This window comes from Chenopodium quinoa, unplaced genomic scaffold (genome assembly GCF_001683475.1).
Source record: "Chenopodium quinoa cultivar QQ74 unplaced genomic scaffold, ASM168347v1, whole genome shotgun sequence".
Lineage (NCBI taxonomy): Eukaryota > Viridiplantae > Streptophyta > Magnoliopsida > Caryophyllales > Amaranthaceae > Chenopodium > Chenopodium quinoa.
This window is the reverse complement of record NW_018744239.1, coordinates 8,617,862-8,689,950: the sequence shown is the minus strand read 5'-3', so window position 1 is coordinate 8,689,950 and position 72,089 is coordinate 8,617,862. Positions and strand designations below refer to the sequence as shown.

General features: G+C 40.2%; 1 protein-coding gene and 1 pseudogene across 2 annotated transcripts; one reads left to right on the top strand and one right to left on the bottom strand.

Annotated features, from left to right (window-relative positions):
• The first annotated feature begins 20,615 nt into the window (after positions 1 to 20,615).
• LOC110694458 (protein EI24 homolog) lies at positions 20,616 to 35,768 on the top strand. 2 transcript variants are annotated; one of them, XM_021871634.1, is made up of 13 exons: positions 20,616 to 20,884; positions 24,908 to 25,028; positions 25,129 to 25,194; positions 26,455 to 26,605; positions 27,500 to 27,552; positions 27,986 to 28,117; positions 28,420 to 28,483; positions 28,714 to 28,778; positions 28,884 to 28,966; positions 30,125 to 30,201; positions 31,021 to 31,136; positions 35,348 to 35,444; positions 35,605 to 35,768. In XM_021871634.1, the coding sequence occupies exons 1-12, from the start codon at positions 20,848 to 20,850 to the stop codon at positions 35,412 to 35,414; spliced, it is 1,032 nt and encodes a 343-aa protein (XP_021727326.1). In that variant the 5' UTR covers positions 20,616 to 20,847; the 3' UTR covers positions 35,415 to 35,444; positions 35,605 to 35,768. The 2 variants fall into 2 exon arrangements, with proteins under 2 accessions (XP_021727326.1, XP_021727324.1); XM_021871632.1 differs by having other exon boundaries at positions 20,617 to 20,884; positions 28,714 to 28,799.
• A 24,323-nt stretch (positions 35,769 to 60,091) lies between these two features.
• LOC110694564 lies at positions 60,092 to 62,227 on the bottom strand (annotated as a pseudogene).
• Between the last annotated feature and the right edge of the window lie 9,862 nt (positions 62,228 to 72,089).

The following is a 72,089-nucleotide window of genomic DNA, read 5'->3' as shown; positions in this document are numbered from 1 at the left end:
AAGCTGGTCCAAGCAATCCAGTCGGTATACCGACTGGACAACCCCAGGCGGCGGAGGGTGCCACTCCCGTCACCAGAGACGAGCTTATGAAATTCATGACGAGATTCGAAGGGGAGATCAAGGACCTCTTAAACAAAAAAACTGGTGGCTCCAACAGGGGTCAGTCAGCTAAAAAGCCTTCTCCCACGGGGAAGAAAAAGCCAGATCAGGACTGTGTCCCTACTCCTCATCCCAAGCCAAAGGATGGGAACTGGCCCTTGAGCGACCTAACTAAGATCGGATTCCTTGAATCAAGGAAGAGGAAGGCCATCCGATATGTTTAGCCGGATGGTTCAAGGAGATAACCGAAGCAGCCCAGCTTGCCATGGTTAAGAATGTGTTGGTGGGTGCTTATGACGGTACCCCCAACCCAGAAGACCACCTGATGGCATACACCAACCTCATGTACTTACGGGGGTTGGATGACGCCACCTGGTGCAGATGCTTCCCGGTTACATTGAAGGGCATTGCCCAATGATGGTTTGGCAATTTGCCAGCCGGGTGCATAAACAGCTTCAAGACGCTTGCGTACTTGTTTGCCTCAAACTTCTCTATGAATATCCCTGCGAATAAAACAAGTTTGGACTTGAGTGCCATACAGCAGAGAGATAAAGAAGGGCTTAGGTCCTACGTCAGGCGGTTCAATCTGATGAGAATCCAGATTCAAGGGCTGTCTGACGAAGTGGCTTACACAGACTTCTTTAAGGGTCTGAAAGACGGATCAACCTTCAAGTTTGATCTCGTCCGAAAAAGGGTCGCTACCCTTCAGGATGCTTTGATGGAAGTAGAAGCCTACATATAGGCTACTGAGCTGTGCGCCATCAAGCAGCCGTCGGACTCCAAAAAGTCCGACAAAAAAGAGAGTCGGTCTGCTTAGCTGGTTAAAAAGGAAGAAAGCAAAAAAAGAAAGAAAGTCTGGGTGGCAGACAACTCTGGTCAGCCATCCCAGAAGAAGAAGAAGGAGTTGAAACCGTACGCCCCCAAGTACGAGTTCAACAAGGACAGTTACTCCATCCTCATGGAGATCAAAAACCGGGTTACAATCGATAAACCGGCTGCAATGAAGGGTTCCGTCAGAAATCGAAATAAGAACAAATTTTGTCACTTCCATCAGGACGTAGGCCATGACACCAATGATTGTTACAAACTCAAACGGTTATTGGACCGTCTGGCTGATAAAGGAGTATTAAAGTCCTATATCCTGAAGTCTAAGGTGACCCTAAAAAAAAACAATAGATAGCCGTCCAAGAAGGCACCCCAATGTGCTAATAGTTCGAACACCGATGATGAAACGATTTATACTATAGCAGGCGGCTTCGCCAGAGAGGGTCCTACCATCCGGGGCACCAAGGACTACGTCCGGAGGCTGGATGTCAGCGCGGTAGATGAGGGCCAGACGTCAAAAGACACTTTTTCCTGACGTCCTCATCACCGAGAAGGACAAGGGAAAGGTTAGGCGGCCACATGATGACCCTATAGTGATTGAGTGCAAGATAGCCAATTAGAAGGTTGGTCGGATCCTTATCGACACTAGGAGTTCATCTGACCTAATCAGTCACAAGTGCTTGGCTAAGCTCAAGTACAAACCCAGTAGCATGACCCAAGTTTCTCACCCCTTGGTTGGATTTGGGGGAGAGGTCGTGCATCCAGTGGGGAGAATTGACTTACCCATCCGATTAGGAGAGAAGGGGGCAGGACGCCACATGGTGGTCCGGTTCCTTGTTGTTGAGGAGTTGACCGCCAATAACCTGATACTAGGCAGGCCAACGCTGAATGAGTCTAAAACTGTCATCATTCCATCCCTCATGCTCCTAAAATATGAAAGAGATGATGGGTCTGTAGGCTCCTTGAACGAAGATCAGAAGACGGCAAGAGAATGTTATATCTTAGACGCAGCCGGTCAGGATGAGGAGCCTGTAGACCTTGATGAGATCAAAGAAGTTGCGCCTGCTCCAAGAGGAGCCGGTAAAAAGAGAAAGGCAGACCAATTAGCAACCGTTAAGAAAGAGAAGCAATAGCAATTACTGACCGGGGAAAGGTCAAACGAACTACGTCCCCAGCCGGCTGGTGATCACATTGACATCTTTCTGGATGACACCCGTCCAGATCGAACTATTAAGGTGGGGACGGCTGCTTTTGCTAAGTTGGGTGAAAAATTGCACACCCTTCTGAAGGAATTCAAAGACATTTTTGCCTTTGAAGTTGAGGAGATGCCAGGCGTCAGCCCGGATCTGGCTGTGCATAAACTCGCCGTGGATCCTAAAAAGAAGCCAGTTAGGCAAAAGAAAAGGAACCACGGTGAGGAAAGAAGCCAGGCGGCTACCGCCGAGGTAAAGAAGCTCCTGTAGGATGGGTTCATCCGGCAATGTCACTTCCCGGATTGGGTTGTAAATGTTGTTCTTGTTAAAAAGCCAAATGGGACCTGGCGGATGTGTGTTAACTACACAGATCTGAACAAGGCATGCCCGAAGGATAGTTATCCACTTCCAAAGATCAACAGTTTGGTCGACTCTACAGCCGGCCATGCCTTGATGAGCTTCTTGGACGCCTACTCAGGCTTCCATCAGATACCCTTGTGGAAGAAGGATCAAGAAAAGACGACATTCGTCACTGATTAAGGGTTATTCTGCTACATTGTGATGTCGTTTGGGCTGAAAAATGCTCCTGCTACCTGCCAACGTATGATTAATACAACCTTCATTAATCAAATTAGGAGGAATGTAGAGGCGTATATTGATGACATGATAGTCAAAGCCAAGCTACAGACGATCACCTTGCTGATTTTCGAGAAACCTTCACCACCCTCAGGCGGCACAAGTTCATGCTTAATCCCAAGAAGTGTGTCTTTGGTGTTGAATCTGGGAAGTTTCTCGGATTCTTGATTGATCAAAGAGGGATAGAGGCTAATCCAGAAAAGATACAGGAGGTTATTGACATGAAGTCGCCCCGCACTGTATGGGAAGTTCAAAAATTAACCAGTTGCCTAGCGACATTGGGGAGATTCCTCAGCCAGTCAGGTGACAAGTGCCTCTACTTCTTCCAGGCAATCACGAAGAAGACAAGATTGGGGGGATGATGCTGAGGCGGCACTTCAGAAATTGAAAGAGCACTTGCATTCATTGCCAAGGCTAGTGAGTCCTTTGTCTTAGGAGGTTCTCTACATGTACTTAGCCATCTCAGATCATGCCCTCAGTGTTGTTCTCCTTGCTGAGAGAGACGACATTCAGCTTTCGGTATATTTCATTAGCCACGTTCTTCGAAATGCTGAGCTCCGGTACCCCATGGTTGAAAATTTGGACTTGCTCTTTTCATGGCAGTCAAGAAGTTGAAACCATACTTCCTAGCACATCTGGTGGTGATCTATACAGATCAACCCCTCAAGCGGCTCATGACAACCCTAGAGTCATCCGGTAGAATGCTCAAATGGGCTATTGAAATGAAAAGTCTGGAAATCACTTTCTAACCTAGGAAGGCGGTGAAAGGTTAAGCGTTTGCCAACTTCATCGTCGAAATGACAAGGCCGGTTAAGCCAGATAATCTTGACCAGGTTTGGAACGTGTATGTAGACGGGAGCTCTACCATGAACGGCTGTATTGTAGGCATAATATGTCAGTCTCCGAAAAGGGATAAACATGAGTCTGCGCTACGTTTTAAGTTCAAGGCCTCAAACAATGAGGCAGATTATGAGGCTCTGCTAGCCGGTATCCGTATGTGTAAGGCGGCGGGGGCAAGGAAAGTTGACGCTTGCTCTGATTCCCAATTGATCGTCAGCCAATACCATGGTGACTATGAGGCCACCCATCCGGCTATGATCAAATATCTTCAGGTGGTCAAAGAAGAGGCTAGGTCACTTGGCGAATTTCATTTGAGCCAAGTGCCTAGGTCAGAAAACAATCAGGCGGATGCCCTCTATAAGCTAGCGTCATCCGCCTCTTGTGATACGCCTAGGTCGGTCTTTTGGGAAGTCATGAAAAAAAGAAGCATTAAACATGATCGCATTGGAGTTCTTGACCAAAGCTCGACCTGGATGGATGTCATCCGGGCTTATCTGTCAGACGACACTTTGTCAGATGCCCCTTCAGAAGCGGCTGCACTAAAGAAGCGGGCCGCAAGTTTCAAGGTCCATAATGGAGAACTCTTCAGGAAGGGTTACCTCCAGCTGCTGCTGAAATGTGTCACCCCAGAAAGGGGGAAGGAAGTTATAGAGGATCTGCACTCGGGCTTTTGTGCATCACATATAGGCAGCAGTACTCTAGTGAAAAGGGTCAGGCGACAAGGCTACATTTGACCCACTCTTGAGGAAGACGCCATGGAAATGGTGAAGAAGTGTGATAAATGTCAAAAATTCGACAAACTCATACACCGTTCGGCTACTAATCTGACGACTATCTACAACCCGGTTCCATTTGCAAAATGGGGCATGGATATCCTGGGTCCATATACGCCTGCTACAGGCAGACGGAGGTACATCCTGGTTGCTGTAGATTACTTCACCAAATGGGTTGAGGCAGAGGCGGTTAAGGGCATTAAGACAAAGGATGTCATCTCCTTCATCTGGAGAAACATCATCACCCGGTTTGGGGTACCTATGTCTATGGTCTTTGACAATGGCCCTCAGTTTGAAATGCCTACCCTCAAGAGCTGGTTGGTAGATCAAGGGATCTGACATTGTTTTGTGTTAGTTGGTCGTCCCCAAGCAAACAGCCAAGTTGAAGCCTTCAACAAGCTCATCTCATACGGGATTAAAAAGAAAATTGAGAGGGATGGCGGTTTTGGGGCAGATGAGTTGCCTCATGTCCAATGGCCCATTAGAACAACTGAAAAAGGGGCAACCGGTGAAACTCCGTTTCTCATGACATACGGCACTGAAGCCGTCCTGCCTATTGAGCATTACGAGCCAACACTCCGAATCATGCTCTATGATGAAGAGGCCAACTGGGAGGCCATGCGTCTAGCATTAGATTCACTCCTGGAGCGCAGGGGCAATGCCACCTTGCGTCATGAGATATACCGTCTGAGAATGACCAGAGCCTGCAACAAAAGAGTGCACAAACGGCCCCTAAAAGTGGGGACTTTGTGTTGAAAAAAATGGAGGCAACCGGTAGGTCCAATGAGCAAGGAAAACTGACTCCTAATTGGGAAGGCCCCTACCGGATCTATGAGGAAGTTAGAGGCGGCACCTACCGCCTGGAGACACCAGACGGTAGACAGCTAGCCAGAACTTGGAATGTAGATAACTTGAAAAAGTACTACTTCTGAAATTTGTGTAATTTTTGTAAATAAAGTATATCAATGAAAGTAACTTTGTTTGCAAACGTTGTATTTGCTTTCTATATACGTAAACCGTTTGTGCAATGCGCAAACGGGTGTGCTAAACTTCTTACAACTGCTCCCACATGAGCAACATTAAGCTAAGTCCAAGGACCAAGCGGCTAGGTTGTTCTTTTATGAACAACCTCAGGAGGCTAATGGCTAGATATTACAGCTAAGTGCCTACTCCTACACTAGGCACCCGGCGACACCCCATCCGGGTGAATTTGTCAAAGAGAGCATCTCTTATTTGGGTGGTACATTGCTCTATAAACGAAAATGCAAGCGGCCTAACAAAGTGTCTAGATTAAGATAACTCAATCGTTTGAAAGATTAATTGAAGCCTTCACAACTTGTCTCCTGCCTGTACCAATGCAGCCAGAGACTATTGTTTTGGTTGGATAAAACCGTTTGTCGCTCAAAGGAACCATAGACGGCTAATTTGAAGACTTAAGCTTAACCTTAGCGGCTAAGTCGTTTCTGTTCAAAGTACCTACACACGGTCTATGCCCGTCTGCTTAACGTTGAACTATCTGCTAAGGTATGGGAAATATGCGGATAATAACCGCTAGCTAGTTATGATGACTGTCATAACCAACTGGCCAAAACTGGTTTAGAAGGTAAATCACAACCGGTGTTTGCCAGTCTCTCCATCTTAGAATAGCTCTGACATGGTCAAAGAGCCGTTTGAGCATTATCCCGGATGTCTGGTAGACGAATGTCTGCTCAGTTTAAGACTCGGTACCAATCACCCAAGCATACATCCGTCCAGGGGCAAATAAATCTAGGACATCCGATGACCGCATGGAAACGGCTACTTAGCAAACATTAGCAAAAAATGCAACATGCGAAAATTTTTCAACGAAATTGTAAAAAATCGAAATCAAGATACAATCGGTAAATGATCATTAATTAAACCCGACCAGAAGGCCGGGAGCAATTGTTAACCGGATAAACACCCGGGAAATAGGAATATTGTTAAAATTACAAGAGGATACACGGCACACAGGGCGGAGATGGGAATAAAAATAAAAATAAGCTTAAGCCTGAAGAGCTGGGGGAGGCGCGTCCTTGGCGGCTAATTCTAGGGCAGGATTCTCCTGATTTTCTACTTGGTCCTCCTCCTCCTCCCCATCAAAGCCAGCCTCAGCCTGCATGGCCTCAATCTCCTTCTTTTCCCAGTCCACATACGGCTCGGGCTCTGGCTTATTCTCCTCCTTGGCTAAAATGGCAAGATCTGCATATTTATAAGCTAGTTCCCAGACGGCATATTCCGTATCCGGATGCACTAGGGACCAAGCCGACTCTCACAGTCTTGCTCATTCTCCTCGATGAGCCAAATCTGCTCAACATTAAGGGTGGCTTCAAAGTTCTTGCTGGCAGCAGCCATCTCCTTCTTCAAGTGTTCGTGTTCTGCTTTTTAGGAGGAGTTCTCTATCTTGGTGCCCTTCAAATATTTGAGAGCCTCCCCCGTCTTCTTAAGCTCTTCTTCAGAGTTATTGTACGCCTCCTGAAGATTGAAGAGTTTGGTTTTAGCCTCATCGAGGGATTTTTGAAGCCGCTTGATGGAGTCTGCCTGTTGCATGATTTGACTTTTATTTTCTAGTTCATGCACTATCATGGAATATTGAGCAACGTTGAGACGCCTCTCTTTTAACCCATCTTACCTCCTCCTGCTTTTTGGCATAGGCTTTCTTCAGCCCCTCCACGCGCAGCATAGTCAGCATGAGCACAGACAGGGTTAGAAGATCAGACGGAGTAAAAAATTTAGTGAGCATACCTCAGCCAGGACTCGATCAGCATTGAAGGCATTGATCCCAGGGATTGCCTCCTTCTCCTCCTTAGGGATGGACTTCAGCATGGCCCTGGAGTACTGTTGTACGTCCGGCCACCGGGGGGAGAGATCTGCACCAGAAAGAGACGGTGAGAAAGCTACATACGCTCCTCCTATAGATTGTCGGCTGCCAGAAGAATCTTCTGGCTGGAGGTGAGAGTGTGACTTGACCCGCATGGGTTTGCCAAGCAAAAAAGGGTTGAAGGGATCAGCTGTACCTTGGGATACAATCACTACAGGGCCGCCTGTAGCTTTGGGTGGCTCTCCACCTTCGATGCCTCAGAGGCATCCGGCTGCTTGGGTGTGAGATCGAATCCCAAGCCGGCGTTTTTAACACTTTTTCCCCCAACAGCCACACAGCCTGAAGCCGTCTAGGCAGAAGTCTTTTGAGACTTGTTGGGGACAGCAACCTCACCCCCCAGTCGTGGCCTGATCAACTTTGTAAGAGATCGAGGCGCCTTGATCCCATCCTGAATAAAAATTGGGAGTCATTATGGTCAATCGGCGTAAATTAAGACGGATGAATGCAAAAAAGGGAGTGACAAGTGTTTATACCTAGCTTTTAGCTGCCTTTGCAGCCTTTTTCTTTTTCGCATTCTCCTTACGGATACCTCCGGCGGACTGTACAGGAGTCTTGCTCTTAAGCAGCATCCTTAAAGCGTTTACTGCAAAAAAAAAACCTTCTAATTAGACAATTATGCAAAAAAATTCACAAGTAAAAAGTAGCGAAGACGGCATAATAGTGTCGGATGCATCCGCAACATATGTTTAGTAAACTGGGTGCTCAACCCACAGGCGGATAAGAAAGCTTCATATCTCAGAAACTCGTGTTTGGGTACCCAATTCTTAGGTACGCTTATTAGCTCACCGGTTGAGAGGGTGGTGGTAGTAAGTTCAAAGAACCCCGCCTCTATGGTTCTCCCATAGTCCTCATCCGGGACCTTGGGCAACTTACACTTCTACCCTAGCAGACTCGACTTCCGGTTGTAGGTCCTAAATTCTAAGTTCTCTTGTTTTGTGGGGGCAGAGACCAGGTAGAAGTGGTTCTTCCAATCTAACCACTTAGATGGTTTGTCTAAGGTCATCAAGTATTTGGGGTATGTGGTTAGAGTATACCATGTCCTCCACCCGCCTGGAATTCGACTTAAGTAGTGCATGTGGGAAAAGGCCTCCTAGCCGGGATGGAGACCCTGCATTTCGCAAGCGGCGATGTAGCCTAAAATGTTAACCCAAGGGTTTGGGGTTAACTGCCACACGCCTAGTCCATATCCTCTTAAAATGGCCTTTATTGTGTTGTGCAAAGGGAAGTGGAGACCGGCTAAAAAGGCTGCCTCATAGCAGCCAAAATACCCGTTTGCATTGCGTTGATTATCTTCCCAAGCTATTGTACCCAGCTCAAGTGGAACCCGAATGGTATACCCCGGTCCCAAAGGCCGTTTGAGGATAAAGTTTTCCAGATGTCTTTCCATTTTAGCCCTGTCTCTGGCTGAGACCTGCTTCTAGATGTCTTTCCATGTTAGCCCTGTCTTTGGCTGAGACCTGGATCTGGAGGGGATCACCCTTATTGTTCCAAGTGGGCCTTTTCTCTTCCTCGCTATCTACAACCGATGTAAGATAGCTGCTGCTGCTACTTTGTTCAGACCTTGACCTAGAGGCGGTCCCACTGTTGTTTCCCTAATTGGAGGGTTCTCCCTTTTCAGCATCAGAGATAGAGGCAGCATCTTCACCGCCTCCACTATCAGACCCCAAAATTCCATCTCTAGGGGTGCTTGGGGTACCTCTAGGAGATTCCCTTGTCATCTCAGCCTGACCCATCTTAGGTGGCCTTTCTTTGGAGCTTTCTCCTTTATACTCCGGGTCAACATCCGTTTTTCTAGTTCAAGCCATAGTGTCCTACATAGACACGGAGATGGTCGGATTGGGAGATGGACAGGGGGAATCCCATTACCCAGAGGCGGCTCCCCCAATCCTAGACTCAGCTGTACCAGGGGACCGGTTGCCCTCTAAATCGTGGTGTGTCGTGTGTGTAGTCGTTGAATCCGTTTATTTTTATAAGAGAAAAAGAGAAAAAAGACACAAATGAAAATACATGAAAGAGCTGAGGGAGGTAGAGACGGTACCTCAAAAATAAGCTGAAAAAACAAAGCGTCGACCGGCTGAATTAGCAGGCGAAAATCAGTTGATGGCCTGCAAGGGGCACAAGCGCTTGACCGGATGTACCCTTTGTGAAAGCAGGTGTATTTTCTCGGGGGTACCCGAGTGGTCTTTGGAAGTTTGAACTAGTTGACGCACAGACGGTATACCCGTATATGCCTCTGGAAATTAAAGAGATTGCTTGAAAACCCCTCAAACAGTTTTCAAGAAGTTGTGTTGTTTGACAATCACAGACGTCTTACTGGATGTGTTTACAGGCAGGAGCAGGCGGATTTTTCACTACAATTCTCTCTGGAAGCCGGTTGACTCTCTCTCTTTCTAAACTTTGGAAAATGTCAAAATGAAGGGGGTGAATGGCTATATAAAGGAGGGTAATGCAACGGGGCATCCCGGCAAACTCCCCTAGAAGGCGAACGGTTATTGCCGTCAGCCAATGATCGAGTGGCAAACAACCGACCGCCTTCTCCAAGGAAATAGTTGAGGCCGCCCAGCCGGCCAAAGTGAAGAATGTGTTGGTAGGAACCTATGATGGCACTACAAACCCAGAAGATCATCTGATGGCATTCACCAACCTTATGTACCTTCAAGGGTTGGATGATTCCACATGGTGTAAGTGTTTCCCAGCCACCTTGAAAGGTGTCGCCCAACAATGGTTCGGCAACCTGCCGACCGGGTGTGTAAACAGTTTCAAGACCCTTGCTTACTTGTTCACCTCCAATTTTGCCATGAACATCCCTGCTAAGAAGACAACCCTTGACTTAGGGACCATACAGCAAGGAGAGAAGGAGTGACTCCGTTCCTACATCAGGTGGTTCAACCTGATGAGGATTTAGATACAAGGGCTGCCGAATGAGGTAACCTACACTGACTTTTCAAAGGTCTCAAGGATGGGTTGACCTTCAAATTTGACTTGGTCCGGAAGGGGGTTGCTACCCTTCAAGAAGCCTTAATTGAGGCTAAAGCCTACATACAAGCGACAGATCTGTGTAATACTGGGAAGCAGTCGGACGGAAGGAGGTCCGACAAAAAAGCAAGCCGACCAAAGCAGTCGGCAAATAAAGATGAGAAGAAGAGAAAAGAAATCTGGGCGGCCGACTCCTCTGAACAACCATCCTAGAAAAAGAAGAAAGAATACAAATCATACTCTCCTAAGTATGCGTTCAACAAAGTTAGCCAAGCTATCCTCAATGAAATCAAGGGCCGGATCTCAATTGAGAAGCCGGCCCCCATGAAAGATCCTGCGAGCAATCGGAACTAAAATAAATTCTGTCATTTTCACGAAGACATTGGTCATGAAACCAATGAATGTATCAGCCTCATGCGCTACCTAGACCGCCTGGCAGAGAAAGGCGATCTTGACTCCTACATCAAGATGCCCAAGGGGAAAGCTACCCCCAAGCAGAAGCAGTCGGCCAAGAAGAGCCACCGGTCGGCTGACAGTTCTGATACTGATGACGCCGTCGTTTATACCATAGCGGGCGGCTTCGCAGGAGGCGGCCCCACAATCAGGGGCAACAAAGATAACATCAGGCGGTTGGATGTTAACTCCGTCAATCAAGGACGGGCCACCAAGAGTACATTCCCAGAAATTGTTATCACAGAGGAGGATCTGGGAGGTGTTAGGGGGCCGCATAACGACCCCATTGTTATTGAATGTAAAGTGGCCAACCAAAGAGTTGGTCGGATCCTCATAGATACCGGCAGTTCCTCTTATCTCATCAGCAACAAATGCTTGGCAAAGCTCAAGTACAAACCTGACTGCATACATATGGTATCTCACCCTTTAGTAGGGTTTGGAGGAAGTGTCGTACACCCAGTGGGACGGGTGGATTTTCCCATCCGCCTGGGTGAGAAAGGGGAGGGCCGTCACATGGTGGTCTGGTTCTTTGTTGTGGAAGAGCTCTCGGCCTACAACATGATCTGGGGCGACCCACCCTAAACAACTCAAAAGTTGTCATCATTCCTTCTGTTATGTTGCTCAAGTTTGAGAAGGATAATGGAACAGTCGGCTCCTTACGGGGAGATCAGAAGATGGCACGAGAGTGTTATCTCTCAGATATTAAACCCACTGTGGCGACTGCTGGGCCAAGTGGAGAGACAAAGCACCTTGAACAAATCAAGGAGGATGCGCCTGTCCAAGCAGCAGGCGGCAAGAAAAGAAAGGTTGCCCAACTGGGGGCCGAGAGAAAAGAAAAAACGACAACAATCACTGGCAGAGGAGCGGTCAGACGAATTCCTCCCTTAGCCGGCTGGTGAGCATACGGATGTCATCCTGGACGACTCACGTCCTGACTGAACAATCAAAGTTGGGACAACTGCTCTTACAATGCTGGGAGATGATCTTCACCAACTCTTGAAGGAATTCAAGGATATCTTCGCATTTGAGGTTCATGAAATGCCAGGTATAAGCCCAGACCTGGATGTGCATAAACTAGCGGTGGATCCAAAAAAGAGGTCAGTCCGGCAAAAGAAACGGAACCATGGTGAAGAAATAAGTCAAGCGGCTGCCGCTGAGGTTAAAAAGTTCCTAGATGCAGGGTTCATTCGGCAATGTTATTTCCCTGACTGGGTTGCAAACGTTGTAATGGTAAAGAAGCCGAATGGTACCTGGCGAATGTGTGTGGACTACACTGATTTAAACAAGGCGTGCCCCAAAGATAGCTATCCATTGCCTAAGATCAACAGTCTGGTCGACTCAACAGCCGCCCACGCTTTAATGAGCTTCACGGACGCCTACTCTGGTTTCCATCAGATCCCTTTGTGGAAGAAAGATCAGGAGAAAACGGCCTTCGTTACTGATTAAGGGCTATATTGCTACACGGTCATGCCGTTTGGTTTGAAAAACGCCCCGGCCACCTTCCAAAAAATGATAAACACAGTCTTCTTTGACCAAATTGGAAGGAATGTCGAGGCATACATAGATGATATGATTGTGAAATCCAAGCTTTAGACGGACCATCTGGCCGACCTCCGAGAAACATTTACCACACTCAGGTGGCACCATGTCATGCTCAATCCCAAGAAATGTATTTTTGGGGTTGAGTCTGGGAAGTTTCTCGGATTTCTCGTCAATCAGAGAGGTATAGAGGCGAACCCCGAGAAAGTGCAGGCGGTCATAGACATGCAGTTGCCTCGCACAGTTCGAGAGGCTCAAAAGTTAACAGGTTGTCTGGCGGCCCTGGGAAGATTACTCAGCCGGTCAGGTGACAAGTGCCTCTACTTTTTTCAGGCAATTAAGAAGAAAGCTAGGTTTGAATGGGGGTCGGATGCTGAGGCGGCCTTCCTGAAACTAAAGCAACATTTGCACTCATTGCCAAGGCTGGTCAGCTCCTTACCCAAAGAAGTGCTCTACATGTATTTAGCAGTATTTGACCATGCTCTAAGTGCCGTCCTCCTTGCTGAAAGAGACGGCTGTCAGCTCCCGTTCTATTTTGTCAGTCATGTGTTGAAGAATGCCGAGTTGAGGTACCCCCTAGTGGAAAAATTCGGTCTTGCCCTTTTCATCGCAGTTAGAAAGTTGAAGCCCTATTTCTTGGCACATTCAGTCGTTGTATACACAGATCAGCCAATCAAGTGGCCACTGACAACAATGGAGTCGTCAGGCCAAATGATCAAATGGGCGATAGAAATTCAGAGCCTTGAAATCACATTTGAGCCAAGAAAAGCAGTAAAGGGGCAAGCATTTGCTGATTTTATTGTAGAGATGACTCGGCCCTCTGATTCTCAAATTCCAGACCAAGTCTGGAAGGTCTATGTGGACGGGAGCTCCACTTCGAATGGTTGTGGGGCAGGCGCCATATGTCAGTCGCTAGAAAGCGACAGGTACGAGTATGCTCTACGCTTTAACTTCCAAACCTCGAACAACGAGGTGGAATATGAAGCCTTACTGGCCGGTATTCGCATGTGTAAGGCGGCTGGGGGAAGAAAAATAGACGCCTTCTCTGACTCACAGTTGATAGTAAGTCAATACAACGGCGAATACGAAGCAACCCATCCGGCCATGATTAAATATTTGCAGGCGGTACGACAGGCAGCTGGGTCACTTGAGGAGTTTTGTCTAACTCAAGTACCCAGGTCCGAGAACAACCAGGCGGATGCCCTCTAAAAGTTGGCATCCTCGGCCTCCTGTGATACCCCAAGAACCGTGTTCTGGGAAGTGATGGAAAATAGAAGTATTGAAGAAGAACCCATTGGAGTTCTAGATCGAAGTTCAACCTAGATGGACCTAATCAGGGCATATTTAACAGACGACACCTTGCTGGATGATCAATCTCAGGCGGCCCTGCTGAAAAAACAGGCGTCCAACTTCGAAATGTGCAAGGGAGAGCTCTTTAAGTAGGGTTACCTTCAGCCCCTCTTAAAGTGTGTGACCCCGAAAAGAGGACGAGAGGTCCTAGAAGATCTACATTCAGGGTATTGTGCCTCGCACGTAGGCGGCAGGTCGCTTGCTCAATGGGCAAGGCGGCAAGGTTACTTTTGGCCTACCCTGGAAGCAGAAGCCATGGAGATGGTGAAAAAATGTGACAAGTGCCAAAGGTTTGGCAAGTTAATCCACCGTCCGGCTACTGATCGCACGGCCATCCATAGCCCACTACCGTTTGCTAAATGGGGCATGGATATCCTAGGTCCCTATACGCCTGCTACAGGCGGCAAGAAGTACATATTTGTTGTAGTCGACTACTTCACCAAATGGGTAGAAGCAGAGGTTGTTAAGGGAATCAAGACCAAGGATGTAATCTTGTTTATCTGGAAAAATGTCATCACTCGGTTTGGTGTGCCCATGTCTATGGTTTTTTGGTCCCCAATTTGAGACGCCTGTTCTCAAAAATTGGCTGGGAGACCAAGGCATCTCACACTGCTTTGCACCAGTCGACCGACCACAAGCAAATGACCAAGTATAAGCTTTCAATAAGATCATCTCAGACGGGATTAAGAAGAAGATTGAACGAGCAGGCGGCCTATGGGCAGATGAACTACCACATGTTCTCTAGTCCATTAGGACGACTAAAAAAGGGGCGACTGGAGAAACTCCATTCCTGCTAACTTATGGGGCAGAAGCTGTTCTACCAATTGAACACTACGAGCCGACTCTTCGGATAATGTTGTATGACGAAGAGGTGAATTGGGAATCCATGCGCCTGGCATTGGATTCACTCCTAGAACGAAGGGGCAATGCAGTTCTACGCCACGAAATCTACCGCCTGAGAATGACAAGGTCATATAACAAAAGAGTGCACAGGCGTCCACTCAAAGTGGGGGACTTTGTACTAAGAAAGATGGAAGCAGTCGGTAGGGCTAATGAGTCAAGCAAATTAACTCCCAACTGGGAAGGACCCTACCAAATCTATGAAGAGGTCAGGGACGGCACCTACCGCCTGGAAACACCAGACGGCCAACCCTTGCCTCGAACCTGGAATGTAGATAATTTAAAGAAGTATTATTTTTGAATGATGAAAATAGCCGAGAGCTACTAATAAAGTTTTCTATTTTTCTTCATCTATATTGTACATAGAGAGGCACGCCGCCTGCTCCATTAGCAGCCGGCTACTCTCCATTTTCTCATCAATTGAGGGGCATGCCAACTGGTAAAACAGTCGGCTACTCTCCATTTTACTCAAATTAAGAGGGGCACGCCGCCTGTAGGTATACAGTCGGCTACTCACCTATACTTAGTTCGCCATGAACTACCTAAGGCCTATGGCCGAATGATCAGACCAGGGCCCAGCCAACTGATCCAATCTTTAAACTAATACGACCTGTCCCAACATCATAACAGGCGTCCAGCGGTATCCCTCCGGATGAAATTCGTCGCAGAGAGCATCTCCCTTTTGGGTGGAACATTGCTCTATAAACTAAATACACGGCACCTAGACGACTGTCCCCAAGGACAACCGCGTAGCTGTTTTTGAGACAAGGATAACTCTAACATTAAACCAAACAAGTGTTAGTAGTTAACATCCGTGTCAGATGGCCTTCTGTATTACTTGGGATAAGTACAACCGGTACCCCTTGAGTAAATAGCCAAAAAAAATTGGCGAATCAAGGGGATCAGCCGGCCTCCGCCGCCCGGTACCTCTACTATTCAAACTCAGAAGTTGACAAATGAGTAATCTCAAAGATTACTCATAAGCCACTCTCTTATACTTAGTAAGGATCCAAAAAGGTATGACGAGTTCGCCTGTCCAAGGGTAAACAAAAGCTTTCGTACCACGACCCCTTCTAAGATGATTTCTTTTCAAACCAAACATGTTTGAAAATCTGGTTCGTAGGTCGACTGTTTTTTGGCAAACAGGGACTCAAGAGCTATTCCTATTCAAACAAACAGGCGGGCTGGTTATAAGCGGCCTGTTTCTTTCTAACTTGAAAAAGTTAAGATAAACCTAACGCGTTTTCCAAAATACGTTGGGGATCCGACTGGGCAAATGGCCGACTGATCGCCAATCTGGAGCCAAGACAACCAGTCGTCCAGGGGCATAGGCAGTCGGTACTGTTACAAATTTTAAAGCATTTTAATCGAAACAGGATCCTCTACACTTGGCAAAAATAAAGCATAAACAAGATTCAGTGATCAAAGACGACCGAAAGACGGTCACCAAACTCATATAAACAGCCGGCCATAAAGAACGGCAAAATATTCATAAACCCCGGCCCCTTGGCCGGGTAAAGTGATACAAGAACAAACGGCACGCAGGCCGGAGAAAAGTTCGACAAATAAAAGCTTTAAGCATTTGGAGGGGCTTCGTTGTTAACTGCTGCCTGATCAAGCTCAACGTTGGGCGCTTGATTCTTCAAAGCAGCCTCCTTTGTTGTCTCGTCTTCAGGGGCAGAGCTCTTTGCGCATCCACCTCCATTGGTTGCAGGGCCACCACCTCTTCTTCCTCCTCAGAGCTGGAGTCGACCGCCTCATCTTCACCAGCCGCCTGCTGCATGATCCTTTGGTTGTACTCTTCAGTACAAGCGTTGAACTTCTTATCCTAGGCGACATAGCTAGCTTTTGGGAAGAGGGTTGTCCAGGTCATCTAAATGATCTGAGCCGAGTCCTCCATCATGGCTTGGGCTAAAGCCATCTTTTCAGAATTGACCTTAGCTTTGAGCTCTTAAGTGATGGCCGCTTCCTGCTTTTGCAGGCGGTCCTTGACACTCTCTAAGGATTTCTTCAAGGATTCATATTGGTGCGCAATATGCATAAGCGGCTTCAGCTCCTCTCGGAGAGTTTGGACAGTCGCCTCCAGCTCATTGTTCTTCTTTTTGGTCGCCTCCAACTTGGTGCGGACAGTCGAAGTGGCATGCGCCTGATATAATATCAGTTGTCAAAATTTCATTTTGGGCAATTTGAAACATTGCCTTGTCACAGTCAAAGGCGGCCATGGCTTTAGCAGCCTATACCTCTTTGTTCTTGGCGCTGATCGGCCTACGGAGGCCGTGTACTCGCAACAGAGTATGAAAAAGGAAAAACAGGCGTCAGATTTGAAAAGAGCAGGCGGCAGGCAAAATCAACATTTTTAAAACGCTAAGTCTACCTCGGAGAGGAGACCCATGATGTTGTCCAGGTCAAGGGTGCCGGCTCCCTTGACCGCATCCCTCTCCTCTAGAGGGATGGCCTTTACCATAGACTTGGCCATTTGGACCAAGTCGAGTTCTTGAGGGCCGCCTGCATCCAGAAAAGAGAAACATCAAAACCTGAAGAAAGCATTGAAGAAAAAGTTAAGTCTAGTAGAGCCGGATTATACCTCTTGGTGGCCGACTGTCCCTAGGGACTTGAATTTGTTTACCCACATAGCCAGGTGAGCTCCCAATAGCCAGCTTGCGAGCCTTCACATCCGGCTGCTGGGAAGAAGAGGGTTTGGACGTGCCCGCCTGCGAAAAAGATGAATGGTCAATACTGATAAAAGCAGGCTTTCAAGACAAAGTTTAAAGGCTCAGAACTCACTATGGGCGTCTCCTTGGCAGGAGAATCAGATGAGGTCCGCTTCTGGTGCATGATTGAGGTCCGCAACAAGGCGGCCGCCTTCTTGGACGCAGAGATGTGGTCCATAGCTTCAACTGAAAATAAGCACCACAAAGAGATATAAGAAATTTGAAGGCAAGAAACAAAAGATGCATATAGATGCTCAAGAGGCCGGCTACCTCTGGAGGTCCGACTACTAAGGCCACAAGCGGCCAAAAAATACTCATCATAGAGCCATTGAAATTTGGGGACACAGTTTAAAGGCACCTGCTCTCGTACCCCAGTAGTAGAGTTTTCCCTTATCTCTACTTTAAAAAGCCCTCGGTCAAGGATCTCCTCCCTAGCCCGGCGAGGGACAAGCGGCATGCTACGGCCGCCTGCTAGAAAAGGCGGATCCTTGTTCCACCTATTGTAGCGCTTGTTCAGCAGTTTGTCAGGACTGGCAATTATGAGGAAGGTGTTTCTCCAATCCTTCCATTTGTTTTCTTTCCCCCCCGTCATCAAATAGCCCTTGTGGCTCGTTATTTGTACCAGCCGGTATCGCTTGCTTTGGGGGTTCGGCTAAGATAATTCATATGGGTGAACGCCTCAAAATTCGGCTCCACCCCATGCATTTCACATCCGGCTACATAGCCAAGGATGTTGAACCAGGAATTCGGGGCTAACTGCCATAGCCCCACCTCGTATCCATCGAGGATTTGTTGAACGACCGGATGCAAGGGAAATCGAAGACCAGCCTTAATGGCCGCCTCGTAGCAGCCAAAACAGGCGTCCCTGTAGCTAGCCCCCGCGGGCTAGACAACTGCATCTTCAGCACAAATAATTGAAAATTAGGACCTATCACATAGTCCGATAAAAAAGAGTCTATTCGTTCTTTCATGGCCTTGATTCGACCCTTTGGGACATGACAGTAGTAAGGAGTATTCAACTCCCTATAGGAGGCGTATGGTTCTGACCAGTCGTCCCCCTTATCAGCCGCATGAGAGAGTCTCGCCTCATGCAAACGAGAATGCCTTTCCTCTGAGTTTAGAGAGAGGCAGCTTGAAGAGCTAGAGTCAGACTCATTATCAGAAGAGTCCGACTCCTCCCCTCTCCCTGAGGGGGCCGACCCCTTTTCTTCTTCAGGGGCCGACTGCTGACTGGCCAGGTCAATAATAAAGTGGGAAGGGGCCACCTTAGCCCCCTCCTCAGAGCTCACGGCAACAGAGCCGCTTTGGGTACCTTCAGCATCAGGCGTCTTGTCTGATGTCTCGCTCACTGGTACATAGAACGAGGAACCATCCGAGCTGGTGTATCTAGCCGTCCTCTTAGTTCGGGCCATTGTGTTCTGCACAGACACAGACACAGTCGGGCTATGTACAAAGGGCGAAGATTGGTCCTAAAAGGGACAGGCGGCACTCCTAGTCCTAGATTCAGCCGTCCCCGGTGACCGACTGATCACTAACCTAGGTTGTGCCGGGTGCTTTTGAGGTACCATATTTCACAGAAAAGAAAGTAAAGAAAACACAAGAGAGCAGACGATTACCTGAGTAATATGAGTTCTAGAAAGAAGGAAAAAGCAGTCGTCTAGCGAAAGCAGTCGGCTTGTCAGAAATAATCGGCAGGTCAAAAGTTGCAAAGTGTCAGAGCTCAAGTGCAAGGGTCCGAGTGTTCTCTTTAAGAAAATGCAAAGTGTGAACAAGACTTTTGGTCAAAGCCCTTATATAGAGAATTTGTGGAAGTTGAAGAGTCGCTTCCAAATTCAAAAAATAAGCAGGAAAAACGCTCGGCCCATCATAGGGCGACACTTGTAGCAGGCCGACACCTGTCACATGTGACATGTGACCAGTCACGTGCCACCTGTAAGGGGCAAATGATTAGGGGATTTTCCCCAGCCAGTCGTCATCTGACAAGTGGACCATTCAGGCCCTGCCATGTGTTCGCCACGTGGATTAGTTGGAGCCTGCCACGTGTCAAGTGCTGATCAGTCCACCTTGGACTAGTTATGCCACGCTACGTGGCCTCACCTATGCCAAATGGGCGAAACAGCCACCTAGGCCCAGTCTCCGGAAGAAGCCCAATCAGCCCTAGGTTGACCTAAACCTAGGACTGACACGCTTCCCAAGACTATAAATACACTAATTAATCCTCATTAAAGGGGAGGCAGCAATTAATTACTCTCACCTAGATAAGCCAAAACACATTGATCACTCCTCACCTTGAGGGACCAGATCGTCTACCTTTACTTTTCCGCACTTATTACTCCTCAAACAAGTACTAACTTGACCGTCGGAGGCGGAACTCCACCCACAAGGAGTCTCCATTGTTTTTCAGTTACAGGCGCAAGGATACCAGTCCCGGAATTGTAACTCTCCCGCGGGACATCAGAAAACCCCGAAACAGAGGTGATCCTACGTCACCCAGAGTCGCAGAGGATTACATCATCCACATTTCTGCGTCCACCCCTACTCTGGAGGACCCATCGTCCAACCATCAAACCCGCCACCGCCCCAAGACCCATTTACCACCATTACTCATTACAGGTGGCGTCGTGTTAGACAGAGGGACGACAGAAAGGATAGAGAACCATTACCCCGAATAAATGAGTCAGGGGGATAGTATTATCTGATTTATTTGCTGTAATCGAATTTTCTAGTCTGTTTTATATAACACTTACATTATTAATATATTAAATGTTTTTTGAATGAATCTGTGTGTGGTTTGAAGTTTAATTTCCTTATTTGAATGGCCGGTCGTGGTTAATGTGGTGGTTCATGGTGGTTGTAGTGCTATTGGGGGTGGTTGGAGTGGTTTGAAGTGGCTAAGGGTGGGTGAAAGTGGTGGGTGGTGGTGGGGAGGTTGTTGGAGATCGTGATTGGCGGTGAGGATGATGGTTGAGGTTGGGGTTGGTGGTGGGGGTGGTGGTGGAGGGTGGTGGCTTAATGAGGGCTGGGGGTGGTGGTGAAGGGTGGTGGCTGAATGAGGGCCGGGGGTGGTGGGTTGGGGGCTGACTTTGGAGTGAGGAGGTTGCTGGCTGTTGCAGTCCAGCAGAAAAAACGTTGTCCCAGGTAGCGTTTAATTCAGTACATAAGACAACGTTTTAGTGTATTTAAATTTTTAATTTTTGTTTAAAATTTAAAAATCAGAAATTACGAAATTTTAAAAAAACAAGTCAATAAGTAAAACGCTGTCTGGAATTTTTTTTTTTTAAAACCCAGGATATAAAACGTTATCTATCCCATAAACTAAGTTTGATAAATAGTTTTACCACGCGTCTATTTTACAAAATAGTTTTTTAATTAAGCTCACTTGGGCAAATCGTCCTATTAAACTCCTCTCCTTACTAAAAACAGAACAAATTACGTAGTACACTAGTACCTGTCTTTCATCTTTTCTTCATACGATTCTTTCCCACGACTTCACGGCAAAACACCCACACCAAGGTCGTCGTCCCAATTTCTCTTTCTCTCTCCTCTTATCGGGAAACACCGCCGTCGTTGTCGTTAACTAAAAGAGTGACAGAGGAGAGAGAAAGTTAGAGAGAGTTCCATTGAAGAAATAAGATCATGCTCGCTCTTTTTGCATGGCTGATTTCCTTCTTTGTCGTCGTTGTTTACCAGGTCCTCTTTTTTCTCTCTCCTCTTTTCAATTTTAATTTCGTAAACCCTTTTTGATTTTGGGAATTGCGATTCTATTTTGTTTCAATTTTTGATTAATTTGATTTTATTTAATTATTGTGATCCTTTGTTTAATGGCAATAGCAATTTTTTTGGGAATATAGGTTAGATTTTGAGAATTATAATATATTGGTTGAATTTGCGTTATCTGATTTTGATTCTTTGCCTCTTTAGAAAAAAATAAATTAAAAATTGTTTCTTTCAAGTTTTTTGGGGTTAGAATTACAACTGTAAGTTGGGAAGCATTATATTTAGGATGTAGATAACTGTGGGAATGCATACATTTTCACGGGTTCTAATTGAATTATGACACTGTAAATTAGCTATGGATTTTGGTTGTGTAACTGGATTAGATTGCTGATTAGGAGAAAGAAAGGTGATATGGACTAAGTTTTTCAGGAGGCAACCACAGTTGGATATGGTTGGGATAGTGGAAGATTGATGAATCGTGTATTTGCCTTTTAATTGGGAATTTGGGATAATGTTTTGGTGATATAGAATATGGAAGTCCTGATGATTATTGAGGAACTTCAGTTGAGACAATTATTGAGGAACTTCAGTTGACTTGGTAGTGCTGGTTTCTTCTGTATATTTGGATATATCCTCATCGGAAATGCTTTATGTTGAGACTATGGTTTGATTGAGCTATATTGGGAGGAGTATCTTTGTTTAATGGAGCGGACAATTTAGGGACTTTGCCGTGTTGTTTTCCTCAGCTTAAGGCTTGTTTATGTAGGGTTTGTGATGAGGAATTTTGATGCTTCATGAGTATGATTGGAGAAAGGGATTGGTTTTGGATTAAATTGATGGATTTGATGGCAAATTAAAGTTACTTGCTGACCGAAGTTACTTACTGTGTACAAAGAAGTATAGAGATTGGTATATTGTTAGGTGGATTCTAAGTTGGTTCTGTAAGTAGATGGGTTTTTGAGATACTTGTTAGTAAAAGCATTAAAAGATTATGATTTCGGTGGGGAATACTAATAGCTGTTGTATGGGAGAGGAAATGAATTTGATGGAAGAAATGGATGCTTTTTATTCTCGGTTTTGTTTGGATGTGTGGAATATAATGGTGTAATCCATATCTCTTGGTCTCCCGCCCTTGTCATTCATCAACATGCCATTGTTTTACATACTACATGCAAACAATCTCACACAATTTCTTATTGATCTTAGCTTCACTTACATCCATGTAAGGGACTAGTTACAGTGAGCTTTGAACCTCATTTTTTGTTTTACAAACAACTTATTCTTGCTTGAGGTAGATCATCTGTTGAATTTCTTACCGGTCAAGAGTGTTGTTGATCCATATCATACTTGTTGAATTTACATTTCCTCATCCCATTGAAAGGAAAATATACTATCTTGCGAAATAAGTCTTTTCTAACCTTAAAATGGAATCAATTAACTATTTTACATCCAAGTGTTCTATTAGTGCTGAACTATTAATCTTATGCTTCGAAGACTTATGAGATTTGCTAAATGACAGCTTGTTCTTACTAAGACATATCTGTCTCTTGAGAATCAAGCTCTTGAAGATAAAAGATTGAATTGTCTAGAAGGTAGTAAGTAGATTTTGGTCATGGCATTACCTTATGTTCTTGTAGAGGACTTTTTTTTTGCTATTTTTTTTGTAGCATATTATTGCAGTCAATTTGAGTATTGATTTTTCCCCAGCCCTTGGGGGAGAGGGTGGTACCTTTGGCTTGAACCTAGAAAAAGCATTATATTTCTGAGGCACAAATTCATAACAACAATTTGCTCATAGTGTGAAAACTGAAAAGTTTGCTAGAGGGAAGACTTTTGTTGCAATAACTGAAGCTTCTGAAAGAATCAGTGGTAAACCTCAAAGGGCTAATATGTCTTGTACGGTGGGAGATTTAACATCTGCTTTGTTTGAGTATAAATATCCTTATGGTTTTAAGAAGGGTAAACTTATTGAAGCTGATATACAAACCTTACTTTGAAGAAACTTGCAATTGAATATGAGAGAGAGTTGCCATCTCCATGTGTTCCGAAAGAAGTCATACCCTATCTTGAAGTAAACTTTGTTGAAGTGTTTGTCCATGGAACGATTATGGACTTTGGAACAGTGTTTGAAGGCGCTGAGGCACAAGGTGTTAGGGGTTATGCACCTTTTGTGGTCCAGGCGAGGCGATTTTGATGAGGCACAGCCAAGGCGTAGTTTAAGGCGCACAAAGATTTTTTCTCTGTTTATTATGTGCGCCTTACTTCAATGAGGCGCACCTTAGGCACAGGGAACTCTGAAACGCCTTGGTGCGCCTTGAGCCTTTATATACATTGTTTTGGAAGAAATCTCACTCTTTTGTGTCTCCTACATATTCTAAAAAAATTTGGGTTGGAGTTTTTGCTCTGTTTAGGTGATTTGGAGGTTGTACTGAAATATTTGGGTTGGAGTTTTTCCTTTGTTTAGGTGATATGGAGGTTATACTGAAATTATGATTTGTTATAATCTCTTTTAGTAGCTACAGAAGATTCTGAGAATGTTTTTCTTAGCAGCTGAGATCTACTACATCTGGGAGGATAGAAACAAAAGTAGATACTGAGTGAGGAAGTTGCATGATGATGTGCTTGTGAAGGAGCTAGTGTATTTTTTTCATAATCACAGGAGGTAGTGCAAGTAAGTTGTCTGTTAAGCAGCTCATATAGGAACTTAGGAAGAGGACAGCTTTAATGTTCTTATTTGTTTAAATTTTGTATTTTGGGTGGGAAGTCTCTTAGCTAGTCAAAGGTGATAAGTGTATTGGTGGAAAGTAACAAAGGAAGATTCTGAGTGGTAATTGGGATAATGATGTGCTGATTTAAATTGTTTTCATATAAAAGTAAGGCATGGCCAGTGTCTATTTGGAAGCTTTTACGGTCTTACAGGGGCAGCTACAACTTTTTATTTTTGTACCTTTTCATGTTCATGACATACTGTGTTAAAAGCTCTTCATATTTTTGATTTAACACAATTGAACGCAAAATTAAGATGCAATTTTCTTTGATTAGCAAGGTCATAAGTCGAGTATTTTCCAGTGTAAGTATTGGTAGACCTGTTTGTTATAAGAACGTAAGACAGAGTTGTAGGGTTAGTTTGACAATTCAATTGAAGAAGAAACTTGAAAATATTGCAAATATAGTCAGGTGCTTCAAATCATCTATGTAATTGGTGCCTTCTTGTAGGGGAGGAAGTATAGCTGTCTATGATATTGTGAAGTTTAAATTAAAAATAATACTTCATTTCTTAGGTTGTGGAAAGAAATGAAAAAAGTATGTTACTGTAAGAATATTGACGGTGGCTGCGCTTATAATTAAGGTTGCAAGGATATCAATTGTGCAAGTTTCAATCACTTATAGTTTAATGAATAGAAGCTTTTCTTGTTGGATCAGCCAAATTATATCTTTTCCTCGTCTGTTTTCTCCTTCAAATGTTTGATATGTTGGCCAAGGATTGACTAATGCTATGTTTTGACTTGCTTCTGTCTTTGTGTATTATTTTTTTTTTTCTTTCCCTTTTTGGATTATTCCTATATATTTCATATTGGTTATTATTTTTAGAGAGAAGAAATCATTTGATGTTTCATTTGAATGTCTGAGGATTTTTTTATACGTGTACACCTAAATTTGAAATTCTTATCAAACAGTGGACACAGAATGTTTTACCGTTTTTCAGCTGTACAGATGAAATTGATAGCTGTATGCTGCTATGCTTTACAGTAATTATGGTGACACTGTACAGTTCTAGTTTTGCCAGAATAGTCACTTTTCAACATAAGCTTTTTTTTTTTATTTTTTTAAATTTTTTTTTTATTTTTTTTTATAGTTGCGTTGCCTTAGTGATGAAGATTATGTTTCACCTAAGAAATATGTTAACAGATCTGTTCTTACTGCTCAGAAGTTTCTTTCAGCTTATGTTAAAAGATCTACTCTTTTTCTCTTTCTCTCTCTTCTTACGCTTCATAGTAATGGCTACTCCACCAATTGGAGAAAGTACATTAGCAAAGCTAAAGCAAGGATCTCTTCTTTGGTTTTATGGTTTCAAAGAGGCTTGTTGCGTTCATAGAGTTGCCATCTTTTGTTACAGGTTACATCCTTAATTTATCCCTATTTTTTATTTAATTATTAATTACCTGCTCAATTTATTTATTTTAGATTGATTTAATTTGATTTGTTTCACTTTGCAGGTCTAAAAGCCTTTTGATTCGAACTAGTCAATGTTTTCTCTTCAATGGATTTATTTTTCTGGGCAGGTAGTAAAAATCATAATCTTTATTTAATTGTAGTTTAATTTGATTATTGTTTCACTTTTGTTTGAATTTATTTTTAATCACATTGTTTAGGTAATTAAAAGCTTAAAATTTTGTTAAATTTGGAAATTGTTTGGCAATATATTAGTTGTGTACCTAATTAAATTGGTTTAATGTTGTCAAAATTTGAATTTATTTGGCAATATATTGATTGGCATATTGATTGCTTACCTAAGTACAGGTATTTATATTCATCCACACAAGATATAATGCAGAACCTTGCTTTCTATTTATTTTCAGCCCACTTTTAGGATTGAAGTTAGCATTTTTTTTTTTATTATTTTTTTTTTTAAATTATGGTTTTGTTTTGATCTTTTGTTTGTATTTTTAATTCCTGGCTGCATATAATATAGTCAGGTTTGTTAGAAACTAATTCACAGCTATTTCTATGTTAGGCACATATGTTGTATGCTGTAGATTTCATAAACATAAAATTTTCTTTCCACATCATTTTTTTATGTGATTTTATCTCGCAAGTGAATCTAGCTACACGAGGAAGATGGACGCAATAATTGTTCTTGTGAGTATATTAGTTTTTATTATTTGGGGTTGTGTCAAATCAAGGTTAAAGTCAATGAATAGGAGAGACTTGTTCCATAGCATACATTTTGTAAAAAGTCCTCTTGTTGGATCCCTTAATTGGTTCTTATCGGGAGAGAACAATTTGTGGGTAATGATGTTGGTGGGTGCTGTTGGTTGGCTCGCCTGTTTTTAACCCCTTTTCATTTCATGTTGATCTGTTTTGGCTAGAATAATTCCACGTCAACTGTGAAATAAATTGAATCGATTAAAGTTTCTTCCTGTGGTTGTAAAATGATAAAGGATGGTTTTTGGAATGGTTTCATGATCCAAATTTTAAGTAGGATTATTGTGGTTGTTGAGGCCTGTATAATATTTGGCTTTGCGATATGTAAGTATGTACCAATACTTGTACATCTACAGATAAATGCATGTATGTGGTTATGTATCTACCAGTGGTGGAAAATTAAATTTTTTGATGAAAATAGTGACCTATGATTTTTATCTACCATGCTGGTTTTAACAGCCTTTTTATCAGCAACTGTTGACTGCAGTCCTTTTAAATTGTCTTTCTCTTATTCGACTGCTTATAGATAATGCTGTTATCATTGCCTTCATAGTTGCTAGTCATATTACACTCATGTTGCAGTATTATTGATATATCTTCCATGTATGTTGTTGCAGTGTATATATATTGAAAGCATTTCTTGTTCCTATGTTGGAATGGATATTGCCATCTCAATGCCCTCATATTTTGTATGAAGAAGTATGGAGATATGGAGTGATTTTGACTATTTATTCGACAACGCGAAAACTTCTGATTCAACTCATCTATGTGAGTTTTGTTTTCAATTAATTTGTAGTGTCATCCTGTACATTTTTTTAGTTTCATGGCTAAATAATTTGCCTGAGTAAGCAGTTACTGTAGACTTATTGACATCTTATTGTTCAGTCTGTGAATCTTGTCATTTCTTTTCAACTGACATCATGGTATAAATTTGGCTGTTTCTGAATTTATAGATGACTCATATCAAGTCTCTGTAACATAGGATCATGAATTGATGTTTTTATGAATTGATGTTTTCTCCTTGAGATGCTTGGTTTTTTTTTCTCTTTCCTTTTCCCTTTTATTTATGAGATGTAACATATAATAAATCCATGAAAAGTTTGCCAGTGTTAGAAAAAGAGAGTCAAGTTTCCTTCTAATCTAATTGCAAAGTATTAGTTAACAATACACTCTCAAAGACCAGATTGGAGAATAAATACTAAAGTTTGAAAATTATATTTTAAAAAAATGCTTGATTGATATCTGAAATGCTCTACATAAGATCATATAATTTATGACTTCTGTTGCGTGTGATTTATATGTCATCATCCTTTGCAATGTGATTACATGTTTATTCTATTGGCTATTTGGAATCTAAAGGGTTATTGGCCATAAATATCCCTGTGCTCATGAAGTCTTTCTTTGCTATCTCCTCATTTACTATGAATTCACCACAGTTGCCTTGGTCTTAGGTAATTTTGTCTTTCTCCCTGTGACGTTCCTCCTCTGAGTTGTTTTCTATATGTTTTAACTTGATAGCATGTGGAAAATTACTGATTGGCGCATTGCTTATATTATTTGTGGTTCCTTCTTGAGTGGACTTTTTTCTTGAGAAAGAATATTTTGCAGACCTGTTTCAAACAATTTTTGAGTTCAAAAATTTTGTTTGCCTGTTTAATGCAGCTGGTGTGGTTCTATCCATTGTACGTGTCCAGCATTATACTGAGCAATATCTGGTAACTTTTAAATGTATTTGCATGTATCTTCTGGATTCTTACGCTTAAGTATATTGTAGTATCATAGACAAATGAATCTAGTCTATTTTCTAAAAGTTGCATAAGTAAAAAAACTAGAGGCTTCTTGCATTTATGAATTAAATAAATCTTTTCCCACAACACATTGCTTTTCAATGAAAATAAAGGCAATCACAGTTGTCGTGCTTTTCCACTAAGATGAATATGCAACAACCCTTTTTTTTTTTTTTAAAATTCTCGTCCTGGCACTATTTTTTTTGTTTATCCCCTATATTTTCGTAAACTCTTAAATTGACTGTAGTAAATGCAAAAGGTTTAAACATTGGAACTGTTAAAAAAAGCTCTCTCGTCTTTTTTCACAAGTCTTCAAGTTTTATACATAATTTTAAGGCTGTTCAACCTTCTGTATATATAGGTACAATGATATAGCTAAGCATGGGTTTATTGCTATGGGGAAGCATAAGCCTTCAACAGCACGGATGGCAGCTGAAAAAGAGGCATCAATTGTACAAATTCCTGGTTCAGATAAATCTGCTGGTCTTGAAGGGTAAATCTAGAATGTTATTGCTACTATCTTTTGAATATACACTTAATCTGTTTTTATAAAATATAACCTCTCTAAGTGACTGTCCTACTTATACAAGACATAATGCTGAGTAACTTCGGTGTTATATCCATTAGAGATAGTTGTCATCAGACTTAATTGCTACTATTTGCCCAATTTTAAGCATGATTGATTTGTACATTAATCTTATTATCAATGTGTTGGTTGGAACTGTATTTTTAATGCCGGGATCATTTTACATTAACTGCCGTATGATTGAATATTTTCTCACCATCTACTTCTAGGATCATGATTGGAATAGGAGAGCAAGTCTACTCAGTTCTTCTCCTGAGCTTCTTCTTCCTAGAGGTGAGACTACTTCTGATGTTTTTTGTATGTATTTTTTGTCACAGGCATGTAAGCTAGTCATCATTATCAGTGAACGTTGGCCTCTGCACATACTATGGTGAAGAAATCAGCTGTTTTTCTCTACCCTCTACGGCTCTAACCCTTTTCCTCTCAATTTTTTTTAAAAAAAAAAATCTTATTAAAAGAAGCTGGTTTGATCCTACCTTGACTGTTCATGGTGATATATGCAGGTTTTTGCCACTGGTTTCATACCATATGCTGGGAAAGCACTCAATTTCTTGCTACTCTCCTGGATGTATGCTTATTATTGTTTTGAGTACGTCCTCTTGTTTTTTATTCTATGTACTCTATTGTATTTGCATCTGTTTGATTTTGAATATCTATAATGCTGCTCTATCAGGTACAAATGGAATCTTTCAGGAGTTACACTCGATCGAAGGCTGGACTTCTTTGAGTCCAATTGGGCATTTTTTGCTGGTTTTGGTATGCATGAACTAACAATTATTAAGTGATTGATATATCCCGTGATTGTTGATTCATATTCCTGTAACTTTTGAGTCAATTTAAGTCAAATCTTAATATTCACCACTATGTTGGGTTCAACCCTTGTTAGTAAATTTGAGTTAGTTTCTGGATAGTAAGTAATATAAGTTCTTTTATTGTGCTATGAAGAACTTTATGTTTTCCTTTTGCTTGAAATTATATATTTTCATGATAATTCCCGATTGACAAATATGCTTTGTAATTTAAGTACAAGGAAAATCAAATGTATTAATTTAAATTTTAACTATTTCTTTCATTGACATTTTGGCCATATGCATAGAAGGCACATCTAATGGGTCTTATACATACAAGTATGTTGACCAATGGCGTATCCAGGATTTTGATATAGGATATGCACAATTATATACTCCGTACTTTGATAAGTAACAATGATTAAAACCTGGTTTGATAATCTTATTTTTTCATCCATGACCTCTTGTAGTCCCTTTTATAGGCTGGTGCTATTATGTTATCTTTAGAACATTTGACAATTTATAATGAGAAAAAAAATCAAGATTATGTCATAATATGAAACATTTTGGGAAAAAAAAAAGTATTCAGAATATTGTCCAGTTGACAATGTAAGAACACTAGACCCACATTAATATGATAGAGATCTACTGTATATTAGGGTCAACCAAAATGCTACCTTTATAATCTTTCATCAAGTTGCCTCAAGTAGTTTTTATTGAAGCATTGAGTAGTGCACACCCTTGGTTTGTTGTGAATCTGCCTCTGATGTGGACCAATGAGCTCAAGATCCATTTTGGTTTCAGGGTTTATATATATATATATATATATATATATATATATATATATATATATATATATATTTCTACTTTTTCATTTTCAAATGATCTGGTTATGTTCTTTGAAATGAACTAAAAAGCTGAGTCCTTTTAAAAGCTTTCCAGAATGATGTATTATATGGGGCTTGCTAAATTATTAAATATCATTGAGTGGATTGAGAAGGTAAATATATAGATTAAGAATCTATCTATCATCTTAAAATTTCAAGAAAATACACGGTCTGAGTCAATGAGATAAGATCAAGATTCTTAGTTTGTCATTTTCTTAAGATTTGGGGCATGATTTCAGGAAGTCCATGTGTGCTGGCAATTTTCTTCTTCCCTCCTCTGGAGAGCTATGCTGTCATGGCCACTCTTTTTCCTCTGGTATGTAGCTCTGCATTTTTTATATCTGTATATGGACTCCTCTTCTTGATTTTAGAAAATCCTTATGGGCATTATGTACATTTTGTTCCGTAGGTGGTTTGACTAAATGGCTGCCTAGTTATTGGTCAGTGAATCCATTTTGATTTCCCTCTTTGTGGCATAGATGGATACAATGCAAAGATCTCTGGATTCTTTAAGTTCTAGGGATCAATTATTGAATAATGGTTGCATGAGGGACTCTAATGGTTAACTTGTGTTGTGACAATTTTTTTCTAATTGTGAAATTATAATGAAATGCATTCTGCTGGTAAAAGTGTTTTATCTCTGGAGAAGTCAAAAACCTGCTTTGGATACGCTGTTCTTAAGAAACTAACTGTGATTATATATTTTTAATTAATTATTATAGCATAATCCCCAAAGCAACATATATGATCAGTTTTCCATCCTATGACATGTATCTGTTTTACCTAGCAAGCATTGAGTTGTTTTCTCTTCTCTTGAACAAGTGAGTGTCAGGATATATTTGGTTGGTAAATATTAGATGACATTTGGAAAGAAAAGAAAATCATTCATACCTTGTTAAATGGCGTTCATGCATTTGCGCAAGGGTTTAACGTTCTCAGTCACTTAAGTTGTTGGAATTCTAAAATTGATGAAAAAGTAGTTATATTGTTGTTCTTTCTCTCTTTGATTGGAATTTTAGGTTAGGAAAACAAGGTATATCCTTCAGACCTTCTGGGGACTTGGTTGTTACCATTTATACCATAGTAATTAATGTTTTCTCCAATTATATCTGATGCTCTCAATCTCTTCTCGAAGTTTGTTTTGACAGCAACAGGTTCAGATGCTGATAATCTAGTATCTTCACTGAGGAAGCAGTGGCTTGGCGTAGGATTAGGAAGGGTTCCTATATTTTGTGGCGCTGATACTGTCTCGTAAGTATTCCATTTCTTTTCTCAATTAGAAGCTTTGATTCTTGTAACAATCTATAAGGCATAAATATGTAGTTGGTACTGAGAATTTAATTGGTGCCTAGCCACAAGAGAGTATTAATACCTTGTTTACAATGGGCTTGTTCTTGATATTAGGCAACTTTAGTGGGTTGACATCTCAACAATGAGAAGATTTTTATGAATTATCTTAGTTGTCAGTTTGCACCATAGCAGCTCTATGCCACTTTCTACTTTGATAGTCATAAGTATGTTTTTCTACATTGTAATCAGATAAATATGGTGACAAGCTGAACACAGCTTTGGTCAATCCAAACTTGAGATTAAGCCAAGCTTGAAATTGCGGAGCTCAGACTATTCTGGCTCGGCTTGACTTCTTTACCAAGCCTGAATATGCCAAGTTATGAGCTTTAACCAAGAAAGCGCCTTTCATGCTACAATATGTCTATCATTACTTTTTGTAAAGATTAGGCTGAATGCCTAAATGGCTAAATGTTATCCACATAAAAGAAAAAAAAAAAAAAGAATGCTTACTCATCCAATCGCAACGGAATTTTTGTGATTTTGCTCATAAAGGCCATACATATATTTTCTTGCTTATTATGTGCACAACTGTTAGGTATTAATACTTAAACTTCTGATACATTAAGATTCTCATAGGTATTTGCTGAATCTATTAAGTAACTCATAAAACATAACTAGTTTCCTTTATTCAATTTAATTATTTTAAGCCTCCTCATAAACTTCTTGACTCAGTCATAGCTTTGCTTAGGTTTGGGTCAAAAATTTAGAATCGAATCGCTTGGGAACTCATACCAAGGAGGTATGGATTGAGAACCTCATACATATGTCAAAGTGTTAGGTTTAATTTTGGAATGGATTGGTGTGCTGTTTATACTGTTTGGTTCACTCTCGTTATGGAATTAAAATTTCAAGAAGAATTGTAATATTGTATGTAGTTTTTTTTTTTTTTTTTTTTAATTTTAAAGTAGAAATTTACATATCTTTACCTTTTATTAAAATGTAACTTTCATGAAATACAAATAAAAATCGTGTATCTTCAGAATTAAAACAATCAATGATATCAACCAAGACCCAAATTAAGAAAATAAAAAGCGATCAAGATTCCATTTAATCCTGTACAATTAGTCCTTAGTGTTTTTTTTTAAAAAAAGAGCTTATAACAAAAATTTTGAATCCCAAAAAAATTGCTTGCATCACTTGTCATGTCGCTGGAAAAGGTCGAAAACACATTCAGTCCCTCTCTTCTGTCTTTCTTTAATGAGAAAGTAGGGTTTGATTCTTGTGGGTATAGAGTTTTAACTTACAGCGGTAGAGTTTGATGCCTAAAGGTATGACATTCTCCCTAAAAAAACCAACCAACATTGGAATGGTATCACTTCCATTCCATACCATTAAAAAAGCTCCAACCAAACACTTCTTCATCTTGTTAAAATCTGCGTTGAGCTCAGTTGAGTTTCTCACAAGTACGCTAGAGCTTCTAGACTCATTAATACTCCTCACAAGAAGAACAAAATGCCTGCTAAAGCAAGCAAAAAGAAAAAAAAAATCAATTATGTTCAAGATATAATATACATTGCAGAAAGCCACATTAGTGTGAGAGAAATGAGTAGATAGGGAAACCATCTTGTACCACAAACAAATCTTGAGAAGACGCCTGACCTTGAGAATCCTATTATTTCTTTTCCAGCCAATTAGAACATACAATAACAAATATTACAACACCCCTTTTGCCTCTGAAATATTGAACTAAACTGGATATTACATGATGCATGAGGAAACAAAGCCTTCTTTGGCCTCTGCACATGCACATGTTCACAACTCTCAAGTATCTACTCTCTCTAGATTAGCTGCCCAATAATGACATAAAGAGGGAAGTTGTAGAATAGCAACAAGTAAGAAACCTGAAGAGTTAACTAGACGACATTTTTAAACAAGCAATTTGCAACTTAACATAGATTCAACCCAAAGGATACTCAACAAGTTAGCCCGGTGTACTCCCCGAAAATGACAATTCCCAAGAATTAACCCCCCCCCTTTCTTCCTTTATCCTCCCACTTCCTGATATGGAAGAAATTCAAGAAAATACAGGGGCATAGCTTGTATGAGCATAGAGGGAAAGGAAATCAAAAGCCTTTAATATAGAGTTGTTTGGGGTATTTGGTCATTAACCTCCCTTTTTTCCTTCACCATTGCACCACTACCTTCTCCCCTATTCTTCTGATGGTGCTGCCACTCTTTGCTGCTGCTACCTCCTTGCCGTCACCCTTTACTGCCCCCCTACCCGCTGGCCCCGCTCCTTGCTAGCGCCCCTTTTCTCATCACCATCATTGAAGCTAGAGGTTTTAATAGTCAAATGCGACCATAAAAACTCTAAATGTTTAGCATTTGTGGTTGAATTTGACCATCTAATGCCATTACTGATGAAGAAAAAGTAATAAGTTCCCATTTAAAAAAAAATTATTTCAAATTTTTAGTGCTGTGTGGTTGGGAGTGGGTTTCAAGGTAGTGGATTTTTCCTAGTGAGTGGGTGTGGGGGAGGTTTTGAGAGGGTGGGGTGTAGTTTCACGGAGGGTGAATCTGGTTTTTGGTGGTTGGGAGGGGTGGTTACAAGGTGAGCAGGTGGGTTTAGGTGTCTAGGTGTCTGAGGTGTGGTTTTATTGTGTTTTGATTTGTTATGGGTCATGGTAGGGTGGTAATGGTGGTGGTGGGGTGGAGCCAATGAAGGTGGTGGTGGTGGTTGAACGCTAGTTCGTGCGGGTAGGGAAGTGTTTGGTGGTGGTAAAAGGGTTGTGTGGTGTTTGGGGGTTAAGAAAGGGAATGGAAAGGCTAAGATAATGGTTAGGATTATTGAGACTTAATCAATAGTTGAGAGTATTCTGAGAAGGGGTCAATGATAATTGGGATTATTATTATATTTTCCATCTTATTATGAGAGTGGAATCACACCCCTAACTTCATCATTATAGCCTTGACTAGTTCGTCATGACTTAGATGCCATATCCAAACCATCACTAAAGGGGTGATTGATGGCTTCTTCGTAAGAAGTCTTGACAATAACATCTTAATTGGTTTCTTCTCAACCTTGAGCTCATTAATATTACTCCTATTAACTAATTTTAAAAGATTCCTAACTATTAGCGGTGAATGCAAAATAATACAACCTCAGCTATTTGCTATTAGTAGTACCACCTTTTGTATTAAATGTGCAAATTGGTATGTTGGCGACCGGAGAAGGTATCTCAAGGATTATTCCATCCATATTCATTATTATATTATTTTATCCTCATTTTTATAAGGATTACTTTTGTTTTTCAAAATATATAATAGTTAATAATTTCCTTACCACCCAAATTAATTATGTCATACTACTTTGTTACGTGAGTAGTTAAATCCCCTTCCCCTTTTTCTTTTTGTCTTCTTCCGAACATACTTGAACCAAAGCCCCCATTATCAATTGTAGAGCTTGTTTAGATGAAAAAGTGGCAATAGGATTTCTTATCTTATCATGGGTTACATTTGTAGTGCTTAATGGATAGTTTAAGCTTTAGAAAGAAGATGTAATTGCTAATCTCCTTATTAAAAAGCATGTGTTAGTAACAAAATTATAAACCTTAATAGATTTGCTGTATTTGTGTTAAGTTCTATATCACACAAAAGTGAATAGGGTAGTTAAATGCATTATTTTATTGATATAATTGGTTTCAAAACTTGTTCTAAAAACCAAAAACTTCCCCACATTCACCGACCTTAGAACTAGTTTCCTCCTATTTCGCCTCAGCATCATCCTCCTGCTCTTTCCTCCCTCCTTACTTCACCCTTGGCTACTCACTACTACCTTTTCTCACTTTTCATTTCTTTCTTCTACCCTGCCAATGCATTCTATGATTCACTCCATCTCTTGACTCCCCCAACTTTTAACATGGTTTGAGATATTAAGTCTGTTGTCTACTTGTCAAGGCAAATTGTCAGACTTCGTACTTTGGATCAGTTGCACTGTTTGATCTTGAAGAGTAGAAATGCTGAAATAGTTAGCTACTTGTTGAATTGGAGTGCTTGCATGAATAAAAGTCATGGTTTAAAATCCATTTTATCTTTTTCACAGTACTGAAGAATATGCTATATGAATCATTTCATCTTTTGCTAATCGCAACTTACGTGCTCTGTATTTGTAGGATGAAGGTCTTGTCTTTCCTCCCTTTAAGATCGCGGGAGCAGAACCAAGGAAAGAAGGCACTTTAAGAAATTCTTAACAAGTCATAAAAATATTAAGTGAGTATTACAAAAGTTCATGTCATTTTGCTTCTATTTGCTCCTGCTCAGTCTTTTTGTCTTCCTCTTACTTTACATAGTTTGAGGATATTTTATGCATTTTTTCTCTTCTAACATGTTTTTTTTCTAATGTCAATTTGTAATGTTCCTTTGTAATCAGGGGAAGATCATCAATTTCTTTTTTCTCTCTTATCAAAATTGTGCATATAACAGCTTATATACAAAATGTATAGAGAGTGTGCAACTTGGATGATACCAGCTTTTGTACAATGTATATACTATACGATATGATTTCTTAATATATGATATTTATACTTGTTGGATAGGGTGGGTGTGTGTGTGTGTTTCTAATAAATCATTTGAAATATTAAACATATTTGTGTGTGAAAACATGTATTATGTTGAAAACTGGAAACATAGTCACTAAGAGGAAATTCAAGTTTATCACTGGGACAAAAGTGTAATTTTTGCGGTAAAAATGGGTAAAAAGTAGTGGTTTTGCCTTAAAACCCGCTACTTGAGGTAGCGGTTTTACTCGTTTGTTTATTACGGAGATTAAATGGGGTAGCCTCTAGTCACTAAAGGGTAATAAAAAGTATTAAAAGGGGTATTGTTCACCAATATAGGAGTATTAGTAAATTTAAAGAAGTGTTGTACACTTATGTTGGGAAACTACCAATTTACAAAGGGTGTAGAAGAACCATGCCTTACTGCTTAAACACAAGATTAGTTTAATCCATTTGTAACTAAATCTAGGGATTTCCAAAAAAAAATCTAGGGATTTCAAAATCTAGAAGAATTTTCATTTAAGCATAATTGAATATTTAACTAAGAACTGAGGAGAGAGGATTAAATTTATTTTTGGCCTTTTGGCAAGATGTGAATAAAAGGAAATTTTATTGAAAAGTTGATTATATTGTTAATTTGTTATTGGATCCTATATGTAGGCTTCAATTTAGGCTATTGAGAACAAAACTAGGTCTCTTGCATTGTTTGGAACGAAGAAAGTTGTATGCTCAAGAATTTCAACCACACTTATATATACATGCTCATCACGTGTAGTGTTAGGGTTGACTTTACCCTCCAAATCCAAATTGGTACATGAGATTATGAGAAATACACAAAATCCCTCTAAATTCCTCAAAAATATCCTATAGCCTTAAAACAACTAACAACCAACCTGAAAACCCCAACAACTATAAACTAGACTAAAAATTAAAATAAACCAAATAGTTCTCTCCTTATCAAAAACGAAACATACCCATACTTGAAATTTCATACCTGAAATTGAACCCGATCCAAATCAATAAATCGAACTCCAACGGAATAGGGACAGAGAGGTACAAGGAAAGGGAGAACCCAAACTCGGCTTCAACATGCAAGAAGCTAAAGGAAGCAAACTTGCCAACAACCAGAGGGAAGCGAAGGTCGGTTGCCAGCGAGCCGTTGGTCAGGAGAAGGAAGGTATGTGTTTAGAAGGAAAGAGAGCACTTTAGGTTTTGCTTCTCTCTCTAGACTTTTTTTATAATATTATGGAAAAATTTCCCAGAATAATTCGACCTTTGGCTCATCCACCCAAAATAATCCCACATTTTGATTATTTTTTTCGACCTTTATACCCTATCTGCTCCCAATGGTCTCAAGTGATCGGTTACTTGTTAAATATAATTTTTTTTAGTTTAAAGTATACGTGTCACCATAATTTGTCTAAATTCTTAAATTAAAAAATTGAATTTAAAAAAAAAAAAAAAATACGGCAGCCACCCCTCCCCTAGCCTAGCTACCGCTATACACGCTGAATTGCAGTAACTGTGAGATCGAATCTCGCGGCGCAAGATACGTCATCGTCGTCGCTATTTTGGGTGGCTAGGCGGCCAAAGCTGGGGCGGAAAGGTGAGAGAGGCCGAAATTGGGGCAGTTAAAGGTGAGGGAGGTCGAAATCGAGACGGGGGAAGGTGAGGGTGGCTGGAATTGGGACAAGAGAAGAGGAGACGTGTTGGAATCGGGAGGGGGAAGGGGAGGGGGTCGGGTTTGGGATTGAGACAAGGAAGGGGTTTTCGAGTGTGGGGGGATGATTCTAGTGGATTTTCGTGGCAGGGGGAAGGGTGATGGTGGATTGGGGGGGGATGGGGGTGCCGACGCTGGGGAGAGGGAGGGGGTCTGGGTGGTTGGTGCTGCGGGGCAAGGGAGTCAGGCAGCGGGGAAGGTGGCTTGGGCTAGTGAGGTGGTTTTTAAAATGATTAATTAATTTTTTTCTTAAAAAAAAACTTATTAATTAATGGGCGGCAGGAAGGGTGGCTTAGGCTAGTGGGTGGCTATTTAAACAATTAATTATTTATTTTTTAATTTTTTTAACTAATCACAGGCCGACACTTGTCAGGTAACTTGTTATAACATGTTAGATAACCGCTTGAGACTATTGGGAGCAGATTGAATATAAAGGTCGGATTATTAAAAAATAATCGAAAAATAGGATTATTGGATTATTCCAAGCAATATTTCCTATATTATTGCTTCTAAAACATATCCTACTAGGAGTCTAAAAGGTCAACTAAACTCTATAAATAGAGGTAATTTGGGGGGTTCTACAAGAATAATATTGATTAGGGGATTTTGCTCCCACCAATCGGAATGCGCCACGTGGGCCAATCAGGTCCTGCCAAGTGTTCCCCAGTTGGACCTCTCAGGGCTTGCCACGTGGCACACACTTATTCGTCCGCCTTGGACCTATTATGTCATGACACGTGGCATACTCCATGCCTAATGGAGAAGTCGGCCACCCAGGCCCAACTTCCGAGGGAAGCCCAATCAGCCCAAGGTTAACCTAAACCTAGATTGGCACATTTCCCGAGGTTATAAATACCTCCCTTAATCCTCATTAAGGGAGATAACGCAGATTACACACATTAAACTCTCTCACCTAGAGAGACCCAATCACTTTAATTTCCGCATTAATTACTCCTTAATCAAGTACTAACTTGACCGTCGGAGGCGGATCTCCAATCATCCGGAGCATCCGTTTGTTTTGCAGGTACAGGCGTCCGGTTCCAGTCTCGGAATTGTAACTCTCCCGCAGGACATCAGAAAACCCCGAAACATTTTGGCGCCGTCTGTGGGGAGAGTACTTCTGAGATGGCATCCACGTTTGTACCGGCTCCTGAAGAGAGACGTCCCCTGGACGACCCTCTAGTTCAGTCGGACCACGATACTGAGAATGAATTTGAAGTTGAAGCTCACACAGCTTCAGACGGGACCCTAAGGGCCCGACGTACCCGTCATACCGAAAAGAGGGAACGGGAACATCTTCAAACTGGAAGCGAGCCAGCAGGCGCACCGCCTGTTCGGCACCAGCCGACTGATGGGTCTGCTCCCATCACAAGGAACGAACTCATGACCTTCAAGAGGGACTTCAAGGGAGAAATTCAAGAGTTGGTCAACAAGAAGCCGCCTGCTCTGGACAAGGAGCAGTTGGCTAAGAAACCCTCCACTTCACGGAAGAGGAAGCCAGTTCAAGGGCGAGAGGCGACCCCTCATCCTAAATCTAGGAAGTGGGAGCCACCTGCCCTTGATTTCACAAAATACCGTTTTCCTACTCCAAGAAATAGGAAACATGTTCGTCATATTCAGGCGGACGGGTCGAGGAAAACATACACAGACGCTCGGCTACTGCTAGAACAGAAGAAGAGTGATCGATTGTCAGAGTCGGCCTCTACTTCAAACTTTCAAGACAGTCTGCGAAATACCTCGATGAGGCATACTCAGTCGTATCATAAGAGTCAGTCAGGCGGCACCTCCCGTCAGACCGGCTTTCATAGCGACCAGGCGGTACCAAACTTACCGTTTGTACCACAACAACAGTATTTTTTACAGCCACCTCCGTTTGGTGGACATGCAGCAAAAAATGTCCAACCTATGGACTGGCAACTACGGTTGCTTAGACTTGGTGAACAGCCGTCGGCCTTCTCCAAGGAAATTACTGAAGCCGCTCAGCCGGCCAAAGTGAAAAATGTATTAGTAGGCGCCTATGACGGCACTACTAACCCAGAAGACCATCTGATGGCATTCACCAACCTGATGTACCTTCAAGGGTTGGATGATCCCACTTGGTGCAAGTGTTTCCCAACGACTCTCAAAGGAATCGCACAACAATGGTTCGGCAACCTGTCGACTGGTTGTGTAAATAACTTCAAGACGCTTGCTTACTTATTCACCTCCAACTTCGCCATGAACATCCCTGCGAAGAAGATGACCCTTGATTTAGGAACAATTCAGCAGGGCGAGAAGGAGGGGCTTCGTTCTTACATCAGGCGGTTTAACTTGATGAGAATACAGATTCAAGGGTTACCGGATGAAGTAGCCTATACTGACTTTTTCAGAGGTCTCAAAGACGGGTCGACCTTCAAATTTGATTTGGTCCGAAAGAGGGTGGCGACTCTTCAAGAGGCCTTGATTGAAGCGGAAGCCTATATACAGGCGACTGATCTTTGTAGTACGGTAAAACAGTCAGACGGGAAAAGGTCCGACAAAAGAGAAGGACGACAGAAGCAGTCGTCAAACAAAGACGAGAAGAGAAAAGAGGTCTGGGCAACTGATTCCTCTAAACAGCCGTCCCAGAAGAAGAAAAAATAATTCAAACCATACTCCCCAAAGTATGTGTTTAACAAGGATAGCCAATTTATCCTAAAGGAAATCAAGGGACGGATCTCAATTGAGAAGCCGGTCCCCATGAAGGGTTCTGCAAACAATCGGAACTAAGAAAAATTCTGTGATTATCATGAAGATGTTGGTCATCACACCAATGAATGCATCAGTCTCATGCGGTATCTAGACCGCCTGGCTGAGCAAGGTGATCTTGACACTTATGTCAAGAAATCTACGGGGAACACTTCCTCGAAAAAGCAGTCGACCAAAAAGAATCAACAGGCCGACAGCTCCGATACAGATGATGCAGTCGTCTACACCATTGCAGGCGGCTTCTCAGGAGGCGGCCCCACTATTAGGGGCAACAAAGACAATATCAGACGGTTAGATGTAAATTCCGTTCACCTAGAACGGCCCTCCAAATATTCATTTCCTGAGATTGTCATCACTGAAGAAGATCTAGGAGGGGTAAGAGGGCCGCATGACGACCCTATCGCTATTGAATGTAAAGTGGCCAACCAGAGAGTTGGTCGAATCCTCATAGATACCGGAAGCTCCTCAGATCTCATCAGTAGCAAATGTCTGTCGAAACTAAAATATCAGACTGATTGCATACATCCGGCATCCCACCCTTTAGTAGGGTTTGGAGGAGGAGTCGTCCACCCAGTGGGACGAGTGGATTTACCCATCCGCCTGGGCGAAAAAGGGGAAGGACGACACATGGTAGTCCGGTTCCTGGTAGTAGAAGAACTCTCGGCCTACAACATGATTCTGGGACGACCAACCCTGAATAATTCCAAGGCTGTTATAATCCCATCTCTTATGTTGCTCAAGTTTGAGAGGGATAATGGAACAGTCGGGTCCCTAAGGGGAGATCAGAGGATGGTCCGAGAGTGCTATCTCTCGGATGTCAAGCCCACTGTTATGGCCACTATGTCGAGCGGTGGAAAAATAGACCTTGACAATGTCAAGGAGAGTGCGCCTGTTCAAGAAGCAGGCGGCAAGAAGAGAAAGGCATCCCAGACAAGGGCCGCAAGAAAAGAAAGAAAATAGCAATCATTGGCAGAGGAGCGGTCGGATGAATTCCGCCCTCAGCCAGCTGGTGAGCATACGGACCTGATGTTAGATGACTCGCGTCCTGACAGAACAATCAAGGTTGGGACGACTGCTCTAAGGGACCTGGGTGACGACTTTCACATATTATTGAAAGAATACAAGGACATCTTTGCATTCGAAGTCCATGAAATGCCAGGCATTAGTCCTGATCTGGCGGTACATAAACTGGTCGTGGATCCGAAAAAGAAGCCGGTACGGCAGAAGAAGCGGAACCATGGCGAAGAAAGAAGTCAGGCGGCAGCCGCCGAAGTTCAAAAATTACTTGATGCAGGGTTCATTCGGCAATGTTACTTCCCAGACTGGGTTGCAAATGTGGTGCTTGTTAAAAATCCGAATGGCACCTGGCGAATGTGTGTAGACTACACAGACTTAAACAAGGCGTGCCCCAAAGACAGTTACCCTCTGCCTAAAATTGATAACCTGGTCGACTCAACAACCGGCCATGCTTTGATGAGCTTTATGGACGCCTACTCTGGTTTCCATCAAATTCCTTTATACGAGAATGATCAGGAGAAGACGGCCTTCGTCACTGATCAGGGGTTATACTGTTACACGGTCATGTCGTTTGGTCTTAAGAATGCCCCGGCCACTTTCCAGCGAATGATAAACACTGTGTTCTTTGATCAGATTGGGAGAAATGTCGAGGCATATATTGATGATATGATTGTCAAGTCTAAACTTCAGAAAGATCATCTGTCGGACCTCCGAGAAACTTTCGCCACACTCAGGCGGCACCATGTCATGCTCAATCCCAAGAAATGTGTCTTTGGAGTTGAGTCTGGGAAATTTCTCGGATTCCTTATCAATCAGAGAGGAATAGAGGCGAACCCTGAGAAGGTGCAGGCGGTCATCGACATGCAGTCGCCTCGTACCATCCGAGAGGTTCAGAAGTTTACAGGTTGTCTGGCGGCCTTGGGAAGATTTCTAAGCCGATCAGGCGACAAATGCCTATACTTTTTCCAGGCAATTAAGAAAAAGGAAAGGTTTGAATGGGGGCCGGATGCTGAGGCGGCCTTCCAGAAATTGAAAGTTCACTTGTATTCCTTGCCGAGGCTGGTCAGCCCTTTGCCCAAAGAAGTACTCTACATGTACCTGGCCGTCTCTGATCATGCGTTAAGCGCTGTTCTCCTTGCTGAAAGAGACGGCTGTCAGCTCCCGGTCTACTTTGTCAGTCATGTACTGAAAAATGCCGAGTTGAGGTATCCCTTAGTGGAGAAATTTGGTCTTGCACTCTTCATGGCTGTTAAAAAATTGAAGCCCTACTTTTTTGCACATGCAGTCGTCGTGTATACAGACCAACCTATCAAGCGGCCACTGACCATCATGGAGTCGTCAGGCCGAATGATCAAATGGGCCATATAAATACAGAGCCTCAAAGTTACCTTCGAGCCTAGAAAAGCAGTGAAGGGGCAAGCCTTTGCTGACTTTATTGTTGAGATGACTCGTCCTCCTGACTCTCAAGTTCCAGACCAAGTCTGGAAGGTATATGTGGATGGAAGCTCTACTTCAAATGGTTGTGGAGCAGGCGTCATATGTCAGTCGCCAGAGGGCGACAGGTACGAGTATGCTCTACGCTTCAGTTTTCAGGCCTCAAACAATGAGGTAGAATATGAAGCTTTACTAGCCGGAATCCGCATGTGCAAGGCGGCAGGGGCAAGAAAAATAGACGCCTGTTCCGATTCACAATTGATAGTGAGTCAGTACAATGGCGAATACGAAGCAACCCATCCGGCCATGATCAAGTATTTACAGGCGGTCCGACAAGCAGTCGGCTCCCTTGAGGATTTCCATCTTACCCAAGTGACGAGATCAGAAAACAACCAGGCGGATGCACTTTCAAAATTAGCATCATCCGCCTCCTGTGATACTCCTCGAACTGTTTTTTGGGAAGTAATGGAGAAGAGAAGCATCGAGGAAGACCCTATTGGAATCCTAGACAGAAGCTCAACCTGGATGGATCCAATCAGGGCATATCTGACAAACGGTACCCTGCCGGATGATCATCAACAGGCGGCAGCACTGAAAAAACAAGCAACCAGTTTTGAAATAATAAAGGGAGAACTTCACAAAAGGGGGTACCTTCAACCCTTCTTAAAGTGTGTTACTCCAGAAAAGGGACGAGAGATACTAGACGATGTTCACTCTGGTTACTGTGCTTCCCATATAGGCGGTAGGACGCTTGCTCAACGGGCAAGGCGGCAGGGCTACTTTTGGCCTACTTTAGAAGCAGATGCGATGGAGATGGTGAAAAAATGTGACAAGTGCCAAAGGTTTGGCAAACTAATTCACCGTCCGGCTACTGACCTCACTACCATTCATAGCCCACTACCGTTTGCTAAGTGGGGCATGGATATTCTGGGTCCTTATACGCCTGCTACAGGCGGAAGGAGGTAAATACTTGTTGCCGTCGACTACTTCACTAAATGGGTAGAGGCGGAGGCTGTAAAGGGAATCAAGACGAAGGATGTAATTTCATTCATTTAGAAAAATGTCATCACTCGGTTCGGGGTTCCCATGTCTATGGTTTTTGATAATGGTCCCCAATTTGAGACGCCTGTTCTCAAAAGCTGGTTGGGTGACCAAGGAATTGCACACTACTTTGCATCTGTCGGTCGTCCACAAGCAAACGGCCAGGTAGAAGCCTTTAATAAAATCATCTCAGACGGTCTCAAGAAAAAGATTGAACGAGCAGGCGGCCTATGGGCGGATGAATTACCACATGTTCTCTGGGCCATTAGGACGACTGAAAAAGGGGCGACTGGAGAAACTCCATTCCTCCTAACTTATGGTGCGGAAGCTGTTCTTCCAATAGAACACTACGAGCCGACTCTTCGAGTAATGCTATATGACGAAGAGGCAAACTGGGAAGCCATGCGCCTGGCATTAGACTCACTTCCTGAAAGGAGGGGCAATGTTGTCTTGCGCCATGAAATTTACCACCTGAGAATGACTAGATCATACAACAAAAAAGTACACAGGCGTCCACTCAAAGTGGGGGACTTTGTACTTAGAAAAATGGAAGCAGTTGGAAGGGCTAATGAGTCTGGCAAACTAACTCCCAACTGGGAAGGACCCTACCGAATCTGTGAAGAGGTCAGGGCCGGTACCTACCGTCTGGAAACACCAGACGGCCAACCGTTGCCTCGAACTTGGAATGAAGATAATCTTAAGAAATATTTCTTTTGAATGATATAAATAGTCAAGGGCTACTTAATAAAAGTTTGCATACTTAATATTCAATTTTGTACTAAGAGGGGCACGCCTACTAACAAACAGTCGGCTACTCTCCATACTCTGTTTTCATTTTTACTTAAGAGGGGCATGCCTACTGACAAACAGTCGGCTACTCTCCATTGAGTATTTTACTTTATCTTCAGAGGGGCATGCCGTCTGTACCTTTACAGTCGGCTACTCTCCATTGAGTATTTTACTCTATCTTCAGAGGGGCATGCCACCTGTACCTTTACAGTCGGCTACTCTCCATTGAATATTTTACTCTATCACCATAGGGGCATGCTGTCTGGATATATAGTCGGCTACTCTCCATAGAAGAGGGCCGACTGGTTCCAAAGCACATAGCCACCCCCTTATACTTAGCTAAAAATGATCAGGGCCTGGCCGACCCTGTGCCTAAACAGGCGGCTACCCTCCTCTTACTTAGCACCTACGTTCACCAAGAACTAACCAATTCCACAAGCCGAATGATCAGTCCAGGCGCCAAGCCAACTGATCCAATCTTTAAACTAATACGACCTGTCCCAACATCATAGCAGGCGTCCGGCGGCATCCCTCCGGATGAAATTCGTCGCAGAGAGCAGCTCCCTTTTGGGTGGAACATTGCTCTATAAACTAATTACACGGCACCTATACGATTGTCCCCAAGGGCAACCACGTAGCCGTTTTTGAGACAAGGATAACTCTATCACTAACCAAACCAGTGGTAGCAGTTGGCATCTGAGTCAGATGACCGCCTGTATTACTTGGGATAAATGCAGGGGGTACCTCTTGAGTTAATAGCCAACAAACATTGGCGAATCAAAAGGTTCAGCTGGCCTCCGCCGCCTGGTACCTTTACTACTCAGTTACTTGGCGACTAGGTAACAATCATGTTTACTTGGTCACTCCTTAAAAATTTAGTATGAAACTAAAAAGGTGTTCATACAGCACCTGTTCACACTAGATTAAATATGGCGGGAAACAGTCGGCCTAGACGGCCTAAAGTCTCTAGCCTAAAAGCATGACAAGTAGGAAACAACTTTCCTACTTGGTTAATTTTACAAATGATAGGACCGCCTGCCTAAAGGGGATCCAGTCTTTAAAATGGTTCGAATACCGACTGGATAAATGGCCGACTGATCGTCTAGCCTGGAAACAGACAACCAGTCGTCCAGGGGCATAGGCGGCGTGACTAACTATCCGTACCTGTCTGCAACTATCGGCCATGTAAAACAGTCGATATAGTGTACAATTGGATATCAGAATATTCAATACTTAAACAAATTTGAAGCAAAACAAAAATATTCATTAAAAAGAAGCCGGTCATTAAAGACCGGCAAAATATTTAGAGCCCCGGCCCCCTGGCCTGGTAAATACAAACAAACGGCACGCAGGCCGGGGAAAGAAGACATAAAGCTTATGAAGGGGGCATATCTTCAATATTAGCAGCTGCCGCCTAGTCAGCACTCTTTTTGCTGGACTCGGCTTCAGCTGCATCCTTCTGTGATGTATTACCCCCAAGCGGCACAAGCGCCACCACCGGCTGCTCCTCCTCCTCCAGTGCCTCTTCCTCAGCAGCCGCCAGGATCTCTTGATTATATCTATCAGAACACTAGCGGTACGTTTTTTCCCAGGAGGCAATGTCGGCATTGGGGAAGAGGCGACCCCAAGTCATGCGCTGGATTTGAGCAGAGTCTTCCATCATCTCCTGGACCAGCTCTTTCTTTTCTTGCTCGGCCTTTTCCGAGAGCTCCTGAGTAAGACTCTTCTCCTGGGTCACTAGGCGTACCTTTACGCTCGCCAAGGATTTCTCCAAGGTTTCGTATGAGGACATCTTTTGGCGAAGAGGTCTCAGCTCGGCCTTGAGGTTGTTGATGGTCGCCTCCAGCTCGCTATTCCTCTTTTGGGCCGCCTCTAACTGAGCCCGGATAGCGGCGGTAGCCTGCGCCTGATAATAAAGAATATCAATGGTCAGAATTTCATTTTGGGCAATTTGAAACATTGCCTTATCACAAACAGAGGCGGCCATAGCTTTTGCAGCCTTTACCTCTTTGTTCTTCCGGTCAAGCGGCTTGCGAAGGTCGTTCACTCGAAGCAGGGCCTAAGTAAAAAGGGGAACAGGCGTCAGTTTCCAAACAAAAAAGAAAACAGGCGTCCTGGAATTCAAATACTCAAAAATATGCTAAGTATACCTCAGCAAGGACCCCTGCAATCCCGTCTAGGTCAAGGGTGCCGACACCCCTGACCGCCTTCCTTTCAGCTGGAGGAACGGCCTTGATCATAGACTTGGCCACCTCGACCAAGTCAGGCTCCTGAGGGCCGGCTGCATCAAGCATAAACAAACAGATTAGACCTAGTAAAGAAGGGAGCAAGTCTAAAATTTACAAGGATAATTTCATACTTCTAGGTGGCCCAGCTGGAGTTTTAGAAGAAGTGGTCGGCTGTTTCTCAGCCGCCGCATGTTTCCTGGCAGAACCTGGAGAGCTCGCAACAGTCGTCCTCCGGGCCTTGGGGTCCGGCTGTTGGGAAGAAGAAGCTCTTGGAGCGCCCGTCTAAAAAAGAAGAAAAGAGTCAGTATATGCATAAACACAACTCCAAAAAGAGGGTGAAAGGTTCGAAGCCCACCAAGGGTGCCCCCTTGTTGGGGGAGTCGGTTGAAGACTGTTGCATGATGGAGGCCCGCAACATGGCCGCCGCAGTCTTGGAGGCGGTAATTTTGCTCATGGCGTCCGCTGCAAAAACAAATAGCAAAGTTAATAAAATTCATAACAAGAAATGCATGGAACAACAGAGTATTCGACAGGCCGGCTACCTCTTGTGCACCGACTGCTGAGGCCACAGGCGGCCAAAAAGTACTCGTCTTAGAGCCATTTGAAGCTCGAGTCGCAGTGCAGGGGTACTTGCTCTCGTACCGCTGAAGTAGAGTTCACCTTCGACTCTACTTTGAAGAGTCCTTTATCTAGGATCTCTTTCTTAGCCTTGGGGGGAACAGGCGGCATGCTGCGGCCGCCTGCAAGAAGGGGCGGATTCCTGTTCCACCTGTTGAAGCGCTTGTTCAGCTCTGTGTCTGAACTCTCAATGATAAGGAAGGTGCTCCGCCAGTCCTTCCATTTGTTTGCTTTACCTCTCGTCATGAGGTAGCCCCTGTGGCTCGTCAATTGATACCAGTCGGTACCGCCTGCCTTAGGGGTCCGGCTGAGGTAGTTCATGTGGGCGAAAGGCTCGAAGTTTGGCTCCACCCCGTGCAGTTCGCACCCGGCCACATAGCCGAGTACGTTGACCCAGGAGTTCGGGGCTAACTGCCATAACCCCAACTCATACCCATCCAAGATCCGCTGAACAGCCGGATGTAGTGGGAAGCGCAGCCCAGCCTTGATGGCCGCCTCGTAGCAGCCAAAGCAGGCGCCATCATAACTGGTACCAGCCGGCCAGACGACTGTGTCTTCTAGATCCGGCACGAACACTAAAAAGCCGGGGCCCATTGTGTGGTTTGCGATAAAGCTCTCCACTTTCTCTTGCATGGCTGTGATCCGGCCCCGAGGTACCATGCAGTAGTAGGGGGTATTTTGCTCTCGGTGAGAGGCGGATGGCTCCGCCCAATCGTCCCCTTCTCAACTGCGTGAGAAAGCCTCGCCTCTTGTAGGCGACTGTTTTTCTCTTCTGTGTCCAGAGAAGCATGGCCAGAAGAGCTAGACTCGGAATCGTCCTCTAACGAGTCCGAAGAGGATGACTCCTCCCCTCTCCCGGAGGGGCCCGCCTCCTCTCCTTTAAAAGGAGCAGGAGAGAATGTAGAATTGTCAACTGTAAAATGGGAAGGGGTCACTTTGACTCCTCCCTCAGAACTGCCGGCTTTCAAGCCGCTTTGTTTCACTTCCACATCTGGCGCCTGGTCAGATGTTTCACTAATCGGCACCCTGTGGGAGGAGCCGTCTGAGTTTGAGATCCTGGTAGTCTTTTTTGTTCTGGCCATCATGCTCTGCATAGACACAGATACAGTCGGACTTTGTATAAAGGGAAAAGATGGGTCCAGAAAAGGGCAGGCGGCACTCCTAGTCCTAGATTCAGCCGTCCCCGGTGACCGCCTGATCACTAACCTAGGTCGTGTCGTGTGCTTCCGTGGTGCCATTTCAAAAAAAGAATAAAGTAAAGAGAAAATTAAGAGTAAGAGAACCGGCGGTTACCTGAATGAGTGACGATTGATGAAGTTCTGAAAATCCTTTGCAATCGGCTTGTTAGAGCAGGCGGTAGGTAGAAAGGGTCCAAAATGTCAGAGCAAGTTCAGGGGTCCGAATGTTCTCTCACAAAGTTTTCAAGTGTGAAAATGACCGAAGTCAACACTCCTTTATATAAGCGAAGTGAGAAGGCGGAGGGTCACTTCCAGAATTCAAAATTTTGGCGGGAGAATCTCTCGGCCTCTCGCCGAGTGACACCTGTAGCAGGCCGTCGCCTGTTACAGGGCGATACCTGTCACAGGTAACACGTGACCAGTCACGTGCCACCTGTGAGGGGAAAATGATTAGGGGATTTTGCTCCCACCAATCGGAATGCGCCACGTGGGCCAATCAGGTCCTGCCAAGTGTTCCCCAGTTGGACCTCTCAGGGCTTGCCACGTGGCACACACTTATTCGTCCGCCTTGGACCTATTATGTCATGACACGTGGCATACTCCATGCCTAATGGAGAAGTCGGCCACCCAGGCCCAACTTCCGAGGGAAGCCCAATCAGCCCAAGGTTAACCTAAACCTAGATTGGCACATTTCCCGAGGTTATAAATACCTCCCTTAATCCTCATTAAGGGAGATAACGCAGATTACACACATTAAACTCTCTCACCTAGAGAGACCCAATCACTTTAATTTCCGCATTAATTACTCCTTAATCAAGTACTAACTTGACCGTCGGAGGCGGATCTCCAATCATCCGGAGCATCCGTTTGTTTTGCAGGTACAGGCGTCCGGTTCCAGTCTCGGAATTGTAACTCTCCCGCAGGACATCAGAAAACCCCGAAACAAATATAGTTCAAGTTTTAGCTTTCATTGCATGCTTAATTTGCTTATCTTTAATTCCAAGAGCGGTTAAAGCCTAAAATATGTGAATATTTAGTGTCCAAGAGAAGGATAAGAGTCAAATCTCAAACAACTAACGTCCAAGACTGGGTTAATAAGTTGGGAGTTTGAATCATATATTCATAATTAGAATGGATTAGTGAGGAGAAATATTTTGTTGATTGCTTAATTATGTTAAAAAAAAAACTATTGAATATTGAATCTTTATTTCAAGAACTTTATTATTAGAAAACTTCACCAAATTAATGAGGGGTTGGATTACACATCATTTACCAATCACAAATTTTTATATGTGGCTAGTCACATGGTATGACCACTTAACATAATCACATATAAGGCAATTAATTAAGTAATAGGGGTCATGGTGATAAGCAAATAGGATTACCTTAACGTATGTAGTAGCTAGGTTACTTAAATGAGAAAAAGGGGTTACTCTCTTAAATATGTGGAATTATTCTTTCATTTTTTAAAACAAAAGAATTGGGGTTACTCGAATGAACAAATGAGGTTACTTATTTCTAAATTATTTTATTTTACTCCTATAATGAATTTGGGTTACTTTTATGACAACATGGGGTTACTCTTATGAAATTATGAGGTTACTCATACATTTAAATGAATATTACTCTTATAAACCAATGTAGCCATACTGTGCGACTAGCCACATACAAGACTTACCCTTTACCAAATTGGTTTATGAAAAATTTTGTGCAAATTATTTATCCTTATTTTGTATTTCTAAACCTAAGGTGTTTGTACAACGTTTATAGTGGTGATAACCCACCCCTAGACAGCATTTAGCCACTTTGATATTAAAGAGCGAAAAATAGTATGTTGTTTCCTAGTTTTCTTAGACACATGAAGAATTACGAAACACAAAAGTGATAAATCGCCTAATTAAAGGTCACAATCAAAACAGAATAACAACATTCAGATAAGGAGGGTCATCATCAATCTATAGCAAAATGCCTGACACCCTCTTAAGAAATGCATGACACAAATTGTTGCATCCTATTTCATTGTTCTAATCTGTGTTCTCACATAAGCTAAGCAAAAATTGTGTATAATATAAGCCAAATATAAGCATGTTAGATAAATCACAAATAATAAGATGAGTGGCATACTAAAATTGTATCACCGAATTAAAAGTAATCCTAAAGTTCACTACCAAAATAGTCAAGAAAGTAGTGTGAATCTATAGGGAAACGATATTCTTTTACTTCTAAGAGTCAAACAAATGTAGGTTATGAATATCGAGTGTTTGAATATGATTTATACTAAAATAAGCAATTATAAATATGGGTGTCCATAATTCAAATTTAAACCGAAATCCAATCGAATCATCAATTCGGATCGGATTAAGATTTTTTGAACATTAGGATTTTCGAATTGGATCGAATTGATCCTAATCGGATCCAAACTAAGCCGAAAACCAAATTGTAAAATTAAGCATTGATAAGTGTAATTTATGTCACTATTTTTTAGGAGTTTCTAGTTAGTTTTTCATTGTTTTGATATTTTTTACTTGGTTTTAACAAGGTTTTATTTCATTTATCGTGTTTGCATGTGAAATGTTATTGTTGGTCAATTTTGGCTTTTCTTGCATATTTTTGGTTGCTTCTTGCATTAGATTAAACTTTATTGGTTTATTCTTATGTTTAGGAACACTTGGATAAGTTCTTTGCTCAAGATTGAAGATATATAAAACATAAAAGAACAAATAATGAAGAAATGTGCACTTGATTTGCAAAGATCGAACTTCAAACGCCTATATCTTTAGATATACATAATATATCAGAGTGATTCCAATTGGAGATGAAAGCTTATCTTAAGAGCTTTCCAACGACTGGTCACATGCCTTATTTTGACGAGTAACAAAGAAGTTATAGCCTTCCGGAAAGAAGCTGCTTCTAACAGGAAAATCTGCACTCCCGTGCTAAATGTCGCCCGTGCAGATTGTGCACGACCGTGCTAAATGTGGCACGTCCGTGTAGGCCTGTGCTCCGGTTTTCTGAAGTTTCTGCTCAGTCTGCACGTCCGTGCCAACTTTGGCACGTCCGTGCCAACTTTGGCACGTCCGTGCAGACCTATATCCGGGTCTTTTTCCTTGTTATCTCCGTCCTTTCTATTTGGGGTTGTATAAATACCCCTTGGCTTCATTTGTAAATGGGAGATATTTTCCATTCTAAAATTTTAGTAGTTTAGGGTTTTAGAGAGAGAAACTCTCAAATTTTAGAGAGAGAAAGTGAGAAAAAAACGATGGTATTCATGGATTTTGGATAATCAAATGAGGAATTTGATGATTTGAGGATCTTCATTTCTTATCAATGAGCATTTCTTATTCTCTCTTCTCTTTATGCTTTCTTTAATTGCTTTTTTATCATGTTTAAGTAGTTTTCCTTCTACTAGGTGTTGAGTGAAGCTTTGTAATGATTAATTGAGTTATTTGAGATAAATTTGATGATGATTGTGTGATTATATTGATTGAATTGATGATGGCATGTTGTTTGTTTTAGATTGGATTGATCTCCCATGATAGCAAACTTAATTGCATATTGGTTCTAGTTTGACAAGGGATTGTGAATTAGAGTTGATATATTGATTGCATTTTGGGTAAATTTCTTCGATGCACCTAGTCAATGAGGGATCTAGGCTAGGAATTTGAGAGATTACTTTTGAGTGTAGTCAATTCCTATTTTAATTCTTTCTTTGCATGATTAATTATCAAAAGGACTCTCATTTGCTTATTAGTTGTTCAAAATGGATCTTTTCCCCTAGTAGACTTTATCATACCTTGTTCTTTATATGTGCTTTAGTGTAGTTGTAGTGTCCTCTATCCATTAATCGACTTCGGCATAGCTTAAGCATTAGATTAAGAACAATCTAGCATTACTGTTCCTTGTGGTTCGACTCCGAACTTACCACTAGACTTGTTTAGGGGTTAGTTTTAGGATTTATAAATTTGTTTGATCGTAGGGAGGTCAACCAACGACCTAATCTCCCTCCTGTCAAGCATGTATGAATATGGACCCAAATATGGATTACATGTTGTCTTAAGTTGTTGCTGCTAACCTATTGAAAGTTGCTGCTTGGTGTTGATACTTGGTGCCTGGTGTTATTAATATAATGTTGGTGCTTTAACCTAGATGAATGGTTTGGTTAAAAATGCGAACCCTTGGGAGCACCAACCCTACTGAGGTTTCTAGCAACCCCCCAACCTTTTGGGTTGAGCGCCCGCTCCTTGTAGTTGTACTAGTTTTAATTAATATGGACTTGATGTTGAACAATATATTAATCATGACTATTTTCAAGATTTGTATAAATACTAAGGTTTGGACAAATGTTATATGTATAATTGCATTTTTAATTTTTTTTATTATCGTATGAGTCTATTAAATGCTAAAAATAAACATATTTTAATTTGGATTATCGGATTGGATCCAAATAATCGAATTTTGGATCGGATTGGAATGGGAGAATAATTCAGATTGGATCGGATTGAAAAATTGAAACCCGAATCATATTCCAGATCGGATTGTATTTGTTCTTAATCCAAACTGAAAATCTAAAGACCCTTAATTATAAAGGAATAAATCAATATTAAAAAATCCTAGGGTATCGTACGCCAATAAATAATATTATTCCGAGATAAACAACAAACATCAGCAATAAAAAATGTAATTAATTAGGTCAACATGCTCTGTTGCTTGAATCGATGTTAACCATAGAACAAATCGAACTGGCTATCACAATTTATTATATTCAATTCTACGTATTGAAACTAGCCATAATATCAAGTTTAGACCCTTGATGCATAATCTAATATTGCTTATCTAATTCAGTTAAACTTGGTCGAATTCAATTGAAAATTGATAAACACAATCAATACGAATTAACTTCCATATCTATCAATCATTCACAAATATCTCATCTTCATACATTTATGGATCCTAATAGCCCTATTACTAAACTGCTCACACATATTAGAATTAAAAAAAACACGAATCAACCAAAGCAAACATAATTCAACCAATAACAAATATTAAATAAACTAAGGATAGGAGAGTAAAATACTAGAATTAACAGAAAAAATTGAAATATATCAGGTTGGTCTTTATTCCTTAGTTCTTCCTAAGACTTGGACTTTCTTTCTTTTATGGGTTCCTTGGACTTGGGGGTGGCCTCTCGCTTCTCATAACCTAATGAAGTAGAGGTGATCAAAATTCGTGTAGGGCTGAACCTTAATATTAAATCTCATACCCAAACCAGCAAAAAGTGTCAGGCTTGTCGTGCCAAAATAGGTTTTTTGAACTTTTATGGGTCGCATTTGAGGTTTTATCTAAAAAAAAAGTGTATTTAGACTTACCCAGACCCACAATTATTTCGAGTCAGGTCATTATTGACCACCTCTACAATGAGGTCTAAAAATATATTTAGTCTTTAATCGTTGAGCTCAACTTCCCTTGCTCAACCTTGCACTTCAAAATCTGCTGAGGTTCTAACATGGGCTTTGAACCTCGATTAGTCATCAAAGCACGTTCCAACTTCTAACATCTTCATAGAGATCCTATAAATTCGGGAATTGCCATGCAAGGTCCTACAATCAATAATACTACGAAAAATATTAGGATACGCATATTAGTAATTAAAATGGATCCGATAGCATAATCAAGCATAAATATAACAGTGAGATTGGTAATAAGCAATATATAATATTGACATATCAATGACCCAAAAATCATCTATACCCTTTTATGGATCACCAAGAAGGACTCTACTAGTATGGAAAAAAGTATGATTTTGCTCTATAAGAGAGCCTACAGGTTTTGAGCCTAAAATGCCTACCTTTGCAATAATATCGAGAGTGTATTTTCTTAGGTGGAAAAAATGTCTTTTGTACGCATTAAATGAAGCGGCCTACTTCAGCATGTGTGAATATGCTTGACAATCATGGAAGTAGGATTTGACATTATACGATTAGGGACAAAAAAGTAGGGAGCTTCCAATAAGGTTTTAAGGAACTTGTAAATCGTTCATAGATAATTACAGGCAACAACGGAAAGGACAAACTAAAAGGCAACAACAACGATTTGATCCATGAAGGTTACACCCATAATCCATGAGATTACTAACTCTAAATGATCACAAACTACATATGGAGGATTGGAGATGATGGTACAAAGTTGAGTCATGGAAGTTATTTCGCTCGTATTGGCCTCTACTCGATTCTTATTGTGAAAAGTACTCTTTGCGATTCGAAAAGCATACAAACAATATTCAATTTGCTCCAAACTATATTACTAGGTTGGTTGAATGTTTAGTGCACATAAAATTCTGATATTGTGATCAATTATTATGTCCACAAGATTAAAAGGGGACTTAAATCAGTTGTCCAAATTATCTTATTAGATATGATTTTCAATTACATATTCCCAATTAAACGTGCAAAAGAGTGATCAAAATAAATAAAATAATACAACAAAAATATTGGAAGCAACATCATAATATTAATAAGTACAAATTAAATCATTAGCGTGATTATGATATATAATAAAAAATCCTATCACGATACTAGCAAATTAAATAAAATAAGTAATTAAATATATTAAAAACTTACATTGCGCACACTCCTTTAATTGCTAAAGCATGAATAACTTGTTAGTAACTTCAATATAAATAAAATTGAAAGAACTAAATTGAAATAAAATAAAGTTTAGATTTGTCCAAACTCTCAGAAATTCAACCTTTTATGCCTAGGTTGACGAGTAGCGTTAGAAATTAGGATGTTGAAACCATGAAAATAATAGAGAAATTAGGGCAAAAATACAATACTCAATTGTAGATCTCATTTATATAAGGTGTGACGACGTGTTTTACGGCTACCCTAGAAGTGTATTTCGCCACCACCGGTACGAGGCTCTCTCAGTGACGATTGCTCCGCCAAGGGTAACACATCTAGGGGTGAGGAATAATTTCGGGTACCCGGTTTTGGAACTGGAACCGATTTGGACCCGGCGGGTCCACATCTGGAACTGGTCCCATCAGGTGCGGTTCTAGTTCCAAAATTTTAGACCCGATTATAACCGGTTCCAATTCCGGGTCCAGGAATTTTGGACCCTGTACCCACTAGGTACCCGGTTTGGAAGGGTACCCCCTCTAGTTTATAACTCACATGCTATATACAATTCAACCCAATAACTAGAATAAAAAAATAAAGTAGTCCATATAAATTCCAAGAAAACCCTAAACATCTTAATCAGCAGCACCTTTCTAGAGTATGTGAGAGAGAGAGAGAGAGAGGGGGGGGGGGGGTTTCTTTATTTCTTCTTCACCACATTTCAATCAACCAAGAAATGGTTTACTTCATTTAATCTTCACCATCTCGGCTTCTCTTTGTCTTCATCTCCTCCTCTCTCATTCCATATATAGAATATGTATTTAATTTCATCAAACATCAAAAGATGGAAATTTGTTGTCTGCCACAATGACGAAGGGGTTGACTCTAATTCTTTATGGACACAATTGATCTTTTGCAGCAGCTCCTTCAAATACTCATTAGCATCTTCGAGTAATTAAAGTCCTATTCATCTCTAAATGAAGTAGATTAACTAATCTTTGGCAAAAAAAAAAAAATTCGGAAGATTTGTAAAAATTAAATACACCAGGTACCCGGTTTTGGAACCGGTTCCCAGCAGTTTAGGGTTCGGGTCAGAAAATTTTGGACCCGGATTAACCAGTTGCGGGATCGGGTCCTTTATTTTTGACCGGGTACGTGGTCTTGCTCACCCCTAAACACAGCTACGTTCCAACTCCATACCCTGATTGGAAGACTAGAATTATATCAAGAACCGCTCAATTCTTTATGGGAATGGCTTTGTGTTTATTGTGTTTAGATTTCACAATACTTTGTGTTTTTCATATGTGCAAAAATAACAGGCTTAAAGGTATTTATAGATTTGAGGGGGAGTGGGAAGAAATAACAAAACAAAACACCCAAAATCGCATCACAACACTCAACAAATCCTACGCCCGTATCCAGAACATGCGCCCGTAGGAATACCTGCGGCCTACTACAGTTGCTCCCCCATACCGCCTGCATGCAGCTCGTTCCTGCGCCCGTAAGAATATGCGATCAGCCCTAGTGTAAGCTTAACATCTCACACGTAATAAGGTTTGGAATTTGATGCATAATTGCTCTAAATCAAGATACTTAAACAAGGTACAAACAACTCTATCAAGTCCACTTGACCAATTCCCCACGAGACAAATCGTCTGAATGCATTACTAGAATTTCTAATAAGGAGAACTTTAGTATTGCAAAGAGACTTTGACTTTCTTGAAAACGTTGATTAGAATAGGTATCGATGATCAAAGGCTCGAACTATTATGTTTATGCCCGTAGATTACTATGCTCTCCCTGAAAAGTTTAGGGTTGTATTTGTAAGTTAGTAGGCGGAAAAAGAGGTGCCGCACAAAATATATGTGTAACGCGGGAAAATCTAAAGTGTCGTGACACAGCATTTGTACCGTTACATGGTGCATTATATCGTGACACGATGTAACACGTCGAGGCGCGGAACTTTTGCCATATTTTAAGCGATTTTAAAACTTCTAGACATAACTTTTGATCCGTAACTCGATATACAACATATAATATATTGTTGGAAAGATCTTTAAGTCTACTTTCTAACCCAATTATTATTAAGTCAAAACTCATGTATATTTCATGATATGGCCGTTTGAGTGCAAGGGTGTTGGTTTTGGGCCGCGTTTTAGTGTTTTGCTTATATCTTATTCGTTTTAAATTGGAATTGGGATAATGATATATATTTGGGAATAATATTTCAAGGTCTATTTACCAAATGAGATTTGAATCAATATTACGGGCCATGAAAATCAGTTTTTCTCAATTTTGGACTATGGTCACGAAAAGATAAAGTTGGGGTCAGCTTGTGGATTTGGGCTAGGAAAAGTGTTTGAATGGTTGTTTAGGATAGGAATAGATTGGCTTAGGTAAATTATAATAAAATTGGGCTAGGGGTTCAAGAATTTCTTAATTCCAATGCCCAACATGACCAATTGGCGATAAAACATCATTCATCACCGAGTCTTGGTCGAGGACACAGTCAGGTGACTACACCTTCATATGAAAGTGTTAACCAATTTATTGTGTACAAGATGTAATATTGAAAGAGTCTCAATGACTTACAACTAAAGTAGACACCAAGAATTAAACATATCACTTTAGTGTAAAGTAAAGTGTTAACTTCAGGACTGTTTGATTGCTGTTGACATGGATCCCACCTTGTTTAGAGTTCAACTCATAGCTACAAAGTAATGCTCATATAATTCATGCTATATTGTCTTTGCCCTATAGTTTATGCTTGTTATGTTACAATACAATGTAACCTCTTTATTTATTCCTTTTATGGTATAAAGTGTGAGGGATCTATTAATTCTAAAACATAGTTGATCCTTTTATGCCTCTATATTCCCCTCATCTTTTATTTTCTGTTGTTCTAGGCTTCTATATATTACCTTGCTCTTGGTGAAATTGACAATGCATCACAACATTTCAAGAGATTATTTCAGTCGACTGACATCTGTGTGGAGCGAAAAATTATTCTAGAAGCTTCTAATGGCATGCAAGGCTCAAGTACCCTCATCTTCTCTGCTCAAAAAGGGCCATCAACAATAACCATGACAATACATAGTTTGTCATTTTAAAAAGCCACCAGCAACTAAAAACTACAAAGTTTGGGCCACTGTACAAGAAATGTGTCGCATCATAATTTCTATAGCTTTGCTATTTGGGAGAGCTATGTTTTATGCTGCTAGGCTGACCAGTGTGTTTCTTCATTGTCCTCTTAAAATGTTTTGTTTCTGACAATTTTTTTTGGAGGTCATTAAAATGGAGCTACATGTCTTTTCTTCATGCAGGCGTGAGATAGGAGAAGAAGTAGGCTAATCGTGATGTACCAATGGACGAGAAGAGTAATATAATTCACTATCTAAAGGATAATGAAGGAGAATATATGTGACTTTTTAGGCATAAAATGTGAGCAGAGGACTTTAAACTATTGGCAATGATAGGAACGGGTACATTTGTTGCGGAATTTCTCTTGGTTTTATGATTTCCAGTCATGTTGAAGATTACAGGTATGAGCTCCCAGAGATATTCAAGGTTTTTCTTTCTCTCCTCTTTTATTCTTTTCAATTACAATGTTTGATGTATTAAGCTTAAAAGTTTTGCAAAAATTTGTTATAAGGAAAGCAACAATGCCTATAGAGCTTGTTAAAGTGGTGAGATTGGTTTTGAAACTGAATCTGCTTGCTACCTTGCTTTATGAATTTTGAAATTGTACTTTAAGTTTATGTGGAAAGTTTTGTTGGTATTTGGATTTTTAATTTATTAAGGTTTTTTTTATATTGAACACTCTGTTTGTTTGTTTGACAATTTACTCAAGATTTTTTTAAATTTGATAAAGAATCAAACTTGTTATTTGTTTCAATGGTTTATTTTTGTAGAAATTCTCGGCTCACTTCAATGGTTTTTCACTGCATACAATGGCAAATGATATGTTCTTGGTTGACTTTATGGGATATTGCGATTATGGACATTTTATTGCAATCTTGAGTGTTATTAATTTATGGGATATTGCGGTTTTGGACAATTAATTGCAAATGATTAATTTGTTGTTAGTATTATCTTGCTTTGCTAAGGTTCAGTTAATCATCAATAACACATACTTTTTAAAACATGCTCATTCTTATGATTTGTTAGCTACCTATAGAATTTATTACAGCTTAAATTTTATGGTTTTCATTGGAATATAAGCCTTAAAGTTCCCTATTTTCTTTTGGTTTGGTTGGAAAATGAACGTAAAAATTCTATGACATTTTATTGGATTAGATGATGCATTGCATCAATCATTGATAAGGGTTGCGGGTTTTTAACAATGGCAACAAATCTTAGTAAAAAAACGAATGATTTACGTAATCCGCTTAAATTTATATTTTAAATTTATTAATCATGGGGCGGGTGTTTAATTTATTAGCCTATTCAGATAAAGAAAGAATAAGTTGTTGTTAATAATTTTTTCAGTTTAGATATAGAAAGCTTAGCACGCATTATTTAATACTTATTATCTAAAAACGAGTAACAGAGGAGATAAAGCCCACAGAGGTAAAGGAAGTGGGAAGGGAGAAGGAAGGGGGAAATTTTGCAAAATTTGATAAAAATTTTAGCAAGTAATATGATACTTTCTAAAATTATGAAAAACCATAAAAATCAATCGAGAAGGCGATAGGTAGAGGAAGCTAGGGGAAAATTTTTAAGAGATGCATATTTAAATTGTAATTGTGAAAGAGATAAGTAGCAAGAGATTAAATTACAAAAAAACAAAAAGGTCCATTAATGAAAGGAGTGAAGGGAGGGGGTGAACTAATTAGAAAATAACTTAATAGATATCCTCAGTACAAATTGGCTCTATAATTTTGAAATTTATTACATCTAACTTTATAGCTAGCCATCTGACAAAAAGCTATAGTCACAACATGATTTTTTTAAAACACTAAACACACGCTTGCATGGGGAGAGGGAAAGGGATGGTCAGCTCCCGCCCTCCCCCACAGTTGTTGCTATTGCAAGCTGCGTGTTAGTGACAGTGGCCGGCCGTGGTACGACACTGGTGGTGGTTGGCAAGCAGGATAGAGATAGAGTTTACCTTGGGCCAATTTTGGTCCTAAATCTGGTCCAAATTGTAATCTATACTCCACTTTGGCCCTATTTAAAAGTCATCTCAATAAATGGAAAAAAAAAATAAAAAAAAACATCTGAGTATATAATAGTAGAATTAATCAAGATAAATTTATGTATGCACATTTTAATTATTTTATTTACATAGGTAAATTTCAAAATAAAGTAACCAAATTATAATTGAATTGATATTACCTAGATTTGCAATCAACTAACCTTACAAATATAAGTGACATTTCAATTTTAACTCTAAAATTGATTAATTGAGATTTGGAATATATGAAATCTAACGAATAAATTTTTAACAACTTAATGCGACTAGTAGAACCATTCACGGTTATTTTGTACTCCATACTACTAACCATAATGCCGACTCTACAATTCTTCAAATGTCATCATATAAAATAATCAGATCTCGATTAAATAAAATAAATAAATAAATAAAAACCTTATCTAGAGATATGACCAATAAAAGCATCCCTTTCTAAATCAGAAACACCCCATTTTGCAACTGATCCTCTCATAGCTTCACCCAATTCTTTAGCCCTCTTCTTCATCTCCTTTCCTTCTTGTGGTGCCATTAGTGTCTTCACTACATGCTCAATTATAATTGACTTCACAATCTCACTGCGGAGCTCCTAATCTCTCACCATTACACCAATTCTGAGCACATTACTAATATAAAATGCATTCTTTGGTTGATCAGAATGCATAGGGAACGCTGCAATCGGCACACCTATACTAATACTTTCTAAACATGAATTCCAACCACAATGACTCATGAACCCGCCTACTGATGGATGACCCAATATTTCACGCAGAGGAGCTCAATCTTTTACTACTATACCTCTATTTTTTACTCTTTTCTCAAAACTTGCTGGAAGTTGAGGCCTTTTCACTTTATCTGCTTCTACAAAAATATCATTTGGATATGTCTGTCGAAGCACCCAAATGAATTTCTCACCACATTTTTCCAACTCCTTTGCCAACTCTTCAATTTGATCATCTATTAGCGATATCCTCGTCCCAAAAGACACGTACAAAATTGAATCCTACTCTTGTTCATCTAGCCATTCAAGGGAATGATGTCTGTTTTTGCTAGTGCTTTGGATATTAACCGGATGTAATAGCCATAATGCAAAATGCTTTACATCATCTCCCTTTTTTGAAGATATCATCCTCCCCAAAAATTCAACATATTTTTCGTCAATTACTCTTGAGGTGTTAGAGCCATCCTGATTCAAACCCCGATAACTTATTATAATTCTCAAGAAATTCTAACATCTCTTTAGGAATGCAACCCTCTTGAGAAGGCATACAATCCGGAATATAATTTTGGATCTACCCGAAAGGGTTTAGCTTCCTCGGGTATGCTTTCCCACACCATAGCAAAATAGGTAAAAGTACAAATGGGAAGGAAGGCATACGCTTCACCATTTAGAATGAGCTTAACATCTTGGAAAATATAATTCATACTATTGTCATAAATGATTACAACACTTTTATACTTTGTCAAGAGTTGTTCCATGAGGGGAAACATGGGATGTCAAAGATGCATCATAGCCTCCAAAAGGGGTTGCACGTGATGTGGGAATGGGTTGTCGATTTTTGGAGGAGGCGAGTCAAAAGGAGGGAGTTCATGCAAAATCGTTGAAATGATTTTTTGTTAAGGTTTTTAAGTTCCACCCATGGAATCGAATCTTTGCTTGTAGGTTATGGGAGGTGGAACCAGCATAATGGACTGGGATTCCATAGGAGGTGATGAGGTGAGAGAGGTGGAGGAGTTGGTTTAGATGGCCTTGAGCTGGTAGTGGTACAACTATCACTACTACTTGATGATGCTCAACGTTTTCAGTTTGGATGTTCATTTTTGCAATATGATGAAGTTTTGGAGGCTGGTTTTTAGAAGGTTTATCTTTACAACTAAATGAGTTTGACTTTTTGTTTATGTTTGTCTTATATATAATTAATAATGTTAGAGATATCGAAAAAGATATTATATAATTCTTGGTATCATTATCGATATCATATCTTATTATCTTTAGTATATAGTAAGATATTATGTTATCAATCTTGATTTGAGATTATTTTTTGTAATCTTTCGGTATCCTTATGATTTTCATACATTAATATTATTAATTCATGAAACAAAATTCTGTTTCTCATAACACAACATATATATATTGCGTCATTTGATAATTACTAATCCTTAAGACACTGTTAACATCAATTTTCATTTAATATTACTGATAATTAAGGACATTACAAAAATTGTACCAAAATATAAAGCTTTAATTACGAAAAGCGGTGTTATTATTTGTATGTCAAATGTTAAACTGTTTGGTCTAAATGGTGCTAAAGATAATTTCAAATGTATACGAAATAAAAGGATTACATACATATCGAGTATCGTTTGGTACTTTAATACCAGGGCCGGCTAAGGGCCAATGCAAACAAATCCTTAGCACATGTCCCCAAATTATAAGGGCCCAATTTATCGGAGCCCAAGTCTTAATTAAAAAGAAGTTTGTCATTTGTCCCGACATATAACACGCAAAGCCACAAGCCTTCCTTCTTCCTCTAAATCATTCATCTACTCCATCAAATTAAATGCCCAGATTCATCTACCCGTAAATTACTCTAATCCATTTTTTAGTTTCGTTGCAAATTCTAAACCTTCATTATAACACCCTTGAAAATTTCTTCTTTTGAAATATCTGTTTTGCCCTTTTAAAAATAAAAAATAGGAATTGAAATAAGTAAGACATTACCGCCATCGCGATTACGGTTAAGGTATTTTATCAAAGACACACATTGGAAGACTTTTCAAACCAAATGCAAAGTCCAAAAGATGGAGGTTACAAAAATGTGCATGTTAAGGTGCATATGTGGGAACATTCTAAGGGATTGAATCATAAATGAGGTTATCCGCAAGAAAGAAAGTGTGGCAGGCATAGCAGACAAACTAAGGGAAAATCGACTACGTTGGTTTGGACATGTAAGACGGAGACCCGAGGGTGCACTGGTACGAAGAGTGGAAGAGTGGGACCATGGAGGGGTTAAACGAGGGAGAGGGAGACCGAGAATGACTTGGTTGGAAGGAGTTAGGAAGGATATTAAGTATATGGACTTGCATGAGGATGAGGTATTGGATTGTAAAGGTTGGAGGAGGAAGATTTTTGTGGATGACCACACAGAATAATCAAATTTGGTTCATGTAGCCGACCCCACTTATGGGATTAAGGCTTTGATTGATTGATTAAGTCAAACTAAACAAAAGTAAAGTCAAAACCAAAAGTCAAACAAAGTCAAACCTACAACTTGGAATCATTCCAGACCCTTTCAAAACCAAATATAGTCTTTAAAACCAATACGTTAGTGTCATCAAACAATAGTATCCGTCAATAAATATAATGATACACATATTCGAATAGAAACGAGAAACATGGTTCTCTCTTCGCTCAATCTCCAACATGAATATGTTGCATCACCTGAAATAGCTCTCTTTAAACTATCCGTACTACTCACCATAACTGGGTCATCGTAGATCCAAGATAAAGACAAGGCCAAACACACACACCGTACGAAATCAACAATGCTGAGTACATAAACATAAAGGAAACACAGTAACATGGTTTAACCTAGCATCATCCAAACTTACCTTTAGCCCTGAGTTTAACACACAACCAATAGACACAAATAAATATTGTTTATTTAATTATTTTGAATACTCATCGAATGGGTTTCCCCACTCAACTGCCCCACAAAAGGGGACTAGCAACAGGTTCTAATCGTCCTAGTATCAAACTAGCCACACCTAGGTAGCGGACATCCTTGCGCATAATAAAAAGGAATATACAGCGTCCTATACCCTCAATAGAAGTCATGGTTAAATATAAAACCCCATAACTCCCCCCATATGTTCATTCTTAAGGTATATACGTTCCAAGAGTTTTTGGTGCATAATCTCTTTCACTTGATATTATTTACATTTTAGAATTGGTGATGACTCTCATTGAATAAAACAATCAAACAACATGAATCATTCAAGCATTTTACCATTCCAAATCAGTTCTTGAATAATTAGTGACCACATTTTATTTAATGTTAAACCCTTTTAAACTAACTCGGTGTAAAAACACCTTATGTACATAGAGAACCTAAAAATCCTAACTTTTTGTCAAACACACTTAAATAAAATAGCTCAATATATGTGCAAAAACACCCTCTTTAATATGCGTCAATTCTCGGTGCATTAAAGCACCAATTAAAATAATACGAACCATAATAAAATTTCTGTTCAATATTCCAAACTTAATTAAACAATTAGTTTAATTAAACATGTTCATAATCATGCTAATAATAAAATCACGGTTTTATAAAATATTCATTTGTCACAAAGTACAATAAATAATCCATTTAACCAATCATGTTTCATAAATATATCATAATTCCAAACCAATTCACCAATCTCAAGCCTATTCCTAACATAATACTAAGTTGATATCAACTTAAATAAAGTCTCTCAAGTTTTTACACGCATAATTAATTCCTTTTATGCGTACGTACCTCGAATACGAACGCAAAATCGCCACTAGTGCAAGAAATCACTCACTTCGAACTCTCCTACGACTAATAATTAATTACCAAAGTGTATTAAATATCATCCATAAACAATTAGCAATATAAACTTACTTATAAATATGTTTAAAGCCTTTAAAATATGTTATAAATTTGTTTAAAGCCTGTGGTTATACTCCCACTTAATGGGTAGTCAAAATCCCTCAATAAAACGTTAAGATAGCCTCTACAAGGAATTTCCAACATTAACAAATCAATAAAATTTGTTGTAATTTACTATTAAATCATCCATTTAAACAATCTAACTGATAGAGGCGAAATTAAGTAGTTGGACTAACCTCCTACTGTCAAACACATTTATATCACTCAACTACCTAATAAAAGTATAAGACAAGTAGAGGGTCGAACCACAAGGACAATGGTGTTGAAATATGTCGATTAAGGCGATAGGATAGGTTGGGAAGCATATAAAAGAAGGATCAAATAAACTAAGACAAAGACGGGATTGACAAAGAAGCAAAAGACACTAGGGAATCAATGAAGAAATCAATAATCAACTGCAATTCAATCAAGACAATGGAATCAATGGGGTAAATTAACTACCTAGGTCACTTCCGCACACACTAACTCATCATCAACTAGCTCACTCCCGCACAACTAGTCAATAATAGCTATTTGATGAATAAACACCATAAACTAGCTCACTTCCGCACAACTAGTCTAGAAACAAATTTAATCATGAAATCATCAATTGGCCCAAAAGACTTGAATCAGTAAATACGTTAACAAATATCTTAAAATAATCCAATAATCACAATCAAACAATCATAAATCATCATCAAACATCACAAACATTCATCACCCACTACCCTAGATTGAAAACCTAACCTAGCATAATGAAATTGAACAAGAAATTCTAGAAGAAACTAGCAAAAAATGCAACTAAACTAAGCATTAAGAACAAATAGACAAGAACCAAGCAAGGATTAACAACTAATTCACAAGCTAAACACTAAGATTAAACTAAAGAAAGCAAGTAAATAAAAACAATAAATGAAAGCTATAAATAAGAGGAGAGGAGTAAGAATGATCATTGATTAATGGAAGAATTTTCAAATTGATTTTGTCATCAAACAATCTTCCAAAGCTTCTATCCTTCATTGATTTTCCTCGCTTTCTTTCTAAAAACAAGAACCCTTAACCTAACTAATCCTAAAACTAAGAGAGAGAAAAAAAGGCTTAAACTAATCTTAGCTAGGGTCATTGATAGTTGAGATAGGGTACTAACCCCAAAAGAGGGTATTTATAATACAAGGCTAATTAACAAAATAAAAATTATAAAATAAAAATAAAGAAAACTAATAAAGAGTAAAGAAGAAATTTAATAAAAATAAATGAAATTAAAATCCCCAAAATCAACAGCAAACCCCCCCCCCCCTTATTTTTCTTCTTCGTTCCTTGAGGCTAGCACTGTCAAAACGGTTTGACAGTTCGGTTTCGGTTCGGTTTGAAATCGGTTCGGTTTGAAATCGGGTCGGTTTGAAATCGGTTCAAATGTCTTACGGGTCGGTTTCGGTTCGGTTTAAATAATTATCGGTTCGGTTCGGTTTCGGTTTATTCTTGAACGGTTTAAATTCGGTTCGGGTTATAAACGGTTCGGTTAGTAAACGATTCGGTGCAAACGGGTTGCGGTTTGTTAACGGTTCGGTGTAAACGGTTTTTAACCCGGTTTAAATTCGGTTCGGGTTGTAAACGGTCCGGGTTGTAAACGGTCCGGGTAGTAAACGGTTCGGTGCAAACGGGTTGCGGTTTGTTAACGGTTCGGTGTAAACGGTTTTTAACCCGGTTTAAATTTGGTTCGGGTTGTAAACGGTTCGGTGCAGACGGGTTGCGGTTTGTTAACGGTTCGGTGTAAATGGTTTTTAACCCGGTTTAAATTCGGTTCGGTTTGTAAACGGTGCGGGTTGTAAAAATTCCAGGTAGTAAACGGTTCGGTGCAGACGGGTTGCGGTTTGTTAACGGTTCAGTGTAAATGGTTATTATCCCGGTTCAAACAGTTTCAGGTTGGAAACGGTTCGGTTGTTTTTTGGTTTAGTTTTATTTTAGTTCGGTTATAACTGGTTCGGTTCGTTCACGGGTTTGGTTCTTCTACGATTTAACATTATTTAGATCGGTTTTATTTCAGATTTACTAAATTACGGTTCGAGTCTGTTTTTGATTTCAAAAAATTTTGTACTACTTTCTAACTTTTTGCTAGTTAACAAGTTTTATATCAAGCCGAGACTTCATCACTTCATATTGAGGCATCATATTATATGCAAATTCTCATTAATTTTATAAATACATATCATGTTATGATTTAAGTTTAGCTATACTGATCTTACTAGTTTATTATGAAGTAGATTATAAAAGTTTAGTGCATTAATGTATTATTGTTTTACTATCAGATTATTATCTGCTTCTGATTTGATCATTTAGTTAATAGTGTCATAATCATGATTTGATGAGTTGTTGTGACATCGAAATTTGCAATTTGGTATTCGATACTTAATTAGTCAACAAGACTGATAATTAAGACTCGTTTGTCATTATATATTTGTATAAAGTTATACATGAAGATATTACAGAGTAGTTTGATTTGTATAATGAAAGAAAACATTAATGAAGAAGAAGGTAATGTTGATTCCTTCAATCGATTATACAGATACATAACATATAACCATCTCATATTCTCATAGTTAGATATTATTAGTATAAAGGGATGAGAAACATAAGATTATTATATTTTTGTATATCCTTTACTGGTTTACCCTTAAGGCTTAAGTCACTAATTAGTAATTAGTAATTACTTAATTAGACTAACAAGTTAATCAGAAAGAGTAACTTTTAACTTGAGTCTAGTAGATCAAATACTGAAATGGTATTAGTATATTACCGAGTATGATAGTCTAGTACGCTGCTAATCTGTTATGCAGCTATGCTAAATTGACAATTGCTCATATAGTCATATTAGTCAATCACTCATGTAGACATAACTCATATCTAATTAAGTAATTTGTATTTATGTACTAATCTACTAGTCAACTATATCATTTATAAGTTTACACGATTACAAGTGTATTGCTTATAGGTACAGCTAAACTGATATAAATATAACCATATAACAAATCCGTAGTACTTCTAACTCTCTAAGATATGACATCATTATTTATTGAACAATTTTCGATTTTTTATTAATCGCAACGCCTAGAAATTACACGCTAACCGATTCACAATTTATAATTTAAAGAACTTAATATTTTAATGTGTGTGTTAAAAAAAATTATAAAAGCTGATATTATGAAGGTGAATATCGTTTTATCGGGATCCGAGAAATGTAATTAGTTTTTTTTTTAAGTCATGTAATTAATTAATTGTATAAAAGTTTGTTTAATGTTATTAAAATAAAATTAAAAATTTTGATTTTTACAAAGTGGAAAATTAATTTCATTTTTTTGGTTGACAATTTCAACAAAATATGGTGGGAAATTTCCCTCCAAAAACCAAAAGGAAAAACACATTTTAGATTTAGAATTTAGATATTTTGATTCTTTAATAATTAAATAAACATGTGGTTCATATATTATGCAAAAGAGAAAAAAAAATAAAAAAAAAAGTGAACCGTGAAACTGTGAAAGACTGAAAGGCAATTAGGTTCTTCATTCATCCTCTTCATTCATCCTCTTCATTCCACAGCATTCACCGTTCTTCTTCTTCATCCTCAAATCGAAGCATTGAATCCTCACTCACTCTCAAGTTCTCAACTCTCAAGCTCTGAACTCTTAGCCTTCAATAGCTCAAAGGTAAATTTTAGTTAATTGTTTTTGTTTTCGTTTCGTTTTTTTCGATTTTTTTTTCGATCTCTCCATTCTCGTTTTTTTTTCATTCTCCAGTTCTCCATCTTCAAATCTTCCTCTCCTTCAAGCCGTCACTGCTCAAAGGTAATTTTATGTTAATTTTTTTGTTTTCATTTCGGTTTTATGTTGCTGATTCGTTGTTTGCAGGATTTGCATGTCTTTATTTTTTTGATTTTTACTTCTGATTTGTTCATATAATTTCATATAATTTCTTATTTGTTCATATAATTTCTGATTTTTTGATGTTGTTCATGTAATTTTTAATTTTATTGTTCTTGTTGTTCATTTAATTTCTGATTTTTTAATTTTATTGTTCTTGTTGTTCATTTTTTGTTATATCTATTTGTGAGGTGTTCTGGCCTTACCAGCTTTGGCTATGCTCAGTTCTGATCAGGGTTGTGGTTGTAGTACCATGAGTAACAATTGAGTTGATTTGGTTACCTTATTCATGCTCGTGGTTTCTTTTCGTGTTATTAATTGTGCTTGGTTTTTTTCAGGCTGTTGTGTTGTTGCTGGTCTGCCTTTGTGACTGTTTGCTGTTTGTTGAGCATTTAAAATGTATGGCTTTGTCTATAATGCTCTATTAGTCTTCAAATATACTGAATGCTATCCTTTGTTCTATCAGCTGCATTGTTCTCTCATTAGTGTTTCTGTTTATGTGGGTTAATGCTGAATGCTAGCAGGATTTTTTGATTTAAGTTTGGGTTTTGTTTTGTTGCAAAAGTGCAAGTGCATTCAGATAGGAGTTGTCTAATAGTGTTTAGTATATTTTAGGACTGAATTGTAGATGGACTACCTCAGCTTAGAGCATGTAGTACTAGCTAGGGTCTGTCCTGTGCTGCTGCTGTTCTAATGTCTAGCCAGATCTGCTAGATGTACAAGGCTAGATTGTAGGATCTGCTGGGTGTTTTCTGCCCTGTTCAGAGCAGAGTCTTTCTGGCCATGGTTTGTGATGTCCTAGTTGATGTCTCTGCTGCAGGCTGGGTGATGGGGTTGGTTGCTGCTGGTTTTCTAGGGTATTGCAGCTGTGGTTTTGCTGTCGTCTTGTGTTAGCTGGGCTGTGTTGTCTGTCTGTTGCTGGGCTAGGTTGCTGGTGTGCTTTGCTTGAAGCAAGCAGGTCCGGAGCTGCTGTGTTAATTTGCCTATTTTTTTTTATTTGCCCTTAATTTGCCTTTTTTTCTCACTTGATTTATACTGTTGTGTTTTTGTTTTTTCAGCAATGGAGCAAGAGTTTATTGGTTTTGATGAGGATTCTACTGTAAAGAATCAAGATTCTACTGTTCAGAATCAAGATTCTACTCAACGTACCACTAGTGGTAGTAAGCGTGGACGAACATCAGATGTTTGGAGGTATTACACCTTTTTTGATAAGATGGTTGGTCTTGCTCCGATAAAATATGCTCGATGCAATGTTTGCGGTAATGAATATAAAACTCCAGGTAATGCTGGTACTTCAACTTGTAAAGCTCATACTAAGACATGCATGAATAAAAATCCACACCATCCTGGAAATCATGAAAGTGGTGTTGAGCTCCTGTTTAATCAAACACGTCATTTACAATTGCTTGCTAGAGCTATAATTTTGCATTCCTATCCTTTAAGTATTGTGGAGCATCATGGCCTTAGGGAAGTTTTTACGAATTTGAACCCCAACGTGAATCATGTGTGTAGAAACACTATTTTGAAACATTGTATTGATGAGCATGATAAGTTTAAGTCTTTGTTGTTGCAATCTTTTTCGGGAATTGAAGGTAGAGTTAGCTTCACTTGTGACTTGTGGACAGCATGTACTAATCGAGGTTATCTTACTTTAACGGCACATTATGTTGATAAAAATTGGTGTCTTAGGTCTAAAATTCTGAATTTTAGATATTGTGGTCCTCCTCATACTGGTGTTGAGGTAGAAAAATTTGTGTTAAAACTTATTGGGGAGTGGAACCTTCAGGGTAAAGCTTTTGCAATGACTGTTGATAATGCTCGATCCATGGATGTTATGGTTAACCTTTTGAAGAAAGATTTAATGTTGAATTCTCCTCTTCCTTGTAATGGTAAATTTTTTCATATTCGATGTTCAGCTCATGTCTTGAACATTATTGTTCAAAGAGGTTTAAAAGAAGTTGATAGTAGTGTTCAAAAATTGCGTGAGGTTTGTAAATATATTTATTCTTCAGATTCTAGACTCACTCAATTTGAGCATGCTCTTCATGAGGTTAACTGTGTGTTTAATGGAAAGTTACGTCTTGATGTTGTGACTCGTTGGAATGCCACATATACGATGATTCGAAAAGCTTTGGAAGCAAAGGAAGCCTTGAAATTGGTTATTGATAGGTTTATAGGTTATGAATTCAAACTTTCGAATGATGAATGGGATACCCTTACTAAAATATGTAATTTCCTAAAGCCATTTCATGAAATCACTGTGTTATTTTCTGGTTCAGAATATCCTACTGCAAATTTGTATTTTGCTAGTGTTTTAAAAATTGAGCACACAATAAGTAAAGCCCATATAGATCCTAAACTTGCACCCATGGCAAAAGTTATGCTTGAAAAGTTTTAGGGCTATTGGGATGAATATAGTTTGATCCTATCAATTGCTATTGTTCTTGATCCTCGTTATAAGCTTGTTCGAGTGATGAAGATGTTAAAAGTGCTTTATGTTGATGAGGCATGTGTTGAAAAGGCGAAGGTGATTAAAGATGCTCTTTTGGAGTTGTATAACTTTTATTCTTCTTTGTCTTCCGGTTTTACATCAAGTACAAATGCTCCACCCTCCATCCCAGCTGTTATCGAAAATTCAAATAGTCATTTGGATGATGATATATTCAAGGTAATCAATTTCTGATTATTGTGGTTTACAAAATTAATAATTTTATGTTTTAATTTTATTATTTAATAAAAGCATTTTGTTTGAACTTTTCTAGTATGTTGATAATGATGATGATGAGGAGGATGACACATCAAATCGGCCATCGATGGAGATTGATTCTTATTTGTGTACTCCTCGACAACCAATTTATGAAGGGCAGAAGTACGATGTTCTTAAGTATTGGGAATCTCAAAGTAGTGTGTACCCCATATTAGCTGTTATGGCTAGGGATGTTTTGGCCATTCCTATTACATCGGTAGCCTCAGAGTCTTCTTTTAGCATGGGTGGTCGTATTTTAAACAAGTATAGGAGTGCGCTTTTGCCTAAGAATGTTGAGGCGTTGGTGACCACACAAAATTGGTTACGTGGTTATGATTGTGATATTGAAGAAGACGTCCTTGAAATTGGCAAAGAAGTGATAGATGAAAGTTTTGCATCTAATTAAGAAGACATGGATGTTGTATTGTAGTGAACTAGTGATGCTTAATATATATTGTGTTGCTT

Coding starts and splice junctions, on each gene's coding strand:
- LOC110694458 (XM_021871632.1), top strand. CDS start 20,848: ATGGCTGATTTCCTTCTTTGTCGTCGTTGTTTACCAG. Junction 26,606..27,499: donor TTCTGATTCAACTCATCTAT/GTGAGTTTTGTT, acceptor TGTTTAATGCAG/CTGGTGTGGTTCTATCCATT. Junction 30,202..31,020: donor TGGCCACTCTTTTTCCTCTG/GTATGTAGCTCT, acceptor CTCTTCTCGAAG/TTTGTTTTGACAGCAACAGG.